The 72,089-nt window shown below is 43.5% G+C and overlaps 1 protein-coding gene across 1 annotated transcript; it reads left to right on the plus strand.

Annotated features, from left to right (window-relative positions):
• Positions 1 to 2,287: 2,287 nt before the first annotated feature.
• LOC307136817 (uncharacterized protein) lies at positions 2,288 to 34,600 on the plus strand. The gene is made up of 3 exons (XM_079834116.1): positions 2,288 to 2,405; positions 28,783 to 28,902; positions 31,997 to 34,600. The coding sequence occupies exons 1-3, from the start codon at positions 2,369 to 2,371 to the stop codon at positions 33,403 to 33,405; spliced, it is 1,566 nt and encodes a 521-aa protein (XP_079690242.1). The 5' UTR covers positions 2,288 to 2,368; the 3' UTR covers positions 33,406 to 34,600.
• Positions 34,601 to 72,089: the final 37,489 nt, after the last annotated feature.

The raw sequence follows: 72,089 nt of genomic DNA on the forward strand, positions 1-72,089 counted from the left end.
AACTATAGGGTACTGCAACCAAAGCCAAATGATAAGAAACTGAAACGTTTAATTAATTGATTAGTTGTTGGGTCAGGCTATTGCAGTCTAACTCTGTTAGTTCACCTCACCTCCTTATCCGAGACATTCTTTCTTTTGCAACTTCATATTTATCACGTTTGTTCTCCGCCTCTCGTGTCTTCGAACTCCTCGAGACGTTAGTTGTCGACTCGTCTGTGTCTGACTCTGTTCTGAGGCTGGGCCGGGCCATGTGACACAGGTCGGGGAACAGAATGATTAGTTCATCTTTCAAGTCTCGAGTTCGGGTTTGAGTCTTTCGTTCTTCCTGTCAGTCCCATAGAGCCTATGCTGTCAGTAGCGGAAACAGAAAAGATGTTCTTACGTGACTTGTAACTGTATTAAACACTAGTTCACAACCTTTTTACTAACAAGCACGTAGTTATTTTTTTTATATATAATTCTCAGTTAATATCAGACATAAACAAATATGGGAAATATATTGACTATTCAAGTCTAACATCACAAATTCAAGTCAATTAGACTATTACTCATTTTGAATCATATAGCACAAACACACGCACACACACACACACACACACACACACATATATATATATATATATATATATATATATATATATATATATATATATATATATATATATATATATATATATATATATATATATATATATATATATATATATATATATATGTGTGTGTGTGTGTGTGTGTGTGTGTGTAATATGTTTTTGTATAGGTGCTATAGGCCTATAAGCTATGTTACAAAGGTTTAGGTAACATTTTTAAACTGATTTTTAATCATTAATAACACAAGGACAAAAAAATTAATAATATAACTCAATAGAGAAAAATAAAATACAGTTGATTCAAAACGAGTAATAGTCTAATTGACTTGAATTTGTGATGTTAGACTTGAATAGTCAATATATTTCCCATATTTGTATATGTCTGATATTAACTGAGAATGAGAATTATATATAAAAATAAAAAATAAAATAAAAAATAACTACGTGCTTGTTAGTAAAAAGGTGTGAACTAGTGTTCAATACAGTGACAAGTCACGTGGCAAAAGAACGAATGACTCAAACGTCAAACCCGAAAGACTCGTAAGAACTAATCTTTTCTGTTTCCGCTACTGACAGCATAGACTCTATGGGACTGACAGGAAGAACGAAAGACTCAAACCCGAACTCGAAAGAACGAATCTTTTCTGTTTCCGTTACTGACAGCATAGACTCTATGGGACTGACAGGAAGAACGAAAGACTCAAACCCGAACTCGAGACTCGAGACTCGAAAGATGAACTAATCATTTTTGTTCTTTCCAGTACAGATTCAGCGTAATGCGCATGCGCGGTCAACACAAAATGAACGAATCACTCTCTGAGACAACTCGGTAGTCCCGAGTCATATTAAAGATTCGTTCAAAATGAACGAATCGTTCATGAACGACACATCACTAGTGGTCGGGCTTATGTCAAAGGGAGACGAGGCAGCTTACAGAGAGGAGGTCCTGAACTTGGCCGCCTGGTGAATAACCTGGCTCTGAACACCAAGAAAACGAAGGAGTTCAGGAAGAACTGCACCGACCTAGCCCCTCTTTACATCAACGTTGAGTGTGTAGAGAGGGTCCACCACACCTTCCGGTTTCTTGGCGTCGTTATCTACATGTGCTAAGGGTGGGAGAAAAGGTTGATGCATCGCAATTCGTTATCCAACGATTCAGAATCGATTCTCAAAAATTCAGAATCGATTCTGTGTTCAATTCAAACGGCCACTTCACCACTGTGTGTGCGCGCGGTCACCGGCCAAACAGAACAACCCGTTGATAGGCGAACGTTCGTATGCTGATGAATTGGCTTCTTTTAAGATAAGATCGCATGCGCGAGAATATGACGCAGATCCGGCGTTCGGATACATGACCCAGAAGCGATTTGTTTACAAGCAGAGGAAGACGCGAGTATCTAAGCTGTTGGATTCTACATTGATCGTGCTTTAGGTCTCGGCGAAGTGCTCAAATGGGACTAAAAAAGTGTGCATTCCATGGATTCCCGAACGCCGGCGCTACGTCATATTCTCGCGCATGCGTCGTGGAGGCACACACGGAAGACAAGAAGAGGTTGAATAAAGTCGTTATTTTGATTTTTTTTTGCGCACAAAAACTATTGTCGTCGCTTCGTAAAATTATTGTAGAGCCACTGTGGTGAGATGGACTTTGTAACGACGTTTTAAGTGCCTTTTATGGGTCTTGTAAGTGTGAATGGACTGAATGCCAATGGAGGCCTATCTGAAGCCTTTCTCAGCCATCAGCTTTCAACAAAAATATCTTCATTTGTGTTCCGAAGATGAACGGAGGTCTTACGGGTGTCGAACGACATGAGGGTGAGTATTAAATGACAGAATTTTCATTTTTGGGTGAACTAACCCTTTAATAACACTCCTATGTCTCCGATGCAGTGGCCGGGACATAAACCTACCAACATCCGTGGCATAATTTTTGGAATGACTTATGGAATATTGCTGAACTACTGCACAATGTTTCAAACATATGGAAAATTCTGAACAAAAGCTTCGTTTTGGCGAGTGATTCGTTAAATGTCTCTAACATGACTGTTGCAGCTCGGCAAGTTCTTATGTGAGATGTTATGCGCACACACTGAATTTGGCTTCTCAGCGAGCGCTAAAGTTGATTCCCTTTCAAGGGAACTCGCGCTGCGTCAAGCGCTGCGGGAACGCCCCTGCGTGATGCGTCATGAAGCACTCGTAAAATCAGTCCAATGGTGTGGCTGGACGTCGTAGGCGGGTGACGTCATAGACCAGGAAGCTATAAAGCAGCCCTGAACCAGACAATGTCAGCTTCTGTGTCTTCACAAGCGCTCCATGTGAAATCGTTTGTCCTTGTATGAAAGAAAAGTGTGTGTGTCTCTTAAAAAATGGCGAATCAACAATTCAGACAGTGTGTTACTCCCTGCCCTCGTTTCATCACGGGTGGGGATACACACTTGCTCTGTGTAATGTGTTTGGGACCGGAGCATGCACAGTCAGCTCTCGAGGGGGCTGGCTGCGAGCATTGCGAAAAGTTATCAATGAGAACTCTCCGGTCCCGCCATTCGCTCTTTGAGGAGGGCGCTTCGGCTCGCGTTCCCCAGGGTGCAGGTCCCGCTGCTGCTGAGGCACAGCGACGGCTTTCATCTTGGGGTTCGCAAATGGATCTGACGGCGGGGTTAGAGACGGGTGATCCCCTTTCTCTGCCTTTACCCGTCAGACCCGACGCTTCAGTTGCCGAGTTAGAAGCACGCTCTGCGGTTTCTTCTGCTCGCGCTGAAGCGCAGGTGCAGCAACACTCCAGTTCTGAGGAAGTGGATGTTGTAAGCCTGGATTATTTAGATGAGGTTTCGCCGCCTCATTCACACGCTCAAGAGGAGCTTTTGGAGGTTGTGACTCGCGCTGTTGCCAGGTTGCAAATAGACTGGCCAGCCGAGACTCACGAAGCGCATCAGCCTAGTAGATTAGATGAACGCTTCCTTCCATCTAGATCACAACCTCCAAAGCGGGGCTTGCCTTTTTTTCCTGATCTCCACACCGAGGTGTCGAAATCATGGGAAAAAAACCGGCATCATTCAGACCATTCAACCCCAATACAGCTGCTTATTCAAACATAGTGGGGTTGAAACAGCATGGTTACGCGGTGATGCCGCGGGTAGAAGAGACGCTCGCGAGCTATCTCTCTCCCGAGTCGTCATCGTCGTTAAAAGCCCCGCAGCTGCCCACTAAGCCCGTTAGAACAACATCAGCTTTAGTGGGTAGGGCTTACTCGGCAGCAGGTCAGGCAGCCGCATGTCTCCACACGATGGCGGTGTTGCAAGCTTATCAAGCCGAACTGCTGAAAGACATTGATGATGAATGTGAAGAAGTGGGGAGGGAAACGATAGCTGAGATTAGGAGAGCTGCTGATTTGTCTCTTCGGGCCACCAAGGAGACGGCTAGATCCATCGGCCGTTCAATGGCAGCCCTGGTGGCCACGGAGAGACATCTCTGGCTAAATCTTTCAGAGATAAAAGATAGAGATAAAAAGTTCCTTCTCGACTCTCCTATCTCCCCTGCTGGCCTCTTCGGCGACTCAGTCAACACAGTCGTCGAGAGGTTTCAAGAGTCTAAAAAGCAGGCGGCTGCGTTTCAAAAATTTCTCCCCCGCAAATCTCATGTCTTTGGGGCTGCTGGGCGGGAGCAGCCCCAACCGAGTACGTCCTCCTCTCACAGAGCGCAACAGCGAGAGAGTGTTGCCACCCGCGCTCCCCCACAGAGAGACTGGGGGCGGGGTCAGCACTCTCAGCCGAGGTCTTCCCGAGGTAGAGCAGATCTGAGGACTGTTATTATCTCTAGGAAGGCCTCGGCGAAGAAGTCCTGATGCCAGAGGCGTCAGACTTCGGATGGCAGTCCCCTCCGGGGGGAAGCGGGGTGTCGAGGCACCCGTCTCCTTTTGGTGCCATCAGGGGGCCATTCTGCCAACCCTGCCACCTCGGGTGCTTCAGGGCGCAGCGGTCCTCAGCGAGCATAAGTCTCCACGTCCGCCCGGAAACGTAGCGGCGCGGGGATGCTCGCTCCCTCCAAGGAGGGTCAAAAGTGTTCAGTGCGGTTGCTTCCTGCCGGCGCGCCGTTTCAGGACACCGGGCTGCTCACACTTCAAAATCCAGAGGCCAGCCCCGAGGGGCTGGTTCCCTTAGTAGATTTTCTGGCAGCGTGGAAACTTCTGCCAAATATCTCAGATTGGGTCCTGCGCACAATAGAAAATGGGTACAGAATACAATTCGGGTCACACCCGCCCATGTTCAACTGGGTATTATCCACAGTGGTAAACCCCGAGCAGGCTCTGGTAATGGAGCAAGAGGTACAGACTCTTCTGCAAAAAGAGGCTATAGAGAGGGTCCCTCCCCACTGCAGAGAGTCAGGGTTTTACAGCCGGTACTTCATAGTTCCGAAGAAGGATGGAGGACTGCGTCCTATTCTAGATCTGCGCCAGCTAAATCGGGCAGTAAAGAAACTAAAGTTCAAAATGCTCACGCTAAAAAAGATCATGTGTCACATCATGTCCGAGGACTGGTGTGTCACAATAGACCTGAAAGACGCATACTTTCACGTCTCCATCCTTCCTCAACACAGGAAGTTCCTCAGGTTTGCTTTCGGGGGCGAAGCATTCCAATATCGGGTACTTCCATTCGGCCTAGCATTATCACCCCGCACCTTCACAAAATGCGTGGATGCAGCTTTGGCTCCGCTGAGACTCCAGGGCATCCACGTATTGAATAACATAGACGACTGGCTGATCTTAGCAGAGTCGGAACATCTAGCGGCTCAGCATCGAGATGCTGTGATCGCTCACATGAAGAGGCTGGGGTTAAGGCTAAACACAAAGAAAAGCATGTTATCTCCACAGCAGAACGTCACTTTTCTGGGTGTGCTATGGGATACGAAAACCATGAGGGCTCGGCTGACGCTCGCTCGGGTGAATTCGATTCTACAATCCGTATCCAAGATAAAGCTAGGCCAGTCACTCACTGTGAAGCATTTTCAAAGACTTCTGGGTCTGATGGCAGCAGCGTCCAACGTGATACCTTTTGGCCTGCTGTACATGAGGCCCTTACAGTGGTGGCTCAAGACCAAGGGATTCTCCCCGAGGGGAAATCCTTTTCGCATTATCAAGGTCAAGCGGCGGTGCCTACGTGCCTTAGTCATGTGGAAGGATCCTTGGTTCCTGTCCCAGGGTCCGGTGCTGGGGGCTCCTTGTCGTCGCTTAACGCTAACGACGGATGCATCCCTCACCGGCTGGGGGGCGACCATGAGTGTTCGCTCAGCCCAGGGTCTGTGGAGCGACCAGCAGCTCTCCTGGCACATAAACCAGTTAGAGCTGATGGCAGTGTTCCTGGCACTCAGGCACTTTCTCCCAGACCTGAGGGGCCATCATGTGTTGGTTCGCACGGACAACACATCGTTGGTCTCATACATAAATCGCCAGGGGGGGTTACGCTCGCGCCGGCTATGGAAGCTGGCACATCGAGTCCTAGTTTGGGCCCAGGGCAAGATGCTATCGGTCCGAGCAGTGTACATCCGAGGTACCTGAATACGACGGCAGACTCCCTGTCGAGGCAGGAGTGGTGTCGGGGAGTTGGAGACTCCACCCCGAGGTGGTGGAGCTCATATGGAACTGGTTTGGTCAGGCTCAGGTGGATCTGTTTGCGTCTCAAGAGACAACGCACTGTCCCCTATTTTACTCCCTCACACATCCAGCCCCGCTGGGGTTGGATGCCATGGTGCAGACGTGGCCGAGGCTGCGTCTGTACGCCTTTCCCCCTCTGGCATTAATACCAGGAGTGCTGGAGAGAGTGCGCCGGAACGGGGTTCGTCTGCTGCTAATAGCCCCGTTTTGGCCGACACAAGTTTGGTTGTCGGACATTATATCTCTCCTCGAAGGTCCCCCGTGGGAGATTCCGATCAGGAGGGACCTTCTCTCCCAGGCGTCGGGGGCAATCCTGCACCCGAGGCCGGAGTTGTGGAAACTGTGGGCTTGGCCCCTGAGGGGGCCCAGCTCGTAGACTCAGGTCTTTCTGCTGAGGTAGTTCAGACCATGTTGCACTCCAGAGCCCCCTCCACGAGGAGGCTTTATGCCCTTAAATGGAGAGTCTTTGTAGCTTGGTGTTCTAACCATTCTCTAAACCCAGTCAACTGCCAAGTCAACTCAGTACTGGATTTTCTACAAGAAAAGTTCGCTTCAGGGTTATCCCCTTCCACCTTAAAGGTATACGTGACGGCCATATCGGCCTATCACGTCCATCTGGATGGTGCATCGGTGGGGAAACACCCATGGGTTATTCGCTTCCTTCGTGGTACTCTGAGGCTAAGGCCTGCGGCACGCTCAAGTGTGCCGACCTGGGATCTGGCTGTGGTGCTGGAAGGTCTAGCTTTGGCCCCATTTGAGCCTATTGGGGAGGTGCCAGAGAAGTTCCTCACGTTAAAAACTGTGTTTCTCTTGGCTATTTCCTCTCTAAAGAGAGTGGGGGATTTGCAAGCACTATCTGTTTCCCCCTCCTGTCTTGAGTTTGCGCCAGGAATGGTGAAAGCTTTTTTATATCCAAAAGAAGGATATGTCCCGAAAGTTCCTACGAACGTGGCGGGTTCTATAATGCTGTAGGCCTTCTCTCCGCCTCCCTTTGAGAATCCAGACCAGGAGAAGTTAAATCTGCTCTGCCCAGTAAGGGCACTAGATGCTTATGTCCACTGAGCTGCCCTGTGGAGGAAATCTGAGCAACTGTTCGTCTGTTTCGGGTCCCCAAACAAAGGGAAACCTGCATTTAAGCAGACATTAAGCAAGTGGATAGTCGAGGCTATCTCACTCGCATATGAGTCGGCCGGCCAACTTTCACCACTAAAGGTCCGAGCCCACTCTACTAGGAGTATGGCGGCCTCTTTGGCTCTTCTGTCAGGAGTCTCCCTGCAGGAGGTATGTGATGCGGCAGGGTGGTCCTCTCCGCACACTTTTGTGAGGTTTTACAACCTTGATGTAGCCTCTACTCCAGGTTCTCGGGTGCTTGTAGCTTAATGTGCGCTATAAATTTCACATGTACAGGCATTTGAGAGTTATGGCGGCGTTGGTATTGTGTTCCCGCAGCGCTTGACGCAGCGCGAGTTCCCTTGAGAGGGAACGTCTCAGGTTACGTATGTAACCATGGTTCCCTGAGAGGGAACGAGACGCTGCGTCGCTTAGCCATACTCCCGGCACGCCTGTGACCGACTTGTTCGACTTTTTCAGAAGCTGACATTGTCTGGTTCAGGGCTGCTTTATAGCTTCCTGGTCTATGACGTCACCCGCCTACGACGTCCAGCCACACCATTGGACTGATTTTACGAGTGCTTCATGACGCATCACGCAGGGGCGTTCCCGCAGCGCTTGACGCAGCGTCTCGTTCCCTCTCAGGGAACCATGGTTACATACGTAACCTGAGACGTTTTCTTCTGCATTAGCCTATGTTTTAAAGATTTTTTTGTGGCTTTAACCAAAGTAAACTTTTTTTTGTTAAAATGTTCTAAAGAAACTAAACAGTTCTCAATTTACAACTAAGTGTGACAATTTTTCATTCTTAATGATTGTTCTTTGCAATTGTATATATGGCTTATCATGTTTCATTCAGAGCTTGTTAATCTTGAATATAACTTTGTTAATAAAATAAAAGTATTGAAAGAAATCTTCATAATCATTTTAAATATGGCAATACTGACAAACAGATATTCTAACTAAAAGAAAAACACATATTAGCTCCAATTTTGGTTAAAATGTAAAGTTTATGTATTTGCACAGCAGGATAATTAGTTACTTAAAATGTATGTTAAGAATCGTTTTGGGAATCGGATCGTTACTCTCGGAATCGGATCGAATCGTTAAGTGCCTTAAAGGGGCTATATGCGTTTTTCAGAAATTTAAACTCGCGACTGACACCTGTGGCCAAAAAACAGAACTGCTCTTCCTTTCTGCTCGCTCTCGCAGCGCGCGCTCGTACGTGCACACTTCACAAGTCATCTGCTGCAAGGAGGTCAACATTATGTTTACAGAGGTAGGAACAATCAAATACATATATTGTTTGAGATAAGTGTTCTCTTATCAAAACTTCAAACGTGTAGCTGACAAACTACATAAAAAACTAATACATTAAATAAATAAATAAACCCATTTCGCCATTGGCCTACACGCTGATGAAGGGCGCACAGACCGAAACTTTCGTAGAATATTAAAAAACACAAATCTGAGCACTGTCCTTGACCTCTGAGCACTGTCCTTGACCTCTGAGCACTGTCCTTGACCACTTATTATACACAAGTAGCTTACTATCACCAAGTATGAAAGACACATATACATAATACTATTTAGCAATGTTTATTGACTACGTCTTATTACGTGAAATAAAATGCATTTACGTCTTATTTTGTGTTAAGATATAGAAACAACAAACAATATAATGTAGCTTTACATGGCTATATAATAAAGAATCCATCAGTTTTATTTAGCGCTTCTCTAGACACCCAAAAAGACTTTACATTACTGATGCACTATTCATATTTATTTGTGTGTGTTTGTATATATATATATATATATATATATATATATATATATATATATATATATATATATATATATATATATATATATATATATATATCAGATCAACACAGATCTGAGCTCCCTCCAAGGCTCAAATGCGAAGCCGATGTTCACTCTAGTCCTTGCTCGGCGCCGGTCGCTCTCAATCTTCGATCTTTTTTGGCCACTTGTCAGGGGTTTAACTTTTTTAGTCTTCTGTGGAGTTACTGAGTTGTCCTGGGTCTCTTCTGTGTATTCGCTAAATCCATTACACTGCTTGCGAGTGTAGGCTACTTGCTGACTAGCGGTGGTGGCAGAGTGATCTGAAACGTTTAACATGAACGCGCTTGACGTCAAATCCGACCCGACAGAAAATAGGAAAAATAGGATACAGGCTTATAGGTGCACCCACTGTGAGCGGACAAGGTGTTAGTATGCTCATCAGGAGATGTTTGAGTCATAAATGGTAAAATAAAAAGGCTATTGTTACGTTTATTTTGGGGAAAAAGTTGCATATAGCCCCTTTAAGATTCCCACCCCTAACAGGTGCATTACAACAAGGACCAACAGATTTAAGAACAGTTTTTTTTTTCTCCAAAAGCCATAATCACTTTGAACACTGACTTCACAGTCTAACTCCCCAACCCTCGGACTTACTGTGCAATATTTAAATATTTAATATTTTTGATAATAGTGATAATAATTACCTCTCCTTTTGCACTACTATTTAATTCTATGTTGTTTATTCTATATTTCTTGCTGGTACTGGAAAGGAGTTGCTTTTAAACTCATTGCACATGTGTATAGTGACAATAAATGGCATTTCATAATGTACACAAACATTTTTACAGTTAAAAACAAAACATAAAAACTCCTTATGGAAAATTGGGTGTTTGAACACATAGAAAAGTGTCTGTTTATATGAATTGGACTAAAAGGGCAATACATAAAGAAATGGAAAGGGAATTTACCATGTGATATGCATTTTAGACACTACAATGATTCATATTTTAAATGAATATACGGTCACACCGAGGTTTTCTGGGTGGTAAAATAAGAAATCTTAATCAAGTTTAATAATGAATGAATGTTGCCTTAAAAGCTGTAAAACCAATGTGAATCAACACCATACATTTGTTTTGGACATAAAAATGTTTTGCTTAAAATTATAATTTTTTTTTATCTTGAAAACTTTATTTTTTCTTTTACCCTTGTCACTCTTCATTGACTCATCAGCATCTTCACATGTGACTAACTTTAGCCCACGTGCAAATGTTATATCATAATGTTATGCCTGATCGGTGTATAGTTTTTTAAATTGACTGATTATTTTTACTTGAGAATATTCTACATACATTTCAGCAGATAACACTTTGTTTTCCAACAACTTTTTTTGTACTCATTTTAACTTGATTAAGGGCTTTAACACTGTATTCAATATTGCTAATAAACTTTATAGTAATACAGCATTTTTTCCAGCACTCCAGTCCAGTCAGTGGCGGTAATGCACCAATAAGTTAGGTTACCTACCGCCAAAAAAGTAAATAGCAACAATAAACTACAGAAAATAACTAAACTGAGGGATTACTATACACCCAACTAAGTCTGTGTTTAATGAGAGTTGGGAACATACCCAAGGGAACATTAATAGCATAGGATAGACAGGAAATAGAATGGCCCAAAAATGGGTATAGATCAGCTGAAATACACTCAAAGTGTGCCATTACCTGAAGTGCCTTCATGGTTGTTTTCTATGCCTTGTATAGATACACGAGTACAAGAACTAACTAAAGGAAATAACGACACGGCAGTTGAACATTTAGTGAATCAATATATAAAACAAAAATACAGTAACATTTTAGATATTTTTATGGATGGATCAGACCCAGAATCTGGAAAAGTAGGAACAGCAGTTGATGGTCCAGAATACCAGTTCTTTCAGATCATTTAATGGTGTTTATATCTGAGCTTGTGCCAATATATTTGGCTTTACAGGGGGTGGAAGAAACGAGGCTAGACAAGGTAATCACATGCTCATATATGGTCATTCTTACTGTAGACAGGATTTAATATATGATATACAGCAACTAGTGTATGTAATGCATAGTCAAGGAATTAAGGTTAACTTTCTTTGGACTCCATGTAGGAAAAAAAGGAAATGAGATAGTGGATAAACTAAAAAAAAGCTCATTAAAATGCAATATGTAGAAATCACAATTCTCACGAGAAAATCTGAAGCCAGGGCAATTATTAGAAACGCTATAATAGTATATGGCAGGAAATGTGGGATAGGAGAAAAAAGGGAACACATTTATACAGTATTCAAGAAAATGGGAAGAGGATTCACAACAATATTAACAAGATTACGTGTAGGTCATACTGGACCTAATGGGAACCTATATAAAATACAAAAACATCATAATGGGTTATGCAGTCATTGTAATGTAGAAGACAGTTGAACATGTCATATTATATTGTACACTATATGAAAATGAAAGACGAATTGCAGGAAAAGGGTATCAAAGACATATCATTAAAAAAAATCTGTTGGCAAGAATCCAAAGTGAAAGATTAGGTGCTGCAATACACAAAAGCAACAATATTACATTTGAGAATATAATTATTAAGTATTTACTTTTCTACTTTAGTAAGAGTAGTCCTTCGCTGTTCCACACCCCAGTTCAGTAGGTGGCGCTAATGCACCTAAAGCTGGTTTGCCAATAAACACGAAGAAGAACTGGGGGAACCACTGGATATATATAGGGCCGTAATACGATCATGTATTGACTCTGGGTGTATGGTATATGGAGCAGCAGCTAAGAGTGTCCTGGAAAAACTAGATAGAATACAGTTTAGAGCTCTTAGACTTAGTATTGGTGCTATTAAAAACAACTCCTACTAATGCATTACTTGTAGAAACTGAAGAACTACCATTATATTTGAGACGATTAAAGCCGTCGCTGACATATTGGGTTAAGCTAAAAGGATCTGGGAAAGAACAACCTGCTTTAGAGGTCTTCGGTGATTGCTGGGAGTATTTGAAACAACATAAAGGTAAAGGATTCGGTTGGAATATTACTACAGTAGCGGAAGAATACGGTTTAAATAGACTCGAGTATGCTCCAAATATAGTATGGGGTAATGTTCCTCCATGGGTATTCCCAGTTCCCAATGTAGACTTGAAACTTTTAGAGCTAAAGAAAGAATGGACTGAAAGGAATGCTGATAATATTGGATATTTGGTTCATGAATATGTTAAGCGGAACTACTACCATTATATACCAATATTTACTGATGGATCTAAAGATTTAAGGAATGATCATGTAGGAGTAGGAGTGTACATACCAGAGTTTGATGTAACCATATGTAAAAGAATTAATTATAAATTATCTGTATTTACAGCTGAAGTAGTAGCCATAATTTTAGGGTTGCAATGGGTAGAAGAAGTAAGACCTCAAAGAATAATCATCTGTTCTGACTCTGTTGCAGCACTTTATAGTTTGAATTAAACTGAAACAATAAGAGATGATTTATTTAAAGAAATATCCATGATAATGCTAAGAATCGAGAGAATGGGAATTGATATACAATTTTGTTGGGTTCCAGCTCATATTGGGGTGGTGGGTAATGAGAAGGCAGATTTGACTGCAAAGAATGCACTAAAATTAAAGGATGAAGAAATAATGAAAGTTCCCTTTGGGAAAGGTGAAGCTAAATCATTGATTAAAACAGCAGTGAGAGAATCATGGCAAAAAAAAGTGGGACGTAGATAATAAAGGCAGACACTATTATAATATTCAGAAATCGATTTATGTAAAGGCTTTTCAAGGGAAACAGAAGAGAATAAGTGATTATATCAAGATTAAGACTTGGGCATACTGGTTTAAAATCAACCCTGTTTTTAATGGGGAAAAGCAGTTCAGATAAATGTGATACATGTAATGTTCCAGAAAATGTGGAGCATGTCATAATGAGGTGTAAAAATATAATTTAGAAAGGAGTATCTTGCAAGATACGATATATGAGTTGGAACAAGAATGGAGTTTGAAGGGGATCCTTACTTTTCTTAAAGATACAGGGTTAGAACACAGAATATACTGCTGTTAATCAAACTGTAAGAAGTACATGTATTATGAATCATAACTTGAATGTTTACCTAATTAATCCAATTGCAGAGTTTGAAAACTAAATAGTTATTTCTTCATGTCCGATTTGAAATGAACCGTTGTAGATTACGCACGTAAAACTCAAACTCGGACTGACTGGTTGTTCACGTGACGATTTGTGAAGTTTATGATTTATTTTTGAGCAATTTTTTTTGTAATGAATGAATGAAACCGGATTCACACGAGGTGTAACACAATATGAGCAACTGAAGAATACATTATTTCAGACGTACCATATAACAAAGACATTTTTGGTAACTTTATTTTAGGGTTCAATTCTGTTAGGATATTGGCTGTTTAAAGCACAATGCCTTATTCTGCATGACCATGTCCCTTAATCCTACCCAATACCTAAACATAAACGCTACAAAAACTACCTTACTAACTATTAATAAGCAGTAAATTAGGTTGAGGCAAAAGTCGTAGTTAATAGTGTTTAACATAATAAAGTGTTACCGAAATGTTCAAGAGTGTTTTTTTATTTAGCATAAAACTCCCAAATTATTTATCATGACCACTTTAATCATGTCTATACTATGTTATGATTGCACTGTACAATTAAATACAATCGTTGCTTAAGTCAGCAGCCTGAACATTTACCTGTCGTAACTTACATTAGCTGAGAATCTCACCTGAAAATCTGAAAACATCAGCAATCTTCATCCACGCCGCTGATTTCTGTATTTTGTCCCTCAGAATCAGTGGTTTGTCGCATATAATTGAAGGTATTTCCCAATTTCATTGAGTTTTCCTTCGTCTTTATATTACTATAATTGTAAAGATATTTTGCAGCACACGGTGAAGTCAGTACATTACGACTTGAGACAGTTATAATGTAAATTTAATATAAAACTAGTGATGGGAATAAAATATTTGTTTGTGCATTATTGCTAACAATGCTTGTAGAGATGAATCACTAACATAGTTTATTGAAGATAATGGGAATTGAAAGCTTATGAATCTTTATTGTGCAAGTGAGATAAATAAATGCTCACATTTAGTCTAGAACTACAATAACCATCATGTTTACACACAAAGCCTCTGCACTTATTTTTCTCAACATGGGGGCAGGAGAGCTGTCAGTCAAATTAATGTGAAAAAGTAACTGAGATATTTTGTTGTAAATTTGAAAAGTAATGCGTTACTTTACTAGGAAAAAGTAATATTATTAAGTAACTCAAGTTACTTGTAATGCGTTACCCCCAACACTGTTCGTCTGTATGCAATACACACGCCACGGTTCAGCTGTGCGAGACACTGGCTTCTGCTCTGCCACCGCGTGCAGTGTGAAAACGGCATTACAGAGCGAACAAAGCACAGTTCCCATTCAGTCGGTCACGTTCGACGTACGTCGGACGTACCGACGAATTGGGATCACTTCTGGGAGCCCCTATCAGCTTCAAGCTATCTAGAACCGGCCAATGAACAATTGGCGTGCGAGATTTGCATCTCGCGCTCCGCCCCGCGCCGCGGGTATAAACAGGAAGCGAGAGCGAATGCACGCTGTCATTCACTTCGGAGCCACACAGGCATATGAAGGACTCACTCTTCTTCACAGTTGAGTATTTTCGCTGCTATCAAGCAAGAGAACGAAAGAACCGGAGAATCCAGGAAACGCGTGTTGGAGAGACGGCACATTTCAGCGGGATCCGCACTGACTCATCGGCTGCCTCTGCAAGCAGAGAAAAACTGCTGTTTTAACAGCAACAGCAAAATCTGTTGGTCTGGTTGGGCGTTTTCCTGCTGAGTACAGGCACGGGCTGCACAACAATCCCGTGCGCTGTCGCGTTTCCCCCTGAGTGCTTCAGCACAAGAGCGTTTCCTCACAAAAGAGTTCACGGGTGACGTGCCGTCCTTTTCAGGATGTCTTACCACCCGTGCGTTTCTGGATGCGGTCGTTCCCTGTCCCCTGCTGACGGTCACAATCGCTGTCTCACAATCTTTGGGCACACAGCACGCTGAGGCGGCGTTTGTGGATAGTTCATGTTCCCACTGCGGGAACATGACTATCTCGGAGCTAAGATCGAGACTCTCCTACCTCCGGGCTGGGGGAGTCCCCTTACCCATCCCACGAACCAGGGCTGCCCCTAACCCTGCTTCTTCGGATGGCCAGGGTGATCTGAGGATTACGTTTAGGGCAAACCCGCCGAGCGACCCTCCGCAGGCCCCTAATCCCTCAGCTCCGCAGCCGGTAGAGCCTCCGAGAGAACCCGCTGGACCCTCCCACGGGAGACCAGTGGTGACTTTTGGAGCTCCAGCAGACGAGCAGATGTCGATCGCTGCATCGGAGGGGGAGTTTCAGTCCTTGGAGGATGAAGGGTCAGCTGTACTGCCTCCCTCTGGGAGAGTGGCAACGGCTGCCCCGGACCCTGAGATGGCTGCTATGCTTGCCCGGGCCGCCGAAAGGGTTGGGCTCGAGTGGAACCCTCCACCGTGTCCCGAACCCTCTAGGTTGGACAATTGGTTCCTCGGGGTGGGTCGCGCTGGTTCTCAGCGTCCCGCCCCGACACCTTTCTTCCCGGAGGTGCATGAGGAGCTCACGAGGTCGTGGACGGCACCTTTTTCTGCCAGAAACCGGCCGAGTGACTCCTCCCCCCTCACTACTCTCGACGGCGGGCCAGCCAAGGGTTACGTGGGGATCCCGCCAGTGGAGCGCGCCGTCGCGATGCAACTGTGTCCGGCGACCGCCTCTAACTGGCGCGGTGACCCACGTCTCCCGTCCCGGGCCTGTAAGTTCTCTTCCAGTCTGACTGGGAAGGCTTACAAGGCCTGCGGGCAGGCTGCGTCCGCCTTGCATGGCATGGCGCTGCTTCAGGTCCACCAGGCCCAAGCGCTCCTTGACATGCACGAGGGTAGGCCTGACCCAGAGCTCCTCCGGGAGACGGACCTCGCCCTCCGGGCGACGAAAGTCACTGCCCGTTCCATCGGTCAGGCGATGTCCATGCTTGTGGTCCAGGAGCGTCATCTCTGGCTTAACTTGGCTGACATGAGGGAGACCGATAAATATCGGTTCCTGGACTCCCCCATCTCGTCAGCTGGGTTATTCGGCGACGCGGTCGAGAGCTTCGCCCAACAGTTCTCGGCCGCCCAGAAGCAGACGGAGGCGATCAAGCACATCCTGCCCCGGCGGCCCGCTGCTGCCTCCACCCCGCCGCCGGCGGCAGCGCCTCCGACTACTCGTCGCCGAGGACGTCCACCCGCCGCCGCCTCCGCCCCCGCCAAGGCACCGCAGCAGCCTTCCACCAGCCGACGGCGTGGGGCCGGCCGTGGGAAGGATGTCCAGCCCGCTCAGGCTGCTGCCAAGCCAGGTGGCAAGCGTCGTCGCAAGCGACCCTGAGACGGGCCGCCCAGAGATGGAGGAGACTGCTCTGAGGGAGATGGCTGCAGCACCACTCCTTCCCCCGGAAGAGGGCCGGGGGAAGATCTTTTGTTTTTCTGTTCCGCCGCTGGCCCCAGTGTCAGCGGCACCCAAAACATCAATAAAAGAGCAGTTTCCAATATCTCTGGGTGCCAAGAGAGTGCGCTTGGCGGTGGTCGACGCTCCCATGCCTCGCCACCCTCAAGTACCTCTCCCTTCGCCAGCAGGGGACGCCGGCTGTCGGGACGCACACAAGCGGCCTCCCCACACTCGCACGTCCCCTCCGCGGATGCAGGTAAGTGTTGCACAGCACACTCAGATCCCGCTTCGGGCCGCTCCTATGCCGTCCGAGCCGGATCCCTGCGTTCCGCCTCGCTGCCCCGCTGCGGGTACGTCTATGGTCCCGATGGTCCCCCTTGCTCGGAGTCTGGGAGCCTGGCTAGCGCTTCCCAGCCCGTCTCGGTGGCTCATCCGTACCATCAGACTCGGCTATGCGATTCAGTTCGCCCGGCGTCCCCCCAAGTTCAGGGGCGTTCACTTCACGACTGTAGTGGAGGCGAACGCCCCCGTGCTCAGGGCGGAGATTGCTGTCCTACTGGCGAAGGACGTGATAGAGCCGGTCCCTCAAGCCGATATGAGGTCCAGGTTCTACAGCCCGTACTTCATTGTACCCAAGAAAGGCGGCGGGTTACGACCGATCTTGGACCTGCGATTCCTGAACCGGTCCCTTCACAGGCTGCCGTTCACGATGTTAACGCAGAAGCGCATCTTCAGGTGCATCCGTCCCCGAGATTGGTTTGCAGCGATCGACCTGAAGGACGCGTACTTTCATGTCTCGATTCTCCCTCGACACCGGCCCTTTCTGCACTTCGCGTTCGAGGGACGGGCATATCAGTACCGCGTCTTACCCTTCGGCCTGTCCCTGTCGCCCCGCGTCTTTACGAAGGTTGCGGAGGCGGCCATTGCTCCCATGAGAGAGCATGGCGTTCGCATCCTCAACTACCTCGACGACTGGCTAATTCTTGCCCAGTCGCGAGAGCAGTTGTGCGAACACAGGGACAAGGTGCTCAGTCACCTCAGCCAGTTGGGAATTCGGGTCAACTGGGAGAAGAGCAAACTCTGCCCCACGCAGAGGATCTCTTTTCTCGGTATGGAGATAGACTCGGTCGCCATGACTGCGCGCCTCACCGAGGAGCGCGTCCAGTCGGTGTTGAACTGCCTGAATTCGTTCAGAGGCAGGACAGCGGTTCCACTGAAACATTTTCAGAGGCTCCTGGGGCATATGGCATCCGCAGCCGCAGTAACGCCGCTCGGATTGCTTCATATGAGACCGCTTCAACGCTGGCTACACGATCGAGTCCCGAGATGGGCATGGCACAGCGGTTCCCTCCGCGTCCAAGTGACTCCGAGGTGCCGCCAAACCTTCGGCCCGTGGTCGGACCCTCTGTTTCTCCGGGCGGGAGTTCCCCTAGAACAAGTGTCCAGGCACTCCGTTGTCTCCACGGATGCCTCATCCACGGGTTGGGGTGCCACGTACAACTGGCTTGCAGTTTCGGGTCTGTGGACGGGGCCTCAACTGCATTGGCATATCAATTGCCGTAGCGTACATCAACAAACAGGGTGGTCTACGTTCCCGTCGCATGTCGCAACTCGCCCGCCATCTCCTCTTATGGAGTCAGAAGCATCTGAGGTCGCTTCGTGCCGTTCACATTCCGGGCCTGCTCAATCGTGCGGCCGACGAGCTGTCACGTCAGCAGGTACTTCCGGGAGAATGGCGACTCCATCCCCAGGCGGTCCAGCTAATCTGGAGTCGTTTCGGGGCCGCACAGGTAGACCTGTTTGCCTCCCCAGAGACGACCCACTGTCAGTGGTTTTATTCCTTGACCGAGGGGACCCTCGGGTCGGATGCCCTGGCCCACAGCTGGCCCCGGGAAGAACGCAAGTATGCGTTTCCCCCAGTGAGCCTTCTTGCGCAGACACTGTGCAAAGTCAGGGAGGACGAGGAGCAGGTCCTGTTGGTCGCTCCGTATTGGCCCAACCGGACTTGGTTCCCGGAACTAGTGCTCCTCGCGACAGCACCTCCCTGGCCCATTCCTCTGAGACAGGACCTCCTGACTCAGAGACGGGGCACCCTATGGCACCCGCGTCCGGACCTCTGGAAACTCCATGTTTGGTCCTTGGACGGGACGCGGAGGTTCTAGGTGACCTACCGCAGGCGGTAGTTGACACCATCACTTCCGCTAGAGCCCCCTCTACGAGGCGCCTCTATGCGTTGAAGTGGAACCTGTTCGTCGACTGGTGCTCTTCTCGCCGAGAAGACCCCCGAAGATGTTCGATCGCTTCTGTGCTTACCTTTCTACAGGATGGGTTGGAGCGAAGGCTGTCTCCCTCCACCCTCAAGGTCTATGTCGCCGCTATCGCCGCTAATCATGAACTCGTAGATGGAAAATCTCTAGGTAAGCACGATCTGATCGTCAGGTTCCTTAGGGGAGCGAGGAGATTAAATCCTCCTCGTCCTCCCTCTATACCCTCTTGGGACTTAGCTCTGGTGCTAACTGCACTACAGAGAGAACCCTTTGAGCCTCTGCAGTCAGCTGAGTTGAAAATCCTGTCGTTAAAGACTATACTCCTGATTGCGTTGGCCTCCATCAAGAGGGTAGGGGACCTGCAGGCATTTTCGGTCGACGAATCGTGCCTGGAATTCGGGCCCGGTAACTCTCATGTGATCATGAGACCCCGGCCTGGATACGTGCCCAAGGTTCCCACTACTCCCTTCCGGGACCAAGTGGTGAGCCTGCAAGCGCTGCCTTCGGAGCTTTTCTCTGTCCCGTCCGTGCTCTCCGGACTTACGTGGACAGAACGCAAAGCTTCAGGACCTCAGAGCAGCTCTTCGTCTGTTACGGAGGACAGCAGAAGGGAAAGGCTGTCTCCAAGCAGAGGATGGCCCACTGGATAGTGGATGCCATCGTCTTGGCTTATCAGTCCCAAGACGTGCCCTGCCCGCTCGGGTTAAGAGCCCACTCCACTAGGGGTGTTGCCTCTTCCTGGGCGCTGGCTCGTGGCGCCTCGCTGACAGATATTTGTAGAGCTGCGGGCTGGGCGACACCTAACACGTTCGCTAGATTCTATAGCCTTCGTGTAGAGCCGGTTTCTTCCTGTGTGCTCACTTCCCATAGTCAGTAACACCGAAGTGCCCGTTCTAGTGTCGGCTTGCTGCGCCATTCCCTCCCCTATGGTAGACGGATGCGTGCGCTTATTCTACTCCAGTCGAGTTCCCCGGATCGGCGAACCCTGTTGAGTCCTCCGCAACCCGCGGCAGTCGGACGTGGCGGAGCATTCAACGCCAGGTCTAACACTCGTATGCATTGGTGGAACTTGTGTTAGGCTGGGTTCCGTATGTAGTGACCCCCACGGCGGTCCCATATGTGTATTCTTCCACGGTACGGCTCCCTACGGCGAGCCCGTGTCTTTCCCTCGGCAGAGTTCCCTCTGCCGTCCCAGGTACGTGTTGTCTCCCTCCTAATGGCCGGGGCCACCCCTGGGACTTCCGTATGTTGTGCTGCCCACGGCCAGCCCATACGCGTATTCTCCACATGTTAACTCCCTCTGGGCATGATGTGGCTTCCGCAGCTGCCTTCACAGGCACGCTTTCCCAGCGTTATCCAATACAGTCAGCTGAGTGGGTCTTGCGGAACAGCAGCTTTGACTCTCCCTGCGTGAACCTACCCGCCCGCATCAGATCGGGGTCTGTGGGGCTCATCGCTGGGCGCTGGAAGTGGTAGTAACTATGGCGTTTTCCATAGGGGATCCCAATTCGTCGGTACGTCCGACGTACGTCGAACGTGACCGACTGAATGGGAACGTCTCGGTTACGTATGGTAACCCTCGTTCCCTGAAGGAGGGAACGGAGACGTACGTCCCGTCGCCACAGTTGCTGTACCATCACTGCAGGTCGAGCCACTACGTGTGGCTCCTCAGTGAAAAACAGCGTGCATTCGCTCTCGCTTCCTGTTTATACCCGCGGCGCGGGGCGGAGCGCGAGATGCAAATCTCGCACGCCAATTGTTCATTGGCCGGTTCTAGATAGCTCGAAGCTGATAGGGGCTCCCAGAAGTGATCCCAATTCGTCGGTACGTCCGACGTACGTCTCCGTTCCCTCCTTCAGGGAACGAGGGTTACCATACGTAACCGAGACGTTTTATTCGGCTTCTGTTTAAATTACTCCTACACTTTTGAATGTCGCGGTCTGGCTTTATATGATCAATGATCATTTTCACTAAATGCCCGGGAGCAGAAGCAGCCATTATTCTAGATAAAAATGTTTGATAAAACATTAATATTAATTATCAACTTACGGACATGGACTTGCAAAACGTACTCACCAGGCCCATACAAAAACTTCACAGTAGATCCAAAATCATGGTTTGCCTATAATTCTTCAGAGTCCAAGTATGGTGGTTTCCTGTCCTCTCTGTTGAACAAGTGTACATGACAGTGTTCTCAGATTACTCTTTCCAAAACTCTGTTACATTTTATGACAAGCTTGATCTTAAAACTAGCTGACAGTAGGGATGGGCATTATGACCATATAATTATACATACATGAGAAATTTTATTTTACAATAACGATATCACAATATATTTATTTTGATGGATATTTTATTAAAATACTACAGAATAATACTGCTTTAAAAGTCTTCACTGTATGATATTCAATTAATTAATATCACATGATTCTTAAAGAAGCAGAAGGTCTTCTCTATTCTTTTGTTTTATTAAAATGATGACAAAGCTGCAACCCCTTTAAGAACGGATGCACAGAATGACACGCATCCGGGATTCCCCACGTTAACTTGAACTGTTTAACTTACTTAAGACATAACTGACTGTTTAAATCAAGTGAATACCTCACATGACAAGGTTTCTGAGATAATTGTGTGCATTTTACAGAAAGATAATTGATTTCGGGATCGCCTGCTGTCTGAGAGAGGCTTATTTTAACACATGCATGTCCCGTTCATTATTCTACATTCATGCATGTTTCCTTGTCAAAATGTCAAAAAGTTTTAGTACAGTCAGTGCTGCGTTGTATACGCTATATTCCCATTCCGCAATATAAAAAGGTAATGTTAACGTTTACAGCAAAATCGCTAACAATAGTCAGTATCATCAGATCGCCATAACACCCAGCCCTATCTTAACAATATTACAACAAAACACAGAAACAGAATATGTAAGTTAATCACGATTAGCATATGACTTTAATGCACTAACGTTATATCTTGATAAGCAGTAGAAAAAATATAAAGGGATTTACGTTACCTTCTGCCGTCTGCTGTCCGCCATTGGAAACTTAGTCTGTTCGTATTCATGTTTTTTCGTTCTCAGTCGACATCCCACAATCAAAATTCGTCCAAAATAAGATTTTAACAGGTTTAAAATGATCCATGCAATGCCATTAATGGACAGAAGAAGCCGTCCTGTTGAAGATTAGAAGCCGTGATCGCGTCGCGTCCCCGCGAGCCACGAGCAACTCCAACGACAACGGGTGTATAATTCAAACTGAAGGCGCGCACTGTCATTGGCCAGATTTCTGGATGACGTTCAGATTGACCAATCACGCTCAAAAGAACACGGAAAGACAGCAAATAGCCTTGCAAATATAGAAAAAAAAACTTGTTTTAAACAACAGTTAGAAAATGTGTATATTTATTTTTATTTGCTGTTATATTTAATTAATTGGTCAAATGGTGTTTTGTGGTGTGGGCAGAGGCCTGGAAGTTTCAACCTGGAGAGCAGTGCAGATTTGTACTCTTTAAAAACAATTATTGTTTGATATTTAGTTTGCTATATATTTTGTTATATTTGTATCCAGAATTGAATGTAAAACCAGTTTGAATGTAAAAATACACCTTCACTGTAAAACAGAAAATTAAAGTAAAATATCTTAATTTAAATAAGGAAAAATCTGTAAACTAATAGTGTTTTCTCTAAAACGTTTAATGTAAATTTCTGTGAAGTTTTTTTAACTTTATTTGACTTAAGATATTTGACTTATTTTACGGTTTTTGTTTTGCAGCTGTAGCTGCTGTTTTTTTTAGGTTTTTATTTTTACAGTGTAAATATAAAACTAATAAGATTTACTTTAAAATGACAAAGAATAATGTTAAATTGTTAGTATGGACATAAACATAAACCTTTAATATAATGAGCTAAATATTGTATTACAGTTGTTAATTTACAGATATTGTTTGTAATTTTGCATAAATTTGTTATTTATGAAAACAGAAAAATAATACAGTGATGTTCCTGTATAAAAAAATGAGAATTACTGTAATTTGTCATTAATGATATAATCCTTAAAATAACAGTCAAGTTGTTTATTTAGATATTGTTTGTAATTTTACATCGTTTTAAACATAATTAAAAATTACAAGAAAATACTGTAAAAAACAGAAGTTTTTTTCTGTAAAATTAGGATTATTTTTATTGGTTGCCTTATTTTTATTGGTAACCTTATTGGTTGCACCTACATCTATTGTGAGTGGTGGATTTCAAACCTCAAAACGCCCCTCTTTTGCAGTGTGTTAAAGTTAAGAATCTTGGAGTGACACTTTTTGTTAACAGTTGCAGAGCTGAAAGATCTGCTTGTGTTTCTGTGTTTCTTGAGCAAGTGAATCCCTGCTCTTTTTTATTCCATATTTTTATTTCGAGCATATCAGTTTTTGGTGTTTTTAAAACAAACTTTTTCATTTTCCACATTTCATCTCCTTTTTATTTAATTCTATTATTGCCTACAATTTGTAAAACTTTGCAAAAATTGTTTGGGGATAGTCTAAAATGTTTGATTAATTATCCTTTGTTAATTCCATTACATTTCTTTGTTTATTTCATTACATATTCAGATTTTTTGTGAACGTATATGTTCAGACAGGGTTTTTATTTTGTACTGTTTTTATAAAAAATATTTGATTAAGAGACTCTTTTCATGCAGTGGTTTTAAGGCCCTGCCACACCATTCTGATGGTTTGGCCCAGACCCAGGCAACGTGAACCAACCCCACAGTCGGCTTTAGTCATTGCTAGTTCAGTTTAGTGTTTCAGGGCCTTAAGAATTCTTTTTTCTGTGTAAAAAGCTTGTTTGCTGTAGCCTACAGTAGACCAGAGATAATTCTCAATCCTGAAGTGCTCCCCTGCCCCCCTCCCTCTGAGAACAGCCAGCACAAGTGTCAGTCATTAACATATGAAAGGTCTTCTTCACACCTAACAGTCTTCAGTCCTAGCACACCCAGCAGTGTTTCAGCTGTAAATGTCCGTGAAATTTCACGGATTCCTGTATACGTCCGCATACGTGAGGTTTCCGGGTTTTTCTGGAAATATACTGTTCCGTGTTACTCTGATCCGCTTTTTCCCACATACATCCGGTAAACATCAAATTACACAGGAGTATACCATGCCCGGATAGTGCCGGATTTCAGTGTTTTCATGCAGTGAACTATGGTATATATAGGTCAGAAAATCCAAGTGACGAGAGGGCCGGTTGCAAACGGCACTAAGGCTTTGTTGCGTTGGTTGGTGTGAATAAAGCCTCTTCTGAAAACAATGATCCTTTGAGAAGTAATTTTTATAGGAAAAGAATTCTTCCACATTTTGGCCCACCCCAGATGGGACTGGCTCAAGAGCTGATTGGCGTTCCTGGACGAATCAACACAAACAAGTGGCCACTAATCTAAGGTAAGCAGTTTTTGCTTAAGTTTGTGTTGTTCGCCAGAAATGTACCCGTCATGGTGAGACAGCTTCTCCAAATTTAAAGAACTAAAAAGGATTTTTGATTTCAGAATAAATGCATGCAGTATAATAGACTAGATTAGATTATATGAACAAGCACGAGCAGCATTAGAGAAACTAAAAACTAAGTATGAGGATAAGCAGGCAGAAAGAAAAGAAGTTGAAACAGAAACACAAATAGAAGACTTAGATAAAAGCATCAAAGAAACAGAAGAATTGATACAACGCACAGAGAGAAAGTCCAATCATATATGTGCAAAGACAATTAAAAAAATGGAAGCAAGAGACTGAGGGGAATCCAGAAGGAGACCCATTGATGGCTACAATGTTTAGAAATGCTGTGGTCGATGCCATGCCACAAGCAGTAAAAAGCAAGCTGGAAGATGTGGTCGGTTTAAACTCCAAAACACACAGGGAGTTCTGTGATCATGTGACTCATGCTGTAGAACAATACAGAAAAAATGAACAAAAACTGCAAAATCAAGAAAAAGAGCTTCAAAGAAAGCTGACTCAGTTGCAGATCGAACAGTTAATAAACAGTCATAAGAAAAAGACTCAAGCTACACTAAAAAGAGAAGAGTCAGAACAGATGGCAGTGACAGCTCCCCCCACCTACAGCAATTCCTCCAAATGCACACCGGGTCCCTGCACCCACGGTCAATGTATATGCTCAGCAACAAGGGCCAGCAGGATGGAAAAGAAATCCACCGCAAGGAGGACAGAGAGGAAAAGACAAGTCTAATAATCTTCCTCTGTGCTGGGGTTGTGGACAACCGGGACATAACTAAACAAGCTGCCCAATCAATCCATGGCAACAGTCACTCAGGGGTGGAAGCTACGGGGGAGTTGGCAACGGCTCTATCGAGGTCCATGTCAGGGCCCAGTAAACCCTTGGGGAGGTCCCAATCAGGGATATTAGGGGTACCCAGAGAATCCTATTGTGGAAAATCAGCTTCCAATTTTAAAAACTAATGCTGATCAAGATCCAAAGATAAAAGTAAAATAGAAGGTAAAAACAAATTCAAATTATGCCTCACACCTCCCCTTGCCTGGAAAATTTGCAAAGACAATAGGATTCTCTGGACAAATGCAGTTAATTCCTATGACCACTCCAGTTTGCTTACAGACTAAAAATAAAAGTGTGACCTTACCAGTTCTTGTATCAAATCAAACTCCTGTAAACTTGTTAGGAAGAGATGCATTATGTAAATTAGGACTTCAAATTTGGTGTTCTCCAGAAGGAGTGTAGATAGACTTAGACAAGGAATAGGAACTCAAATGAAGATTTCTGAGCCAACAGCAAATGTATACTGGATAGGACAAATAGAAAATGATGCAAGACAAATCATTAATAAATGGGGAAAGTTTATTGAAGCGCAGATTTCTGGAGCTCAGTTACCAAAGTCAGGATTTCACGGTGCTATGATATATGACGATGAGAGAGATGAGAAAATAGAAAAGAAATGGCAAAAAGAAACAGACAGTCAAAAAATGGAATCATAAGTAAAATACATCATAATAGGTAAACAGGGAGCAGCAATGAAAATAACTGAAAATTAATTTACAAAAAGTTGGTTCAATGTACCAAATTCTGTTCCACATGTATCTTTATATACAGGAAAGAATTGGGAAGCCAAAGATTTAGGGCCAATGATGAAAAAAGCTGAACAATGCCAGTGGAATTCAACAATAAATCCATTCATTTTTCACTCTGTTGACCAGAATTTCATAAAAGTCTTGTGTGCAACAAAATTAATGGGGATTCCTCAAGAAATAGTTATAAATCAAAAAGTACAAAAACAAATGATGACTTTTCTAGGAATGACTGGTTTCAATGCTGATTGGATAGAAGACTATGCAATAAAAACAGCTCCATTAAGAGAAATCATGAAAGAGGCAGGATTGCAAAACTTAGGAAATGCATTCAAATGGAATACAGATGCTTTAGTAGCTTCTGAATCTATTAACAAGGAATTACAGAAAGAACCTGTGATTGGAAATCCTGACTACACTAAAACATTTGATTTATATGTGGCAGCTGTGCTGATGCAAGAGACTTGCAGTGGCAGGAAAAAACAGCCGATAGCTTATTATAGCACCAGGCTAAACAAAGTAACACAAGGCTACCCACCATGCTACCAGCATCCAAATTCCTTTGGATTACGAAGGAGAACCACATGATTGTGTGGCCAATTCACTGGCATTCACAAGATTACGACCAGATCTTGAATCAACACCTAACTCTGAAGCAGTAGTCATTTACTTTGTAGATGGATCTAGTTTTAAAGATCACTTGGGAAATCATACAGGATATTCAGTAGTTAGAAAAGACATGGAAGAATTTGTGCCTGTAGTATCCCAACATTGTGCACAACCATGCTCTGCTCAATTAGCAGAATTAAAAGCGCTCACAGCTGCATGTCAACTTGCAAAGGGACAAGTTGCAAACATTTTTACAGATTCAGCATATGCTCATGGTGTGTGTCATTTATTTGGAGCGGTATGGGAACAGAGAGGCTTCAAAAAGTCTGATGGATCTCCCATCCAGCATTCTGAGCAAATATGTCAATTAATAACTGCTATGATGCTACCAAAAAGGCTAGCAGTCATCAAATGTCAAGCTCATAAAAAAGGAAATGACTTTGTAATTAAAGGTAACTAAAGTATCTGGGTTGAAGAAGATGACTATGATATAAAAATAACTTTTTATAGTATAATGCATGGTTTGATGTTTGACTATTCTACATAACAGTGACAACCACAGGCAAGGCTGAACAAATTGCACGCTCACGCTTATAACAATGTATTGATGATAAGACATAGGAATTAGGGAAATTAGAATCTTTTACTCCATTCCAGAAAAAGAGAACAAAGCAAAATCTGGAAGGAGATGTGTGGTTCTAATATTCCTCCGGAGTGTGGTTGCATAATCTAGTCATTGGTAGTGAAACTGAGTGACTTGTTTTAAGTCATTAAGTAGCATCACTGAAAAAACTGGATTCTGAAACTACACATCTGGGAAAAGGTTAGTGAGGGTGGGGCTTAGACAAGCCCCAGAGGGGGGAATGTAGAAGATTGTATTATTTAATTAAAAATTAGCAGTTTAAGGCTAATGCAAAGACACTATTATGTTCAAATGTGTGCTGACGTTTCAAGTGTGTGTGTGCTGATTCTGTGAACGTGCTTCAAAATTACAAACAGAAGATTTTTGTCCTACAGAAAAAGAACTTGGAATGTGGTAATATGTGAGCCAGGAGTTTGAAGGTTAGAGCTACCATAATAGGAAGACAACTATGGTATATATAGGTCAGAAAATCCAAGGGACGGGAGTGACAGTTGCAACCGCCACTCAGGCTTTGTTGCGTTGGTTGGTGTGAATAAAGCCTCTTCTGAAAACAATGATCCTTTGAGAAGTAATTTTTATAGGAAGAGAATTCTTCAACACCTTCAAATGTTTATATGAATTATTTAATTATAATGATCACCACCAGAAATAATAAACTCATTGAATTTAATATTTTTTATCAAATAGTAAAATAAAATGGTAAAATAGACAACACATTTTGCTGTGGTACTGAAATTGGTACAGAGAACCGTAAAATTGTAATGGTATTGCTACCAACTAGTGGTGTCAACAATAATCGATTCGGCAATGCATCGCAATGTGGGGCATGCACGATTCAGCATCGATGCGGCTAAGTGCCATAATCGATTATGTCATCGTTTATTTTCTGGCCTTGAGTTGGACAATAAAGTTGTGAAGTTTCAATTACTTCCGGGGTCATAACAACAACAACAATCAAGATGGCTGAGGCGGAGGGAGATTACTGATTAATTAAAACACTTATGTACACTTCTGGAAAAAGTTGGCTGTTATTATTGCTCTATTTAATTTCAAATGGTTCTAAAGCAGAGAAGAGAAACATTTCTCATTCAAAGCACTGAAAGCAGTGATTTATGTTTTCTTTTTCAGGTTTGAAAATGCCATATCCAATACCCTGTACCATTCAATTACATTTTATTTAATGACATTTATGTCAAAGATACAGGAGAGTGATAATACACAAATAGCAGCCAATAAAATCTGTATATCTGACTGCTTGTATTGCCTCATGACTGTTCAAAAATTTGCCTTGTTGTGTGCAGTAGAATTTTGATGCATCGTAGAATCGAATTGAATTGAATCGTTACCTGGTGAATCATAATCGAATCGAATTGTGAGGGCAGTCCCAATGCACACCCCTACTACCAACTACTGGAATTTTGACATCCCTAGTTTCATGACACATTAAATGCTGGGAATATTCCTGTCTTCCCACAGGAGAAGAAGCAGCAAGCAGGAGGAATTACTCCAGGAGAAACTACAGACGTACTATTGTAAAGATGGAGTTTGAGGAAGAACCCTGCAGAATAAAAGATGAAGAGACAGAGGAACACACAGGTCAGTGTATAATACATCTAAAACTTAATACTAAACTCAGCAAAAAAGAAACATCCTCTCGTTTTCAACTGCTTTTTACCAGCAAAAAAACCTTAGAAATCATTTACATTTATTCCAAGTCTTATTGCAAAATATTTCATTTAGAGTACTGCTGGGCAGTATGATCAAAAATGTATATCATGGTATTTTTCTAAATTATATCGGTTTCGTGGTATATGATGGTATTTTTTTCCCCCACGCATGACCGGGTTGTTAACCACATTTTCTACTGATTGAGAGAAGAAATACTGCATGATGAGTGAATATTGTAGAAAAATTCCACTCTAGAGTTAATACAGGTTTGCAAAGCTCCACAAAAGACCACGGAGAGAAATAAAAACAGAGTTGAGGGCACCTTAAGCATTTTACAAATCTAACCCTATATAACAACAAACTGCCAAAGCGAGGGAGAAATGCAGAAAGAATACTTTTTTGCCCATTCTTCTTTGAATTGTCTGTCTATTTATTAACTTACATCATTGTCTTCGGTGTAGCAGAATAATCTTCTATCGTATCATCGCAGTCGTGATCAGGCATATGCTTGTATATCTGTGTCCTTTGCTTACATTTCATTTGAAGAAGTTCATGTTTAGAGCACTAGAGAATAGGGTACCAAAATTCCAGTAGTCGGTACCAATACCATAAAAATTGTACGGTTCTTGGTACCAAAGCAAAATATATATATTTTTTAATTAAATTGAATGAGTTTATTATTTATGATGATCATTATAAGTAAATAATACAACTTTTAAAGGCTGTATGCTGTTTAAACATTAACATTGTTTATAAAAAAGATCAAGTGAAAAATAAACAACCATCTAGGCGTAATTAATATAAGTAGTAGCCTATTATTATTACAGAGACGTAGCTAAATCTACCGTACAACACTGGCCTAATATATTTCTAACAATTTCTTCAAGTTTAACCAAACTTTTATTTTGACGGGTTGCCGTGAAGATCTGTGAGTGTCTGTGTTCATGATATGACAGTGTTACGATCCTCCTTCCTAGTCTAGGGGCAGGAAAGGAGGGTAACAAAAAGTTGTGGGGAGAGATTGAGAGAACTGCCGTGTCTGGGTCCCAGGGCAGCTATGTTTCCATCCACCTATTTTTATGCACATTTTGGGATATCGCATCAAAAAATGCTGAATGGAAACGGCAAGATGCGTATAAATTCTAAAAATGTGCATAAAAAAAAACCGTATGCGCTCGTTTGAGTTGGATACATTTTCTATCCGATACGAATGAATTCCTTGATACGCATTAAAAAAAAATCATGTAACTTTTGCGATGTAACAGCATAACTGTACTAGCCAGTGGGAAAATCTTGTTTGCAAATCATCTGAAATGCCGTTTTGGTCATTCAGACGTCTGTTCTCTGTATATATATTAGGGATGCACCAATGTATCGGCCGCCGATATTTATCAGCTGATTCTTGATCAATTTACAACCATCATATCAGCTATATCATGAGAAAGGCCGCTATAACAAACCGATGGTTTATTAATGAACTGCGTGAAGGCACTGAGCTGTGTGTCTGCATAATCCAAGAATATATGTAATATGCCTGCTGCGCTGCTGTCTGTGTTTTAATGTTTATCTAACAACAAAAGACCAACAAACAAAAAAATTAAAAAATATATTATTATATGTATATGTATTATTATTTATGTACACACAACGGCTGTCCGAGTTCACTCACTCATTTTCATGTTTCTAGTATGCCTAATAAGACCTTGATTAGCTGGTACAGCTGTGTTTAATTGGGGTTGGAGCTAAACTTTGCAGGACAGTGGCCCTCCAGGATCAGGATTGGACACCCCTGGCCTACAGGTATCATAATCATATCATAATATTTTTTTTTGTTTGTTCATAAGAGGTTTTGCAAGCCTGTATAACCCAGCACTGAATAAAAACTGGTGGTTTGAGCAGCGAGTGGAGTCTGACTAACTTTAAACACATTGGCCATTGCGTACAAGAGATCAACAACTATGTCACGGCTGCAGAAACACGTAAATGGACACATTTGACGTTCTACAGACACAAATATGCACTGGAGCATTTGCCAATATATTATTACAGTATCAACTGAGGGTGCTCTTGCTTGCATTTGAGGGTGCTTAGACAATTCAGCAGAACAGTGTCTGCAAACGGCCATTTCTGCGTCTTTCTCGGACACTTTAAAGCCTTCTTTAAGCCTTGTTTATACTCGTGCCATCGATACGGTCCAATTCGATATCGCGATGCACTGCATCCTCATACAATTTTGTCAGTTAGTTATATGAACTGAACCTTTAATTTTACCTGCTCAAAGAAAATATGCTTCTTGAACAAAACTCAAGTCCGGGCACAGAAGACAACATGAGCATTTAGAACAAATACACAAAACACTAAAAGCCACTTCAGGAGGTGGTCTGCGCTCAATACAGTCAAAACTAAAGTCTAAATGCATCTGGTTGTTGAAACCACATATGTAAATTTTACTCCTCGCAACAATGCAAAAAAAAAATTAGCGTGTGAGCGTGTTATGGGCTATATGACATAGTCAGATATGACAGTGCTACTCAAGCACGCATTGACGGCAAGTGTGCTAAAAAAGCATGATTTATATGAAATGGTAACACTTTACAATAATATTCCATTTGTAACATTAACTAAGGTTAATAAATGCTGGAGAAGTTTTGCTCATTGTTAGTTTGTTAATTTAAACATTTACTAATACATTTTAAATTGAGTTTGAGAGGTACGCATTATTAAAGACAAATAAACCATCAGTAATTTAAAAATAAAACATTTGCAATCACGTTCAATAATTGTTGATGGTTCATTGAACAATCATGAAAAATATTGTTTAAAAACTGTCCAATAAAGATCTGTAAAGCTTATTTGGATTTTACAAAAAGATCTTTATAATACACTATCCTGAAAAGGGGATGTTTCTTTTTTGCTGAGTCTCAGTAGTAAACTGGATTTGTGCTAAATTGAAATTTAACCATATTTTATACTTTTTGTTTCTCATTTGTCCTGAATTACGGGAATTTAATGTTGATTTTAGACCCGATGGAAGTGAATGAAGACAAACAGCAAAAACCTCATCATTTCACAAATGAAGATGCAGTCGTTTCAAAGACTGAAAAGAGTTTCACACAAAAACAAGCTGGAAAAACTGCAGTCAAAGGATCTTTGACCTGCTGTCAGTGTGGAAAGAGTTTCACGACGAAAGGAAACCTTACTGTGCACATGAGGATTCACACTGGAGAGAAACCGTTCACATGCTCTCAGTGTGGAAAGAGTTTCACATTTAAATCACACCTAAACAGACACATGCGGATTCACACTGGAGAAAAACCGTTCACATGCTCTCAGTGTGGAAAGAGTTTCACATCCAAAGTACAACTTAAAAGTCACATGAGGATTCACACTGGAGAAAAACCGTTCACATGCTCTCAGTGTGGAAAGAGTTTCAGTCACAAAAGCTCTCTCGATGAGCATCTGCGCTGTCACTCTGGAGTGAAATCATTCAGCTGTGATCAGTGTGAGAAAACATTTGTTGCGGCATCAAACTTAAGAAGACACCTCAAAGTTCATACTGGTGTGAAGCCTCACTTTTGTTCTTTTTGTGGAAAGAGTTTTTTAACCCAGCAGACTTTAAAAGAGCATGAGAGTATTCATACTGGTGTGAAACCTTATATGTGCTTTGACTGTGAGAAGACCTTCAGTAGATCCAGTGCCTTAAAAACACACCAGATAATTCACACTGGAGAGAAACCGTACAAGTGCTCTCAGTGTGGAAATAGTTTCCAACAAAAAGGAAACCTAAATACACACATGAGGATTCACACTGGAGAAAAACCGTTCACATGCTCTCAGTGTGGAAAGAGTTTCAGTCACAAAAGCCATCTCGATAATCATCTGCGCCGTCACTCTGGAGTGAAATCATTCAGCTGTGATCAGTGTGAGAAAACATTTTTTGCGGAACCAGACTTAAGGTCCCACCTTCAAGTTCATACTGATGTGAAGCCTCACGTTTGTTCTTTTTGTGGAAAGAGTTTTTCACGACTGAAATCTTTAAAAGTGCATGAGAGTATTCATACTGGTGTGAAACCTTATATGTGCCTTGACTGTGAGAAGACCTTCATTAAATTCAGCGACTTAAAACAACACCAGAGAATTCACACTGGAGAGAAACCGTACAAGTGCTCACACTGTGGAAAGAGTTTCACTCAGGCAGGACACCTGAAAATACATGAGAGAAATCACACTGGAGAGAAACCGTACAAGTGCTCTCAGTGTGGAAATAGTTTCCCACGTAAAGGACACCTTAATAGACACATGAGGATTCACACTGGAGAGAAACCGTACAAGTGCTCACACTGTGGAAAGAGTTTCTCTCAGGCAGGACACCTGAAAGATCATGAGAAAGTTCACACTGGAGAAAAAAACGTTCACATGCTCTCAGTGTGAAAGAGTTTCAATCTCAAAAGCTCTCTTGATGAGCATCTGCGCCGTCACTCTGGAGTGAGATCATTCAACTGTGATCAGTGTGAGAAAACATTTGTTGTGGAATCAGACTTAAGACAACATCTTACAATTCATACTGGTGTGAAGCCTCACATTTGTTCTTCTTGTGGAAAGAGTTTTTCACGACTGAGCTCTTTAAAAGCGCATGAGCGTATTCATACTGATGTGAAACCTTATATGTGCTTTGACTGTGGGAAGACCTTCAGTACATCAAGAGAATTAAAACAACACCACAGAATTCACACTGGAGAGAAACTGTACAAGTGCTCACACTGTGGAAAGAGTTTCACCCAATCATTTAATCTACAGAGACATAAGAAAAGGAATTGCCGAAAGTTTTCTAAATAAGCAAAGTTGATGTTTGGATTGAAAGTGTTCTATGAATATGTACTTCAAAAAAGACATACAGTAGTTCAATCTGAACTTTGTTGCTGTTGTTATTTTTGTTGTTGTCAGATTATCGTACAGTATGTATTAATCAATGACACATTTTGCCTGTGGTGTGTGAATTAACGTGTGAAATGCCTGATTGGGCACTTTTTGGATTTAATTGGCTTATTCTTACTGTTGACATTTGATGCATGTTTTTCGGAGAGTTAGTTTCTTGATTGCCGTTTCGACCGTTTCCACCTGGACATTGTAGTCATATTTGCTAATTCTCTTTAATGTATTTACAGTGTTTTGATCTGTTTTCCTGGGTGTAGTGGAACAATTTAATCATGACCATAAGATTAAACATTGTGCATGAAATGTTTATTGATTTGCATATATTATTCATACAGAATCATTGTACGAGGTAAAAGGTCATACACAGCAGATGGGACATTTTCCGCACGTAGCGCATGAAAAACATGTTTGTGAGGAGACATGAAGACTGGGGTTTGACCTCAGAGGTCATAGAAGGAACAATCTTAGGGATCAGAGATAAAAGGAACAGCACACTTGGGGATTTGGGTAAGTGCTTCTGATTCTAGCAATGTGTGGAAATTTACAGGAGGGCTGAGGTGACCTTGTTTGAAACCAACTGTAAGAGCTGCACTTTTGTTATGCCTTGCAGGCAATGCTCTGCAGACATTTAGGATGGCTGTACGACTGTTGACTCTTCTTTTGCAAAAGAATAAACCATTTTTATGAAATGATTCAGAGTTGATTGGAAAATTGCCGCAACACTGGGATTTTTTTGTTGTTTTGTTTTTGTCATCATTTTTGTTTTAACGAGATAAAATGGGGCTTATCAACCTTGATGGGTATGGCAATAAAATTCTATCACATTATTTTGACAGTTACTAGCCTGACAAGCCAGACCCACATCAAGATGTTGGGTCTGGGAACTCACCATTGGCAGGGCTCAATCCGAGGGGCGGGATAAATGGTTGTCTTTCAAATTCTTTCTGCATGCAGTAGGATAGCGTTACAAATAAGGCTGTGCAATATGGACAGAATAATCATATTGCAATGTTTTTAATTTTTTATGAATATTGCGTTTTTATTTGCGATTTTATCAATTGTTTTTGCTTTTTCAAACATGCCAGTACACAAGAAGTGCATAACATAACATTACACAATGAGAGAACATTATTAACAACAGTATTAATAGCTTGATAAACACTACTGTAATAAACTGTCTTTAAAACAGGCAACATAACATAAATTAAGGTTAACTAACTTAAATTCCAGTCATAACAATCAATAAACTTCAAAACCGTTAAACTCATATATGGCTTTAATAATTGTTTAATCAATACGGCATCCTCAATAAACCCGTCTCCGGCGTGATGAATCTGATATTTCAATTATTCCTATTTAATAATTATTTAATCGACACATCATCCTCAATAAACCCGTCTCCGGCGCACTGCCGCCGATCTTTCGAATATTCCGATCTATTATGACCTCTGACCTGTAAAGTTGCCAGAATAATAATCATACGCTGTTTGTTAATTGGCCAGAGGAGAACTGGCACCCAGACTGAGCCTGGTTTCTCCCAAGGTTTATTTTTCTCCATTAGGTCACCTGATGGGGTTTTGGTTTCCTTGCACTGTTGCCTCTGGCTTGGCGTTCTCAGTTGGGGACACTACATTTTTCAACTAAATATCCAAATAAATCTAATTATTAAACTAAATTAACCATATAAACTAAATTACTGATCTAATTACTGATCTAAAGCCCACACTGTCACTGTATGATAATTGAAATGAACTGATGACATCACCGTTTTCTCCGGAACGGCTATACGGCTGAATAAAATTCTGTTGCATTATTTTCCTGTTTAACACTGTGAAGCTGCTTTGAAACAATCGGCATTGTTAAAAGCGCTATATAAATAAAGTTGACTTGACTATTTCACACCATCATAATGAATTGTTCTACATCTGTGAGAGTGTGGGCGGGCTTTTGATAATCGCGCCTCTATTTCCTGCTCTCTACTGCGCAACTCGGCCCCAAGATGTCAGCGCCGTGTTCGGGCCTACGAAAGCTTCAACTCTGGTCAGCGGAAGTCAATGAAGTCGCGTCGTCCATATTTTTTACGGTTTTGAGAGAACTGCCGCTGAGTGAGCTCTGATTGGGTAACATCTTAAACATGCGCACAAGAACGTAGTATTCTGAATTAAAATATAAATAAATAAAATCGCAATTAGAAATTGCATGTGCTCAAATCGCGATTGTTTTGCGATTGCAATTAATTGCACAGCCCTAGCTACAACCAACCAGAGCAACCAAGAAGGTGAAGCGGAGCTAGTTAAACTTTCGCCGTATCCGGTCAGCAAAACTCTGAACACATCTTCCTTTCTTAAGAATGACTTCAGTGCCGTTCTTTGTTCTTTCCTCAAAAAAAAGCTTAACTCCAAGTCTTCCAGAGTCGCGGCCAAAGCCGATTCTAAAGACCGCTGTTCGCCAGCTTCTTTGTTTACAAGTAGCACGCGGAACGGCCACAACTCTGCCGTCATTATGTTCAGCCCGCCTACCGACTTTATACACGATGTGATTGGCCTGACCAGAGTTTGTTTTTTTCCACGGAGAGTTGCTAGACTACCCTGGTTGGGTGCGTCTAGATTTCTAGGCTATAGGCAGTTAAAGTTTTGGGCAGGTTTTCTTGGAGTGGACAGGTTTTGGTGAGCTTTTGGGCTGGAAATCATCGACCCAATCTCACAACACTGTGGGGGATTTTGAGGGGGTTAACCCTCTGGGGGTCTTCGGTAATTTCTGACCCGTTTTTTTTTTTTAATGTTAAAAATCGTAGCTTTATCGGAATGGTACGAAACTTGGTGACTTTATTAGTACTTGGTATATGAACACACACAACAATTGGGGACAGGATTTGAAAAGTCTAAGTGATCGTAAAAAAATAGTCACACTCTGGGTCTTCGGGTCAAAAATGACCCCCACAGGAAATGAATGGGAAACTGGCAAAAATATGAAAATACAGAGTTTTTGTTTGTGCGTACAATCTACAAATCAGCCACGATGCAGAAAAAAAGCACACAACAGGGAAGGGGTGAATCTCTAAAACATCAAGAGTGCAAAACAGACAAATACACTCACACACACACTTATACACATAAAAACACACGCACACTCAAAGGAACGTGTCATTGCAAAAGCTAATTTTGTGAAAAGTGTGAAATAAAAGCAATTACTCATCAATGTAAGAAATAAAGCGCACTGATGAAACTGTAACAGAGAAATGTGAAATAAAATCAATGAATCATATAAAGGGGAGACATTGGATCCAAAATGCAAAAGTCACATACCATGTCTCTCTCTTGAACACACACACACACATACACACACACACATACACAGACACACAGACAGACAGACAGACAGACAGACAGACAGACAGACAGACAGGCAGAGTAAGATTTCCATTTACTGTCTGATAATTATTATACTTTTGCTGTTATTTTAGTTTTTGTTTATAATTGCTGTTGCCAAATTTAAAAAAGAGTTACTGTTCATTGAATTGTACAAAAATTATTTTAATGAAAAATGTTTATTATAAAAGGTTAATAAAAAAAATGTTATGACTGAAAGAATTGCATTTTTATTAAGTTACAATTAAAACAATGGGTAACAAAATGCTTTCCATTTGTTCTCTTTCTAATTCAATGTTCAGGTTTGATTGTATTATAAAGTAAAACTGGCACTTCAAATTACCATTTAAACCAAACAAACAAACAAAAAACTTGACAAAAATAGACTTTGAGAATCTCTTATTATATATTAAAATCCACAACCTGAAAAAAATAGGCAAATATGTGCAAAAACAACTAGAATTCACAAGCCTTTCTACAGAGAGCTGTAAATCGATCTAGTGGCTAAAATATGATATTGCATGATAATAATGCTCACTGCTTCCACCAGATGGCACCAATCTGATTTCAAAAATTGTTTTCTATAGGCCTAGTCTCTACATTACGGAGCCCCTAAAGGGACGTGGTGGTGGAAAAAAATTAGGATGGGAGGATATTTTTTTCCAAATCGTTTACGTTCCCTCGCAAAACTTTTGCGTTCCCCCGAGAAACTTTGCGTTCCCTCGCAAAGATATTTGCATTCCCCCGAGAAACTTTGCGTTCCCACGCAAAAGTTTTGCGTTCCCTGGCAAAGATATTTGCGTTCCCTTTCGTTCAGTCACTACGACGTAACGTTAGTGACTAACGAATGGGGGTTTCGCTTAGAAGCCTATCATCTTCGAGCTTAGAGAAAACGCCCAATGGCGTTCCAATGCCATGGGGCATGCGGAATTTGCATACGTAATTCCGCCTCACCGTGTGAGTATAAAAGGAAGTACGTGGCAATATCGCATTATGTTTCTGCTTTCGGAGCCAAGAGAACCTACCTCTTCACTCCTACAGCCTTCTGAGACTCTGTCAGCTTCTTCGAGACGAGCAGCTTTCCAGTCGGTGTTGGTGTAACAGCGTGTTCCAGTGATCGCATACTTCCTGCCTGCTGATCTGCGCAGTGGTCCGTTTGACAGCTGGTGTGTGTTTCCCTGGGCGCTTCGGCATCGACTGCGAGGCTTTCCTCTCACAAAAAGAGCTTGCGCGTGGCACGTCTTTTTCAAGACGGCTCGCCCGTGCACTTCCGGGTGCGATCGATTTCCGCTGCTGTCTATGGGCGCATTCACTGCTCAACGTGTTTGGGCTTCAGCGCGTTCGGGCAGTGTTTGCGGATGTGTGACGTTTCCATTGCGGGAACGTGACCATCGCGATGTCGCGGTCGAGACTCAATGATCTCCGTGAGGAGAGAGAGTCCCCTCTGCCACACCCCAATCTACCGTCCCCGAGTGAGATGGTACTTTGGCTGGTGGCCAGGGTGACCTGAGGGCGGTGCTGTGGTATTAAGAACCCCGACGATCATTCCTCGGGCCACGCCCCCCTCTCGCACATCGCTTCCCGCGAGTGTTGGACTGAAACAGCGGCCCGTCTCTGACGCCTCGTTCGTTTCGTTCACGCTCCGGATAGCAGTGAGATTTCGATCACCGCCCCCCTAGGTGGGCTGGAGTCCTTTGGGGATGACGATTAGGTTGTGCTCCGCCTCCGGGTGTGTCAGCACTGCCTGATCCGACCTAAAGTTGACAGCCATGTTATCTCGGGCAGCCGCGAGTCTCGCGCTGGTGTGGAACTCCGCCCAGTCGCGAGTGCTCGTGGTTGCGCGATTGGTTTTTGGGGGCGGCACCCGACAGCTGTTGGGCCCCGCCCCCAATGCCTTTCGCTCCCGAGGTGCATGAGGAGATCACGCGGTCCCGGAAGTTCCCGTGCTTCCCGCGACCGTTTGGTGGCCTCCTCCGCCTTCTCTGCCCTTGATGGGGCCGCGGTCTAAGGGTACACTGGGGCCCCCTCCCCCTACTGTTGAACTCTCTGTTGCGCACTTCGGTGTCCACGGAGGGCTTTGGCGTGGTGTGGCTGTCCTAAGCACCCTCCCAAAGCCTGTGGGCTCGTCTACTTCGGTGGCGTGGTCCTGCAGAGCTACGGGCAACTCGCCGCCACTTTGCTTATGCACAAGGGTGGAGCCGACCCAGGGCTCTTCAATGAGCTGCGTGCCGCTACTGATCCCACCCCCCGGGCGGTGAAGGTGGCCACACGCTCCCTGGGTCGGGCGATGTCCACAGCTGTGGTCCGGGAGAACACCTGGCCTTACCTGGTGATGTGGAGGACGTTGAGCGGGCCCGCCTCCTCAACTCTCCCATATCCCAGGCTGGCCTCTTCGGCGGCGCGGCTGAGAACTGCGCCCAACGGTTCTCGGCCGCCCCAGAGCAGACTGAGGCTGTAACACGTACTGCCCTGGCGGCCAGCTGCTGCACCCAGCCGCCGGCTCAGTCGCCTCAGTCCGCTCGCCGACGAGGGCGCCCTCCCTCCTCCCGCCCGGCCCCAGCAGCAGCCTTCACCTGGGCCGCGCCGTGGAGGTGGTTGAGGATGACGCCCAGTCCGCTCCCCAGCCTGGTTAAACGCCAGGCTGGAGGTGGACAACTCAGAGATGGGTTCCAGTTCTTCCCAGGGGATGGTAGCAGGGCCTCTCCTTTCCCCGGTGGAGGGCCGGGGGGAAATCCTTCCGCTGCTGGCCCCCGGGCTAGCAGCACTGCATGAAAAGTCGGATTTTCGTCAGTATGTGGCACTGTAGATTGCCGTGGAACTTCAGGTTTACGACTGTGCACGGCAATTTGCAGGCAACACCGAAAACTGCCGTAAATTGTTGGAAATTGACGTGGGCCTTGCTTGGCAGTTGTCCCCCCATGACCCCCCCCCCCCCTCCCCTTAATTCTAGGGGAGGCTTTATCATGTAAATGAACATGCTGTGAGCTACACAAATGCAAATCAGAGTAGCAGCAGGGGGAGTTTTATCTAGGTTCTGAATTTTTTTAACTAAAACAAGTTTAAAGTTTAAGTTAAAATGTTAACTTAAATTTAAGTTAAATGTACTCGTTTTAGTTCACATTACAAAATTTTTAGGGCAACCAGTTTGCTCCAATTTTTTAAGTAGATTCAACTTGTCCGGGCTCACAGTGTAGATTAATTACTCTGTATGTCATTAGCAATAACCAATGTTATGTAAAAAAAAAAAATACAGGACAGCAATTCATGTCTTCAACCTTTAGAGAGGTTATGTGATGCAACAAGACAATGAACCAAAGCACACAAATAAATCAAGTAAAGCATACAGTTTACATACCAAAATTAATTTTTCCACCCTGCACTGTGAATGATTTTTTAAATGGCTATTAATCATAAATGTGAAAAGTACAAGTTTGTGTGTTTATAGTTTAAAGTTTGTGTGTTTATTGTGTTTTTCTGTAATTGTCATTTAAATTGAGCTCACACCACATTTTATGAATTATCAATGCAGATTTTCAAGAGGTGGTTTCCTGGACAGGGTTTAAATTATGCCAAGAGTAGGCCTTAATCTAGTTAATCGTGAGTTAAAAAATTGTTGCCTGGAACAAAGATTAAGCACAGATTACTAACACCTGGACTATGAGTCCTGAACTAAAATAAACTGGATTCATTTACAGTTTTATCTAATTGCTTACACACAATTTCTGAAAATATGGCTCCATTTCTTGTAACTCTACACACAAAACACACAACATGCAAAACATCAGACATCGCTTGCAAAAGTAACACTTTGTGCAAAACTATTTTAACTCTTCCAAAAATGTTGTTTTTGCATATATCTAACTACACAGAAATATGCAACTGAGGAATTTACAGTTGAACTGAATCAACACTGAAGTCACTTGAGCTGAATATTGACACTATATTGGCTTGTTAGAGCCGGTTTACAGCAGAACTTGTTTTGAACTTGTTACTGAAGCTGCTATGAAACAATATATTTTGTTGTATGCATATTCTTTCTTTCTCAAACCTTAGTTTTGATTTCTAAGTGATCAATTTATGTATAAGTGTTTTCACACATGATCATTGGCTGTATGGGTCCTCAGTAAATTAATGTGGCATTTAAATGGCAAAAGTTATTCTTGTCTCAATAACTTATGGCTTCCTAAAGACACTTTTATGGGTAAATAAAATATTAATAATATAAATAAAATGTATATCAAAACATATTTTAAATATAATGAAGTCATTTTATTATAGCACTCATCAGATGTTCCTGGAAACAAAACAGAGACAGAACAGTATAAACAAACTATACAAAAAACTAAACACCAAATTACAAAAACATTATTATGTGAAAGTGAATAAAGTTGTGTGTGTGTGTGTGTGTGTGTGTGTGTGTGTGTGTGTGTGTGTGTGTGTGTTTTCAGTTATAAATATGTGCTGTGTAAATTAGCCTATATATACTTTTAGAAATTAAATATAGCCTAACTTTAAAAAACAAACAATAACCCATATAGATAAATTATAATAATTGTATAATATTAAGCATTTATTTAATATACATTGTAACATTAGGCTACTTTACTCTAGCACAGTAGTCAGTTAAGCAATTAATTAATATCTTATATTAATATGTATGTAGCCTAGGCTACATCTAAAGGTAAGTCTGCTTTTAAAAAAATATATAAATATTACACTTCGACATGTACAGAATGTGCGCGTTAAGAAACACGTTCAAATGTGTCTTCTTAACATGTTAAAACTGTGCGTCGACTGTGTGTGTATGCCTGTTACACGACCAGAATGTGCGTGTCTACACATACAAAAGAAACACGTAAAAAATTGCTGCGTTGGCGCAGAAAACAGTGCGTGTTGAAACAGTCATAAGTCACGCGTTTCGTATAAAGAGATTTGGCCCCGGGCGCGTTCCATAGTAGAGCCCTAGTCCAATGACGTGCGAGGTCGAGGTCATGGCCATGACGCGTAGAAGACGAGCTTTAAACTTTTTTTTACATTTCCTATCTTTTTCGCTGCTTTCCTTTTTCGTGATCAACTATGACAGGACGCCGTCTTCAACTCAATCTCTGCATGGACGCGACCAACTTTTTCGACTCATTTTCAGGAGGCTGTCTTCGTCTTCACAACTCTGAGGCAAACTGCAGGCGCAATGAACCAGAGCATGGGTAATGTAACATTACGATTGAAAGAATATGCTTTTATTCAGCTGTATAAGGAAATGGATGCGTTAATAGATCCGAGCTTAAAACTGCACATTTTGTTTTCACAGACTATCCTCGCCTCATAACGAAGCCGTGACCTCTTATCTGCTTGGAGCGATTTCCGCGAGTCCAGATTTAACCGCTGATCACGACGAAATTGTGTGTAAGTAACTTCTAATGTGTTTCTCATTCCTTGTTTAATTTTACCGTGACTGTTTTTATTAATACCAGTCTCATGTAATTGTTTTCCAGCTGCCTGTAAGACGTATTATGAATCGACACCCCGCAGCTTCAGATACAAACAACCTGAACTTACATCGCAGGCGGAGTTTAGCTCGGAGTCGATCAAGAAGAAAAAGGGTAAGATTTATTATATTAGATCCGTTTTTTGTCAATGTGATTATTTTTCAGGTTGCTTATTGTCTTTATGGATTGTATTACAGTTGCTGGAAGCGAGAGTGTGCTGGATGAGGTGGACATTTGGAAGTCCGCGACCATTGAACTCATGTTTGACGAGGAAGACGCATTGTTGACGGGGTGTCTGGATGGATTGTGCGGCCACCGCGCTCTCGGAGCCTGGAGCACGCCGAACTTTACATTACATTACGAGACATTACTGCTGCACTGTACATAGTTGTGTGTTTAACAATAAAGCTCTTTCTTTGAATAAACAGCTGTGTTTTATAAATGAAGCCCTTTCTTTGAATGAACAGCTGTATGCTTATAAATGAAGCTCTTTCTTTGAATGAACGGCACGGTCCGTATAATTTTCCCATATATTCCTTGATGGTATGAATACTTCATAGCACAATAACATTAATATAAAACAAATTATTACAACATAAATTATATATTTATTATTATTATTGGGGTTTACATTTATAATGAGCCAGGGGGACCAATAATGATTGGTTTGCAGTGATCTGCCAACCAATCACGAGGGATTTTTCTTTTTTAAATGTAGTGGCTTCAGCCAATAGTGAGTGAGTAAATTTCAAGTCTGGCCGTTGACTCTCTGGTTTCGCTGCTATTCATATGCTAATTAGAGGCGTCGCACCTCTGCGCTGTCTCTCAGCGGGGGGCTCTCCACCTACGTCATGGTTCGTTTACGACAATTTGTGGCACAGACGAACGCGACGTTCGCTGCCTCTAAATTGTCGAAAACTGCCGAAAATTAGGGAGATTTCCGGGAGTATACAGGCGTTTACGGGGTCGAAAATCCCACTTTTCATGCAGTGCAGCGCTTGGGAAGAACTCATGTTCCTGTCTCTGAGGACCCAGAGGCCGGTGATGATGGTGTGCGCCACCCACGGGTCCCACCACTCGCATCCCTCTCTGTCGCCAGCCTCCTCTCAGAGCAGACCCCAGTGGAACGTGCGTCCTTCCCTGGTCTCCTCTGTCAGGACGCAGCCGTTAACCGTGCCCCGACCCCGGGACGCCCAACAGCCTCCCCTGTCCGGGCCGGTAACGCTGCCTCGCTGCCCCACCCTGGGTACGTCGGCCGTCCGTATGACCCCGTTGGTGCAGTCTCTGGAAGCATGGCTTCAGCTTCCGGGGCTGTCCCGCTGGGTCACGCGGACCATCTGGCTCGGCTACGCGATTCAGTTCGCGCAGGCTCCTCTCCGCTACAGGGGAGTCCGCTATAGCGTGACCGGGGCCCATGCCCCCGTCATGCGTGCGGAGATTGCCACCCTGCTGGCGAAGGGTGCGATCGAGCCTGTCCCTCCAGCCGAAATGAGGTCGGGGTTCTACAGGCCCTACTTCATTGTACCCAAGAAAACCGGTGGGTTACGACCAATCCTGGACCTTCGCATCTTGAACCGATCCCTCCACCGGCTTTCGTTCAAGATGTTGACTGCGTAACGCCTTTTCGAATGCGTTCGTCCTCACGATTGGTTTGCAGCGATCGACCGGAAGGACGCCTACTTTCATGTCTCCATCCTTCCTCGACACAGACCGTTCCTACGGTTTGCTTTCGAGGGGCGGGCATATCAGTACGCGGTCCTCCTATTCGGGCTATCTCTGTCCCCTCGCGTCTTTACGAAGATTGCCGAGGCAGCCCTTGCGCCCCTTCGGCAGCACGGGGTTCGCATCCTGAACTATCTCGACGACTGGCTCATACTGGGCCACTCTCGGGAGCAGGTTTGCGGACACAGAGATCGGGTGCTCCAACACCTAGCCCGCCTGGGCCTTCGGGTCAACTGGGAGAAGAGCAATCTCTGCCCAGCGCAGAGGATCTCTTTTCTTGGTATGGACATCGACTCGGTCGCCATGTGCGCGCAGCTTTCGAGCAAGCGTGCGCAGTCTCTGCTGACTTGCCTCCGTCAAATCGAGAGCAAGAGTGCGGTCCCACTGAAACTATTTCAGAGGCTCCTGGGGCATATGGCATCTGCAGCCGCGGTGACGCCGCTCGGATTGCTACATATGAGACCGCTTCAGCACTGGCTTCGCGATCGAGTCCCGAGATGGGCATGGCAGTCTGGCACGCTCCGGGTTCAAGTGACCCGGCCCTGTTTACAGACGAACCTCAGTTTTCTAAGGGCAGGTGTTCCCTTAGAACGAGTTTCCAGGCATGTTGTCGTTTCGACGGATGCCTCTGCCACGGGCTGGGGTGCCATGTGCAATGGACAAGCAGCCGCGGGCTCCTGGACAGGACCCCAGCGCCTCCTGCATGTCAATTGCCTCGAGTTGCTGGCAGTACGGTTCGCCCTGCACCGCTTCCGAGCGTTGCTGAAGGGTCAACATGTGCTTGTCCGGACAGACAACACGGCCGTTGTAGCGTACATCAACCACCAGGGTGGTCTACGCTCCCGCCGTATGTCTCAACTCGCCCGCCATCTCGTACTATGGAGTCAGAAGCGCCTGAGGTCCCTTCGTGCTGTCCATATTCCGGGAGTCCTGAACCACGCAGCCGACGAGCTCTCGCGGTTTCAGCCTCTCCCGGGAGAATGGAGACTCCATCCCCAGACAGTCCAGCTGATTTGGGAACAGTTCGGCGACGCACAGGTAGATCTGTTTGCCTCCCACGACTCTTCCCACTGCAGCCTGTACTATTCCCTGATCGAGGGCACGCTCGGCACGGATGCACTGGCGCACAGCTGGCCGCGGGGTCTACGCAAATATGCGTTCCCCCCAGTGAGCCTTCTCGCACAGCTCTTGTGCAAGATCAGGGAGGACAAGGCCTACGCCTACGTAGACATGACGCAGTGTTCAGGACCTCAGACCAGCTCTTTGTCTGTTATGGTGGAGAGCGGAAGGGGAGTGCTCTCTCAAAGCAAAGGCTGTCTCACTGGATAGTGGACACCATTGTTTTGGCTTACCAGCAGCAAGGTCGACCATGTCCCCTTGGTGTGAGGGCACACTCCACTCGGAGTGTGGCCTCCTCTTGGGCTCTAGCGCATGGCGCCTCGCTAACAGACATCTGCAGAGCTGCAGGCTGGGCGACACCTAACACATTCGCCAGATTCTACAATCTCCGAGTGGAGCCAGTGTCCGACTATGTACTCGCCCCCCCGAGGGGCCGGTAATGGACCAGGCTCCACCTCTTCGCTTGCTCGCCATTCCACTCCACGGACTGGATACGTGCAATATTTTCCTCAGGTGAGCTCCCCGAGAGCCCTGAGCTCCTCCAGCACTGTCAACGCCGACGTCAGTTCAGTCTGCCCTTTCGAGCCCAGACCCTCATGTCCGGCCAGGTGCCCCGTGTGCATGGTTCCCCTCCGGCGACCCCCACACGAGTATTTCACCATAAGTCTCCGCAGCGAGCGGGTTTCTTCCCTTGACGTGTCCCCCGCCAACCCTAGGGTTAAAAATCCACTTTCGGCTGGTACCCTAGAGATCTCCATATGCAGCCCCTAATCGGGTCATATGTGTCTCTTAAGTCCTCCCCACGGGTAGGCATCTTTTGCATTCCCTCACTGGGATATGCTTCCCAGTGTACCTTGGTAATCCTGTGTTAAGTGGGAGTCCTTCGTCCGTACTAGCCTTACGACAGGGTACTCGCACTTACGCAGGGCACTGGAAGACAGCTGAGTGGCGTGATTATATTGGGACCCCCATTCGTTAGTCACTAAAGTTACGTCGTAGTGACTGAACGAAAGGGAACGTCTCGGTTACGAATGTAACCCTCGTTCCCTGAGGAGGGAACGGAGACGTAACGTCCCGTTGCCACATCAGCTGTGCTACCTGGAACGCAGGAGTTCAGTCTTGACTCCTCAAGCAGGTAACATAATGCGATATTGCCACGTACTTCCTTTTATACTCACACGGTGAGGCGGAATTACGTATGCAAATTCCGCATGCCCCATGGCATTGGCACGCCATTGGGCGTTTTCTCTAAGCTCGAAGATGATAGGCTTCTAAGCGAAACCCCCATTCGTTAGTCACTAACGTTACGTCTCCGTTTCCTCCTCAGGGAACGAGGGTTACATCCGTAACCGAGACGTTCCCTCGCAAAAGTTTTGCGTTCCCTCGCAAAGATATTTGCGTTCCCTCGCAAAGATATTTGCGTTCCCTCGCAAAGATATTTGCGTTCCCTCGCAAAGATAGATGTCCCACGGGCCGTTTCAAACAGCTCAGTAGGCTACGTTAACAATATTGTATCCATTAATGGAGCAGTTAGAGTTATTTTGAACTTGGACTTAGGCTATAGACTAGGCTAGTGCTCAATGAGTTCGGTGAGCTAAACGTTGTTAAAACACAATGTCTCTTTAACGTAGACAACAAACTGCAACCTATTTTTCCTCAAAACGAGCCTTATAATATAAATTTATTTGGTCTATATGAGCAGGCGGCTGAGAGACAAGTCCGAAGGGACTGTCTGCAAAGTGCAAAACCCGAAAAGCGTATAGCCTACTACAGCTGTGTCCCAAAGTGAAGGGTGCGCACCTTGAAGGCCGTGCACTTCGAAGGCCAGACCAGGCCACGCCTTCGAAGTGCACAAAGTGCATGAAGGGCGAACCGAGGGACAGGGTTGCCAGGTCTGCACAACAATATACCCCTCCAATTGCTAATCAAAAGTAGCGGAATCACGGCCAAAATGGGCCAGAATATGCCAAAATGCGGGGGGCACCAAGTACAAATATTGCTAAAGTAAAGACAACTTACACCTGTGGACTATATGCTACAAACAACCCACATCAACAGTAAATGCTTCCCAATTCCAGACTTGGCAACACTGAACCGCGTCGTTGAATGGGCTGTAGCAGGTGTGTGACAACTGACAGCGGACGTTCGTGAGGAGATTTTAAAAAGAGAAATGGAGCAGAATTTATTTATTTATTTTTTGCTTTTTATGAGTTTTATTGGATTTTGACATGCTTCAAAGCCTGCGATGATGGTGACCGGACCATAAGCACGTAAATCCGCATATGGTTAAATATTTAATCGTTAAGTTGCAACTATTGTTTATGTATTATGTTAAATGTAACTGTTGCAATATATTTTAAACATTTATATATTTACGTCCAAGTCTTTATTTAAGTACTTATTTTTATTCAACTCACATCATCTCAGATGCAATTGTAGCTACTTTTTATGACATGCCAGCCGTCGACCGATTCAGCCCCGCAAACCTGCGGAAAATATGCGCTCATCCCAGAAGATGATGTCCCGCTGGCACAGGCCTTACCAGGGTTTCTATTGTGCATTACCATCCCGGTCCAGCTCCACCAGCGTCTCCCGCTCAGCTCAATGAAAGTGTAGAAATGAAGCTTATGCGCAAGTTCTGGCAGGAAGATTCAATGTTACGTCACTTATCACATTCAGACCTATCCAATCAAGTCATAATTCTCAGAGTATAAAAGATCGGTAATTAACACATGTCTGAGTTCACAGATGCTGACGCCAGCATTGCAGTTGACGATCCGGACGTTCCGTGGCGGTCGATCGCTGGTCTTAATGTGCAATACAGTGGCGTTCAAAGTCCATGTCAGCCTATCATTCTGTTAATTGGGCTGTCGCGGCAACAGACACGCGTTTAGATGCGGAACAATCACTTTCAATGGAGGACTATCTGGGCATGTTATCAAAGACACGGCTGTGATCTTCATCACCATTCTGGCGTCATCACTTCATCACCATTCATCACAGTGATATGTATATGATTATGCATTTCCGATATCGATCGGGTGTAGTATTTTTCTCTTTCTCAAATTGTCGCAAGCATGCGTGCACGAGACGCGCACCTGCTTGTGCGTTGCTCGTTATCGCTTGCTCGTGTTGTAAACTATCCACAGTGCCTCGTAAATGATTCGCATGACACCGGTTACCGTTAACGATTGTATTTTGTTTAGAAAAGCTGAAACCGAACAGCTGGCACAGCATATTAGCCTCTATCGTTCTCCCCACGAATGCAAGGAATCCAACACGGGTTTTAAAGCGATATGCACCCATTAATCGGGGCTTCATGATTAACAGAAGTTAAGCTGAAATCGCGAATGGGTTCAGTGTTATCAGATCGCTAAAGTTGAATTAACTATGCTAATTTGCTCAGCATATATTTTTAAGTACAGCACCGACATCAGTGCTTGATCCGTTCTCATTCAATGGTGCTATTCATCTTGCAAGCGCTGTGAGTTCGTCACATACAAAATGCAATTGAAACTGACACCATAATTTCAAGCTTAGAAGTGTTATGGGCCTGTCATCCAGCAGAGTACATATTTTGCTCAAACATACAGGGCACCCAGTGTTGAAATGGCTTCCTTGTGTGATTCAACATGGCTTCCTTGACCATGAGGAAGAACCGCAGCGTTCTGTGCTCTTATAAAGGTGCCGTTGCTTATTGCTTTATAAATATGCGCTTCATATTAATAAATTAGTTCATTAAAGCAAACATGTATAGTAATTGTGCTTTTGTCTTTGCGTTACTCCAGTTAATATGACTCTATTCGTGTTTTATTCCGCTACTGATATCTGGATGCCTTTGTCTATTTTTAGGAACTTTAGAATTTAGTGCTATGTCTCATTCGGTCCTTCTGTACTACGACGCCATGGTTACAATTATGAATTAAACAAAGCGTATCTCGCTAGTACTCAAAGCACCATATGTCAAGTAAGGTTTGCTTAATAAACAAGGTTTGACTGGATATTCAATAGCAGTAATTTAATTCCGTACTCAATCCGACCCATTTCTCATAAAGATTGCATCCTGTACAGCAACTAAATCGCAGCACGGGAATACAATTATTCAAATCTTTTATGAATATAGTAAGTGAGCAGAGTGCGTTTCCTTTATAAATGCATGAAACCGTCAAATGCTTCAGTTCAACTAAACTCGGACACTAGTGGAAACCGTTTCGGTCAATCTGACTAAACCAAATCATGAATCTATAGCATGTTCTACTCTTCGTTGGTCAAACGTATGCACTAGAAGGCAGAATTGGTCAGTGAACAAGCGCTGAGCCATTCAATCCTGATTGTGTATGTTCCGTGTTGTGTTGGCTCCTCCAATTGGCCATTGCATTCAAGCGCTCCACAGACATTTACATTTACGCATTTGGCAGACGCTTTGGTTCAGGGCGACTTGCATCGTATTTAGGGTGCACATTTGGTATTTTCTCGGATCTTGCTTTCCCTGGGAGTCGAACCCATGGCTTGGAGTTGCTGGTGCTACGCTCTACTGTTTGAGCTTCAGGAAAGACGTGTCTGTGATTGGCTACGCTCGCATTGTAAACACCAACATTTGTCAGTCTATCGAGACTAACACAATATACGGGGAGTAAATATAGTGTGACTGTTTGACAAAGTCTGCACATGCGTACTGATTTCTGCAAATGACGAGCTCTCTCGCAGTGAGCTTTTTGTTTTTCTCGTCACCAAAGCTGGCACACACGGTGCGGCTTATAATCATTGTGAATCGTTGCTTTTCAGACTGTGATCCTGATGTCACACTGTGGGAACTCCGCTGCATTAATGTCAGACTGCTTGATAATCAAACGCACAAGAATTTGTCTGGAGGTTACATCAACCCACTCACATTTGTTTAATTTACTTCAGGTTACAATTTTATCATGGCTGTTGGTGAGTATGTCAAACATGTTATCAAAGACACAAGATTTTAACCTATGGTCAAAAGAATTTAGGATTGCGATATTTGTCTCAGACTGCCAAACGTGGACAGACAAAAAAAAAAAAAAAAAAATCATCATACAGTATGAACTTGGCTCAGGTTATCAAACGATGACTCTCACATTGATTAATGTTTTTCATTGGTTCGGTTGCTTTGCAGGGTTCTATAGCCAGCTATGGTTTATTAGCTAGTAAAGCGTCTTCTAAAACATTCTTATCCTTCCGTAAGGGCATTTGTTTGGTTTTCAATTGTCAGTTATGTATTTGTCATGCTGTTCTGGTTTATTTTCTTCTGCGGGTTCTCTCAACAGGTTCTGATGGTTAGATGGTGTTCTATCTAGCTGTGAGCTGGAGTCACGCCCAATGGTTTCGAATCCTCCAACTGCAGATGCTAAGAACTGCAGTTCCCCAACTCCTCTATGCCTAGGTCATTCTTTGGATTGGGGCTGCTACGAACGCAACTCTATCAAGGTGCTGTGTACATGGTCATCCTCCACATTATAGTACAAGCAAGATCTGACTCAAACACTCAGCAACTTCAAGTAATAATTTTCATGCAAATACTGGTGGTGGCATGTTTTCTCCTTCATTACTACTCATCAATCCTGTTTTCGTCAGTCTCTATGCCTTTCATGAATTTCTCTGTGGCCTAACGTGGTCTCTGTCCAGGTGGCCTATTGTAGCCTTCATCTCTGTGGCCTACTGCGGCTTCATCAGCGTGGCCTTCGTCTCGGTAAAAGAGGATATTTCTAAGCACATCCCTGCACCCCTAATCATTCTGCAATTTTTATATTCCCCAACGCTCTCCCATATCAAGGTGGTTAACTCACCTAGAGACAGACCTACAGACCATCTCCTCAGTATACCGGACATTCATTCAGGGTTATGTGCTGCTACAACAGCAACTGAACGCAGGATTGTCTGGTGGTCAAGATGGTCGTCAGCATTCTAATATTATAGAATGAGCAAACCTTCAGGTAATCTAAGATTGCCTACGTGTCTTGACAAGCATCAGGTAAGTTACAGTTTATCATTTAACTCTTAATACTTTTTCATGGGGTCTATCGAGACCAACTCATGCACCCACGCTGTCTTCTCCTCACTATGGGCTATCGCAGCCTTCTCTGCGCACCGGCTTATCATTCTCAGTCGCCGCGTCTTTCTTGTACCCTCTCCTATCAAGGCTGTACACGGCCTAACTTGACAGTCATACAGCCTATGTGGGTTTTTTTTTTTCGCACCCCGGCCTATCGAGGCAGTATATACGACCTAACGTGGCAGTCATACAGCCTACGTGGCTTTTCGTACCCCGGCCTATTGAGGCAGTATACACGGCTAACGTGGCAGTCATACAGCCTACGCAGCTCTCTGTACCATGGCCTATTGAGGCAGTGAATATATGGCCAACGCGGCAGAACATACAGCCTACGCGGCTTTTCGTACCCCGGCCTATTGAGGCAGTGAATACATGGCCAACGTGGCAGAACATGCAGCCTACGCAGCTTTTCGTACCCCGGCCTATTGAGGCAGTGAATATATGGCCAACGTGGCAGTTCATACAGCCTACGCAGCTCTCTGTACCATGGCCTATGGAGGCATTGAATATTTGGCCAACGTGGCAGTCCATACAGCCTACGCGGCTTTTGCAGTAGCATAACAATTCCCTCTGTTTATTGGTTAACACCTATGTCAATATCCATATCTATTGCATGTTCAATGTCCATATTCTAAGTAATTCTTATGCAAATACTGGTGGTGGTGTCACAGCGTCACATTCTCAGATTATTACTCATGCCGTTTGTCAGTCTCTATAGCTCTTATTCTTCGTCAATTGCCTAACGTGGCCTTTGTCTCCAGGTGGCCTTCGTCTCCAGGTGGCCTAACGTGGCCTTCGTCTCCAGGTGGCCTAACGTGGCCTTCGTCTCCAGGTGGCCTAACGTGGCCTTCGTCTCCAGGTGGCCTAACGTGGCCTTCGTTTACATGCGGCCTAACGTGGCCTTCGTCTCCAGGTGGCCTAATGTGGCCTTCGTCTCCAGGTGGCCTTCGTCTCCAGATGGCCTTCGTCTCCAGGTTGCCTTCGTCTACATGCAGCCTAACGTGGCCTTCGTCTCCAGGTGGCCTAACGTTGCCTTCATTTCCATGCGGCCGATCAAGGCTCTGTCTTGTGGCCGTTCAAGGCTTTCGTCTCTACCTGGCTGATCAAGACCCGTCTGTAGCCGTTCAAGGCTTTCGTCTCTACCTGGCTGATCAAGGCCCGCCTGCGGCCGTTCAAGGCTTTTGTCTCTACCTGGCTGATCAAGACCCGTCTGCGGCCGTTCAAGGCTTTTGTCTCTACCTGGCTGATCAAGACCCGTCTGCGGCCGTTCAAGGCTTTCGTCTCTACCTGGCTGATCAAGGCCCATCTGTAGCCGTTCAAGGAATCGCAGCATTTACGACGGGCGAGTATACAATTCTTTTACAATTTTTGGGGGTGAGTAGGTCCCGTCCTGGAGGAACTAATTTCCTCCACCAATTTTTGGGGGTCGGCTGCTCCCCTGCCTTCATCTTCAGGCAGGAAATGCAGAGTCCGTTACCCTCGTGACGAGCGCTACGGACGGGGCCTACGCCAAAGAACCTCTAATTTAATACTTGCTGGTCTGCTAATAAACTTGTGGTGTTATCATACTTTATCTGGTCTCCCGAGTCTTCATGGTAGAAATGAAGCTTATGCGCAAGTTCTGGCAGGAAGATTCAATGTTACGTCACTTATCACATTCAGACCTATCCAATCAAGTCATAATTCTCAGAGTATAAAAGATCGGTAATTAACACATGTCTGAGTTCACAGATGCTGACGCCAGCATTGCCTCCATCCTCCCCACCACCACCAGGTCGGTCCCTGTCTATACCTCCCGGGGGTCGGCTGCTCCCCTGCCTTCATCTTCAGGCAGGAAATGCAGAGTCCGTTACCCTCGTGACGAGCGCTACGGACGGGGCCTACGCCAAAGAACCTCTAATTTAATACTTGCTGGTCTGCTAATAAACTTGTGGTGTTATCATACTTTATCTGGTCTCCCGAGTCTTCATGGTAGAAATGTGTTCTTCTGTTTCAGCTGTTAATTTAAATTTCTGTTGTTTCTGATGTTTATTGTAGGCCTATGAATAGTTGTAAAAAATACTTTAAGTAATGTTTAGACCAATTTATTTTCATTTACACATTTTAATTTACATGACAAGAAAATATATGCATGCACATATGAATTTGTTTAATGTAGGGGAGCGCGGGGCTCAACCTAACGCGGGTTTAGTTGTAACACGCATGTTTTAAACCTTTCCACATATGCCAGAATGACGAAACTTAGTGTATTTACTAGTTGCCATATCAACATTATTTAGAGAGAAAATAACGCCAAAATTCTAAAATCTCTGGAAGATGTTACTGAACATTTATTTAACCATAGCAAAAGTAAATTTCTTACTTGAGTTTAGTTTTCTTCTCTGAGAAGTGCCAACTACACAAAAAATTAATACATTAAATAAATAAATAAATAAATAAACCCATTTCGCCATTGGCCTACACGCTGATGAAGGGCGCACAGACCGAAACTTTCATAGAATATTAACACAAATCTGAGCACTGTCCTTGACCTCTGAGCACTGTCCTTGACCACTTATTATACACAAGTAGCTTACTATCACCAAGTATGAAAGACACATATACATAATACTATTTAGCAATATTTATTGACTACATGTCTTATTACGTGAAATAAAATGCATCACACTTTACATCTTCATTTACCTCTTATTTTGTGTTAAGATATAGAAACAACAAACAATATAATGTAGCTTTACATGGCTATATAATAAATAATCCATCAGTTTTATATAGCGCTTTTCTAGACTGCCAAAAAGACTTTACATTGCTGATGCACTATTCATATTTATTTGTGTGTGTTTGTATATATATATCAGATCTGAACTCGCTCCAAGGCTCAAATGCGAAGCCAATGTTCACTCTAGTCCTTGCTCGGCACCGGTCGCTCTCAATCTTCGATCTTTTTTGGCCACTTGTCAGGGGTTTAACTTTTTTAGTCTTCTGTGGAGTTACTGTTGGTGTCCGAGTTGTCCTGGGTCTCTTCTGTGTATTCGCTAAATCCATTGCACTGCTTGCGAGTGTAAGCTACTTGCTGACTAGCGGTGGTGGCAGAGTGATCTGAAACGTTTAACATGAACGCGCTTGACGTCACATCCGCAGACACCGCGGGAAATATCCGTTTGAGTCATAAATGATAAAATAAAAAGGCTATTGTTACGTTTATTTTGGGGAAAAAGTTGCATATAGCCCCTTTAAGATTCCCACCCCTAACAGGTGCATTACAACAAGGACCAACAGATTTAAGAACAGTTTTTTTTTTCTCCAAAAGCCATAATCACTTTGAACACTGACTTCACAGTCTAACTCCCCAACCCTCGGACTTACTGTGCAATATTTAAATATTTAATATTTTTGATAATAGTGATAATAATTACCTCTCCTTTTGCACTACTATTTAATTCTATGTTGTTTATTCTATATTTCTTGCTGGTACTGGAAAGGAGTTGCTTTTAAACTCATTGCACATGTGTATAGTGACAATAAATGGCATTTCATAATGTACACAAACATTTTTACAGTTAAAAACAAAACATAAAAACTCCTTATGGAAAATTGGGTGTTTGAACACATAGAAAAGTGTCTGTTTATATGAATTAGACTAAAAGGGCAATACATAAAGAAATGGAAAGGGAATTTACCATGTGATATTCATTTTAGACACTACAATGATTCATATTTTAAATGAATATACGGTCACACCGAGGTTTTCTGGGTGGTAAAATAAGAAATCTTGTTTAATAATGAATGAACGTTGCCTTAAAAGCTGTAAAAAAAAAAATGTGAATCAACACCATACATTTGTTTTGGACATAAAAATGTTTTGCTTAAAATTATAATTTTTTTTTATCTTGAAAACTTTATTTTTTTTTTACCCTTGTCACTCTTCATTGACTCATCAGCATCTTCACATGTGACTAACTTTAGCCCACGTGCAAATGTTATATCATAATGTTGTGCCTGATCGGTGTATAGTTTTTTAAATTGACTGATTACTTATATTTGAGAATATTCTACATACATTTCAGCAGATAACACTTTGTTTTCCAACAACTTGTTTTTGTACTCATTTTAACTTGATTGAGGGCTTTAACACTGTATTCAATATTGCTAATAAACTTTATAGTAATACAGCATTTTTTCCAGCACTCCAGTCCAGTCAGTGGCGGTAATGCACCAATAAGTTAGGTTACCTACTGCCAATAAACACCAAAGAAGAAAATAACAACAATAAACTACAGAAAACAACTAAACTGAGGGATTACTATACACCCAACTAAGTCTGTGTTTAATGAGAGTTGGGAACATACCCAAGGGAACATTAATAGCATAGGATAGACAGGAAATAGAATGGCCCAAAAATGGGTATAGATCAGCTGAAATACACTCAAAGTGTGCCATTACCTGAAGTGCCTTCATGGTTGTTTTCTATGCCTTGTATAGATACACGAGTGCAATAACTAACTAAAGGAAATAAAGACACGACAGTTGAACATTTAGTGAATCAATATATATATAACAAAAATACAGTAACATTTTAGATATTTTTATGGATGGATCAGACCCAGAATCTGGAAAAGCAGGAACAGCAGTTGATGGTCCAGAATACCAGTTCTTTCAGATCATTTAATGGTGTTTATATCTGAGCTTGTGCCAATATATTTGGCTTTACAGGGGGTGGAAGAAACGAGGCTGGACAAGGTAATCACATGCTCATATATGGTCATTCTACTGTAGACAGGATTTAATATATTATATACAGCAACTAGTGTACGTAATGCATAGTCAAGGAATTAAGGTTAACTTTCTTTGGACTCCATGTAGGAATAAAAGGAAATGAGATAGTGGATAAACAAAAAAAAACTCATTAAAATGCAATATGTAGAAATCACAATTCTCACGAGAAAATCTGAAGCCAGGGCAATTATTAGAAACGCTATAATAGTATATGGCAGGAATTGTGGGATAGGAGAAAAAAGGGAACACATTTATACAGTATTCAAGAAAATGGGAAGAGGATTCACAACAATATTAACAAGATTACGTGTAGGTCATACTGGGCCTAATGGGAACCTATATAAAATACAAAAACATCATAATGGGTTATGCAGTCATTGTAATGTAGAAGACACAGTTGAACATGTCATATTATATTGTACACTATATGAAAATGAGAGACGAATTACAGGAAAAGGGTATCAAAGACATATCATTAAAAAAAATCTGTTGGCAAGAATCCAAAGTGAAAGATTAGGTGCTGCAATACACAAAAGCAACAATATTACATTTGAGAATATAATTATTAAGTATTTACTTTTCTACTTTAGTAAGAGTAGTCCTTCGCTGTTCCACACCCCAGTTCAGTAGGTGGCGCTAATGCACCTAAAGCTGGTTTGCCAATAAACACGAAGAAGAACTGGGGGAACCACTGGATATATATAGGGCCGTAATACGATCATGTATTGACTCTGGGTGTATGGTATATGGAGCAGCAGCTAAGAGTGTCCTGGAAAAACTAGATAGAATACAGTTTAGAGCTCTTAGACTTAGTATTGGTGCTATTAAAAACAACTCCTACTAATGCATTACTTGTAGAAACTGAAGAACTACCATTATATTTGAGACGATTAAAGCCGTCGCTGACATATTGGGTTAAGATAAAAGGATCTGGGAAAGAACAACCTGCTTTAGAGGTCTTCGGTGATTGCTGGGAGTATTTGAAACAACATAAAGGTAAAGGATTCGGTTGGAATATTACTACAGTAGCGGAAGAATACGGTTTAAATAGACTCGAGTATGCTCCAAATATAGTATGGGGTAATGTTCCTCCATGGGTATTCCCAGTTCCCAATGTAGACTTGAAACTTTTAGAGCTAAAGAAAGAATGGACTGAAAGGAATGCTGATAATATTGGATATTTGGTTCATGAATATGTTAAGCGGAACTACTACCATTATATACCAATATTTACTGATGGATCTAAAGATTTAAGGAATGATCATGTAGGAGTAGGAGTGTACATACCAGAGTTTGATGTAACCATATGTAAAAGAATTAATTATAAATTATCTGTATTTACAGCTGAAGTAGTAGCCATAATTTTAGGGTTGTAATGGGTAGAAGAAGTAAGACCTCAAAGAATAATCATCTGTTCTGACTCTGTTGCAGCACTTTATAGTTTGAATTCAACTGAAACAATAAGAGATGATTTATTTAAAGAAATATCCATGATAATGCTAAGAATCGAGAGAATGGGAATTGATATACAATTTTGTTGGATTCCAGCTCATATTGGGGTGGTGGGTAATGAGAAGGCAGATTTGACTGCAAAGAATGTATTAAAATTAAAGGATGAAGAAATAATGAAAGTTCCCTTTGGGAAAGGTGAAGCTAAATCATTGATTAAAACAGCAGTGAGAGAATCATGGCAAAATAAAGTGGGACGTAGATAATAAAGGCAGACACTATTATAATATTCAGAAATCGATTCATGTAAAGGCTTTTCAAGGGAAACATAGAAGAGAAGAAGTGATTACATCAAGATTAAGACTTGGGCATACTGGTTTAAAATCAACCCTGTTTTAAATGGGGGAAAATCAGTTCAGATAAATGTGATACATGTAATGTTCCAGAAAATATGGAGCATGTCATAATGAGGTGTAAAAATATAATTTAGAAAGGAATATCTTGCAAGATACTATATATGAGTTGGAACAAGAATAAAGTTTGAAGGGGATCCTTACTTTTCTTAAAGATACAGGGTTAGAACCGTCTAAGGTTACGTATGTAACCTCTGTTCCCTGAGAACAGGGAACGAGCGCTGCGTCTAGCTGACGCTATGGGGAACGCCCTCGGCGTGACTGGTGTCTGAAGCTACTATCGAATCACGGCAAAGTCTTTGACCGACGTCAGCCCATGACGTCATCAACGTGCGACCCGGAAGTATAAAAGGGCGCCGTGCCAACACATACACATCTTCTCGTCTGAAGGGACTGTATGGCAGATAGGCCCTGAAGCATGGCAACGCGACGCAGCGCTCGTTCCCTGTTCTCAGGGAACAGAGGTTACATACGTAACCTTAGACGTTCCCTTTCGAAAGGGAACTCTCGCTGCGTCTAGCTGACGCTATGGGGAACGATATACCAACGCCGCCATGCTGAGGGGAGTGTCTGCCATTGGCAGTGACAACTGTCAACTCAAGTAATTCATAGAAAAACCTGAGCGATTCCCCCTCAGGTCCTGGGCTGACAGTGACAGCACTCCCTACGGTCATAGCCCAAGCTATACAACTAAACGGAACCCTAACGCACTGCGTGGAGTTCCATCTAGACAGCTCGAAGGCCCGGGACCACTACTTCCAAAGAAGGGGTCCCTTCAAGGGAATGTGGCTAGGGGACCCGAAGGAACCCCAGCCAGTCACTACTCGGGAAATGTTCTCCCGAGTGCCACCAGGGAGGCCTGACCTGGTGCCCTAAGTGTTATGGACACTTCGGTTTAGCCAACCCTGTCTGTTCAAACAGAGCCTCTGGATGGTGCCCAAGGGGCGTCCAAGCTAAGGGACTGAAACACAGGCAGTCTTACTTAGCCCGGAACTCAGAGACGGGTTATCCAAGAGAGCAACACTCAGCGTAGTGCTTTTCAACCCTTGCTATCGAGGGGAGTCTGCCTGCTCAAATCAAGGATCTACCAGGTGCTTGTGTTTCAAAGCAGTAGGGAGGCCGAAAGGGCCTTAATGACTGATCTAACAGGGAGGCCTCATGAAAGGCCTACGACCGTCTGACCAGGCTCAGGCGGCTGAGCACTCATAGACGACCCTCATTGAGGGGAGCAGCTGAGCCTGCCTGGCGAGTAACCTCCAGCTGTAGGCCCAACTACCACAAGTTCTCACAGAGAACTGGTAATTAAAGTGCCTAGCTCAGGAACTTCAACTTCAAGGAGGCCCTGTGGGCCTACTACTTGATAGCGGGTATTCCAGGGAGGCCTATAGAGGCCTACTACCTAACCGCAAGCCATGCTGGAAACCCAAGCATCCAGGCTCGGGACTCCGTCCTCAGGGAGGCCTTAGTGAGGCCTACTACCTGACAGCAATACCGCCTGCTGAGGTTACCCTTGTTTTCTCAAGGAGGCCTAATGGAGGCCTACTACTTGACAGTCAAGCTACGCAGGCTAGTCGGGCATCCTGTTTAAGGAACCCGTCCTCAAGGGAGGCCTATTAAGGCCTACTACCTGATAACCAGCCTTTAGGGAGGCCTGGAGAGGCCTACTACCTGATTGCAATACGTGCCAAATGACTGGGTCCCAGGAACACCTCAGGGAGGCCTGATGGGGCCTACTACCTCGTTCGAGTGACCACCATCTGGGACTCGACAGTCAAGCTACGCAGGCTTTTCGAGCATCCTGATTAAGGAACTCGCCCTCAAGGGAGGCCTATTAAGGCCTACTACCTGATAAGCAGCCTTCAGGGAGGCCTGGAGAGGCCTGCTACCTGTATGCAATGCGTGCTAACTGTTTTCAGATGACTGGACCCCAGGAACACCTTAGGGAGGCCTGATGGGGCCTACTACCTTGTTCGAGTCAGGGAGGCCTATTAAGGCCTAGAATTAACAGCAGGCTCTCAGGGAGGCCTGATGAGGCCTACAACCTGCCTCTGAGAGTGACCACAATCCGGGAACTCACCCTCAGGAAAGCCTAGTAAGGTCTTAGAGTTAACAGCAGGCCTTTCAGGGAGGCCTGATGAGGCCTACAACCTGCTTCTGGTAGTGATCACAACCTGAGAGCTCACTCTCAAGGAGGCCTAGTAAGGCCTTACACCTACCAGCGGGCCTTCGGGGAGGCCTGATGAGGCCTACAACCTGATAGCCTCCAGGCTAGCTGTCCTGATGCGCACATCGGTACATACCTCCAGTGAGGCCTGTTTGAGGCCTTCCAACTGAAAATGCGCCTTGTTCAAGAGGCCTACTGAGGCCTACAATTGACAGCCGACCTTCAGGAGAGCGTATTCACCCCTATTTAACCTGATAGCCAGCTAGGCTAGTAGTACCTTGATGCTTAAGCATTGTCACCTGCCTTACTAGAGGCCTGATAAGGCCTACCACTATCACCGTTATTCTTGAGAACGGTGCAATCCTTCCTGCTAACTGGGACCGCCATGTTTGAAAAATGTGGGTTGTAGTAATATTAGACCCAACGGCTCGTTTTCATGGAGGCCTGCTGAGGCCTAACACATGATAGCTACCCATTACAATGGGGACCCGTTCCAGGGAGGCTTGTAGAAGCCTACAAGCTGTACGAGTTTCGCAAAAACGAGAAATAACTGCCAGACAAACAAACTGACTGCTATTAAACCCAACGACTCTCAAAGAGAGGAGGCTCTGATCTAAGTACAACAAAAAAGGTGACGGTGCCTCAGCAACGCGCCTCCTTTACCACATACCAACTGACGCCGTAGCGCTCAGTCGTAACAGAGACAAACTAATCCAACCTGCAGTGGCTTAGGGGACCGAAGACACATAATAACCCTAGGCGGTAGACAACCACTACATTCTAACAGAAAAGTGTGCTACCGCCTAGTAATCCGCAAACATTTCAAAGAAAAGAGCGGCGGCCTAACAATACTCTCAAATGAGAGGAGGCCCATCTTCTGATAACCATAAGCGGTGGCCTATCTGGCGCCATCTTGACCAACCAGGGAAAGCCAACACACGCTCACACACATAGCCCAGATAATGGTGCTGTGTTCAAGCCTAACTAAACAGGGGAAAGACAGTTCTCTCTGATGAATACCCAACTCTATACAGGAACCTGGGGTCTGTAAGAAATACATATTTTTAGTATTACATACAAAAAAGACCACTCTCACCTGCGGCATGCTGAGCGAAGACTCATTGTGCAGTTCTCACCACCATGTTCTACCGCCCATGAATGCCTGAAAGGGGCGTTCTCACTCTCCGGGCGGGCCATCAGAACATAGTACTACTCATCATAGGCCCGCCTCAGGCCTGATGTAAGAAGCGCCTGGGTAAAAAGTCATAAAAAGACATAGAAAGGAAAAAGGAGAGGGCTATGATGTAACCGCCCTCAAGGGAAGTGACCCATTACCAACGCCTTCGTTGGGAACGTTTGTCCTGGATCACCTCCCTTAAATCCTTTTTCCCCCCGCGGGAGTCCCGTCTCCTCTGTGCCCTGCTCCTCCAAGGAGGGGGGGCACGAGAGGAGACGCTAGCCCTCTGGTCCTGCCTACGGTCCTCAGACCGTGAAGGACCAGGTCCCGCCTGCCTGGGTGGGGGCGCGGATCTCAGCGGTATGCATGTTTTAAATGCCGCTGAGCGCGCCTTCGCCTCCCTGAACTTTCCAACCACCGCCTCCACGGAGGTGCCGAAAAGCTCAGTAGGCGAAACCGGTGAATCGAGGAGAAAACCCTTTTCTTTCTCCCCGATATCAGCCAGGCCCAACCACAGATGCCTCTCCGTAACCACCATAGCCGCCATAGAGCGGCCGATAGCAGCAGCAGTCTGCTTGGTGGCCCGGAGAGACAGATCTGTGGTGCGGCGCAGCTCAGCAACCGCCTCAGGGGACAGCCCGGCCCCCTGGTCGAGATCCTCCAGCAGGTCCGCCTGGTACGCCTGCAACACCGCCATCGTGTGCAGGGTCGCACCAGCCTGACCTGCTGCCGCGTATGCCCTGCCATTCAACCGCGAGGTAGTTTTCAGCGGTTTGGATGGCAGAGATGGAGCTCTCAGTGTCGACACCTGCCCAGAGACGAGATAGTTCGCAAACGTCTCGTCTATGGGAGGCATCGACACATACCCGTGCTTACCCACTCCCTCGACATCAGCAAAGCTTGCCCGCTGATGTCGGTGAATGCGGGCAGAGAACGGGTTCTTCCATGCCGCCTGGACCTCAGTATGGAGGTCCGGTAGGAATGGAAGGCTCATCTGAGGTGCTGGTGTATGACCGGGGAGAAATCGATCGTCGAGCCGTCCACGAGCGACCTCTCCCCCAGCGCGCCGCCAGGGCAGCCTCAGCCTGTCCGTGGCGCGCTCCATAGCATCCAGCAACTCGGCATACGCGGGACAGGGTGGCTGAGAGGGTCCAGGCAGGTCCTGGTCGCTCTCATCATCCTCCTCAGCCATCTCCTGCCCGTCCCGAAGAGCACCCGCTGCAGGTGTCAACGGAGAACCATCGTTCTCCACATCGACCTGCAGGTCGCTCTCGTCAGCCGTTTGATCGTCCGAGAGTACCACACCTCTCTCCAGACGATCAGCGAGCTCCATCTGGGAACCCCATGAAGTGCGCCGCCGCTCCGCCTCAGCGAGAGCGGAACTCACATCAGCAGCCCCAGATGTTGCACCCTCTTCCCTCGAGAAGAGGGCCAGACGAGAACGGAGCGTTCTAACTGGAAATTGCTCACAGTTTGCACAGGCAGCTCCCTCGAGAACTGCCTGTGCATGCTCTTCGCCCAGGCAATAAACGCACAGAGAATGTGTGTCTCCCGGTGTCAGAAATCTCTGACACGGGTCAACACACTTCCTAAAGCTCTGCCTCTTCTCTGTGCGTTTCATCCTTTTCCTAGTTTAGTAATACTTTACCAGATCTGCAGATACCGCTTCAAACAAACAGTCCCTGAAGACGAAAAAGATGTGTATGTGTTGGCACGGCGCCCTTTTATACTTCCGGGTCGCACGTTGATGACGTCATGGGCTGACGTCGGTCAAAGACTTTGCCGTGATTCGATAGTAGCTTCAGACACCAGTCACGCCGAGGGCGTTCCCCATAGCGTCAGCTAGACGCAGCGAGAGTTCCCTTTCGAAAGGGAACAACCTGGTCTCACAGAATTCCGTGAAATGAACACGGGTCCCTTAACTCAAAATCCGTGTCAGTTTCACGAAATCGCCGAAAATTCCGTGATGGGTCCACGGAAGTGATTCCTATGCAAGTCAATGACATTAAAAAAAGTAGACATGATTTTATGAATATTTATACTACTTTTATATTTTGGAGCAACTAACTCCACTCCTACCCTAAACCTACCCACTCTCAACAATATAAAACACATAACAGGCAAATACAAGTACAGCCACAGGTATTTATTGCAAAAACTGACCAAAACAGTATAAAAGTATTAACTCATGTTGCATTCCAAGTCTTCTGAAGTCACACGATGTCTTCGTGTAAAGAACAGAGTTGATCTTAATGTTTTAATCGCTAAAATGATGATCCCGCCGCTCTGTGAACGCACTCATTAATTTCTCACGAGAGCCAATGGCATTTTACAATCAAAACCGACGTAATGACGCAATTGGTCACGAGACATACGACAGCCAATGCTGTCAAAGCTGACGTAACGTTTCTTCCGGCGGTAAAATTTGAAATGTATTTTTGATCTTTGGCGGATGGACTCGATGCTGCTGATCTCTTTTGGGGATTTTCTTCACACAAATTAATCGTTTGGCCTCGGAACACTTGGAATATTTGTACTTTTTGAATAAATTGTGCCTGCATTCGTATCTGCCTGTTATATCCTGTTTTTTATAATACACAAATGGGTAGGTTTAGGGAAGGGATTGGGTTACGTGTTCAAAACGTTTGTAAATACTGAAAAAAAAAAAAAAATGAAAATAATTGTAAATAAAATTATGCTGGCTGATTAAATCGAGAATCACACTCCATGTCATAATGGCAAAAATCATAGTTTCATGATGATAACCAACATGCCTAACGCATCTACTGTCATTGACTTACATAGGCATCACTTCCGTGGACCCATCACAGAATTTTCGGCAATTCCGTGACACTGCCACGGATTTTGAGTTAAGGAGCCCGTGTTCATTTCAAGGAATTCTGTGAGATCAGGTTGGTTAGATCACAGAATATACTGCTGTTAATCAAACTAAGAAGTACATGTATTATGAATTATAACTTGAATTTTTACCTAATTAATCCGATTGCAGAGTTTGAAAACTAAATAGTTATTTCTTCATGTCCGATTTGAAATTAACCGTTGTAGATTACGCACGTAAAACTCAAACTCGGACTGACTGGTTGTTCACGTGACGATTTGTGAAGTTTATGAATTATTTTTGAGCAATTTTTTTTGTAATGAATGAATGAAACCTGATTCACACGAGGTGTAACACAATATGAGCAACTGAAGAACACATTATTTCAGACGTACCATATAACAAAGACATTTTTGGTAACTTTATTTCAGGGTTCAATTCTGTTAGGATATTGGCTGTTTAAAGCACAATGCCTTATTCTGCATGACCATGTCCCTTAATCCTACCCAATACCTAAACATAAACGCTACAAAAACTACCTTACTAACTATTAATAAGCAGTAAATTAGGTTAAGGCAAAAGTCGTAGTTAATAGTGTTTAACATAATAAAGTGTTACCGACATGCTCAAGAGTGTTTTTTTATTTAGCATAAAACTCCCAAATTATTTATCATGACCACTTTAATCATGTCTATACTATGTTATGATTGTACTGTACAATTAAATACAATCGTTGCTCAAGTCAGCAGCCTGAACATTTACTTCAGTCGTAACTTACATTAGCTGAGAATATCACCTGAAAATCTGAAAACATGAGCAATCTTCATCCACGCCGCTGATTTCTGTATTTTGTCCCTCAGAATCAGTGGTTTGTTGCATATAATTGAAGGTATTTCCCAATTTCATTGAGTTTTCCGTCGTCTTTATGTTACTATAATTGTAAAGATATTTTGCAGCACACGGTGAAGTCAGTACATTAAGACTTGAGACAGTTATAATGTAAATTTAATATAAAACTAGTGATGGGAATACAATATTTGTTTGTGCATTATTGCTAACAATGCTTGTAGAGATGAATCACTAACATATATCATTGAAGATAATGGGAATTGAAAGCTTATGAATCTTAATTTTGTGCAAGTGAGATAAATAAATGCTCACATTTAGTCTAGAACTACAATAACCATCATGTTTACACAACGCCTCTGCACTTATTTTTCTCAACATGGGGGCAGGAGAGCTGTCAGTCAAATTTATGTGAATATTTTGTTAAAATTTGAAAAGTAATGCGTTACTTTACTAGTTACTTGGAAAAAGTAATATTATTACGTAACTCAAGTTACTTGTAATGCGTTACCCCCAACACTGTTCGTCTGTATGCAATACACACGCCACGGTTCAGCTGTGCGAGACAAACACTGGCAGTGTGAAAGCACAACGGGCGTGCGCTGCTCCAGTTCTCCACGCGCACAGCTTCTGCTCTGCCACCACGTGCAGTGTGAAAACGGCGTTACAGAGCGAACAAAGCACAGTTTTATTCGGCTTCTGTTTAAAGTACTCTGTAACGCGGTTCGTTGTATTCTTGGGCAGGAAGGAAGAAGACAGGGTCGGCGAGACTGGGACTTGCAATTTTTATTTGTAATACTCGAAACAAAGGACGCACGTGGGCGTTTCAATTTCTCAATAAACACTCAGGAACAATTCTCTGTCAGACGGCTTGTCTCTTCACTCATAACTTTCCAGGATCACTTTCTCCTTCTGGTAGGTCTCTCCCAGCCTCACAGACTGTAGCAAGTCCCAGTCCAACTCTCTCTGTCATCTCTCTCCCGGCAGCCGCTTATATGCGGTCTCTCCACGCCAATTACTGCAATCAGAGACAGGTGTTCGTCATTTGCACTTGACTTACTTACCGACCGCTCGGCTCCGCCCTCTCTCTCCCGCTACAGACCTCGCGGGACCACGCCCACCCCGCCACATACTCCCACACTTTTGAATGTCGCGGTCTGGCTTTATATGATAAATGATCATTTTCACTAAATGCCCGGGAGCAGAAGCAGCCATTATTCTAGATCTCTTCTATTCTAGAACGTAAATAATGTGACGCGTCGTTGCAGCCCAAGTCCTGAGTCGTAGCTGGAAATCAAATGGCGCTGCCTTTGTAGAAGATTTTATTATTTAAAAATTAGCAGTTTAAGGCTAATGCAAAGACACTTATGTTCAAATGTGTGCTGACGTTTCAAGTGTGTGTGTGTGCTGATTCTGTGAGCGTGCTTCAAAATGACAAACAGAAGATTTGTGTCCTACAGAAAAAGAACTTGGAATGTGGTGATATGTGAGCCAGGTTTTTGAAGGTTGCTACCATAATAGGAAGACAACTATGGTATATATAGGTCAGAAAATCCAAGTGACGAGAGGGCCGGTTGCAAACGGCTCTAAGGCTTTGTTGCGTTGGTTGGTGTGAATAAAGCCTCTTCTGAAAACAATGATTATTTGAGAAGTAATTTTTATAGGAAGAGAATTCTTCCACATTTTGACCCACCCCAGATGGGACTGGCTCAAGAGCTGATTGGTGTTCCTGGACGAATCAACACAAACAAGTGGCCACTAATCTAAGGTAAGCAGTTTTTGCTTAAGTTTGTGTTGTTCGCCAGAAATGTACCCGTTATGGTGAGACAGCTTCTCCAAATTTAAAGAACTAAAAAGGATTTTTGATTTCAGAATAAATGCATGCAGTATAATTTCTAACAAAAAGGCCTTGAGGATATCAAAAAATATGTAAAAGCGTAAATCAGGTCTGTGGTTACTTGTCAAGAGGGCCTAGATGGATGGCAAGTAAAGCATGTACACAGAAGTTTAAGAAAGTCCTATGCTGCTCTGTTGTGTTGAGGAAGTGTATCAACAGGGATTTATACAGATAGGAAAAAGAGTTTTAATTGTAATCTATTGTGTTGGGGAAGTGTATCGATTTGATTAAATAAAAAAAATAAAAATAAGAATAAAACAATAATTATTCTCTCAAAAGTATAGAATAGAGTGTGTTTGCTGGACTGCCTGTGGTTAAGAATAATAGTGTGTGTGTGTGTGTGTGTGTGTGTGTGTGTGTGTGTGTGTGTGTGTGTGTGTGTGTGTGTGTGTGTGTGTGTGTGTGTGTGTGTGTGTGTGTGTGTGTGTGTGTGTGTGTGTGTGTGTAAGTGACTGTGTGAGCTCTGGATGCCTGTGGTTAAAAATAGGAGAAATGCAAATGGAAGGACAGGTGGAGTTAGAAAAAGAAAAACAAACAAGACAAGATGTGAGACAAAAGGAGAAAAGTAAAACATTTGAGAAAAATGTACCATCAGATTATTATGAACAAGCACGAGCAGCATTAGAGAAACTAAAAACTAAGTATGAGGATAAGCAGGCAGAAAGAAAAGAAGTTGAAACAGAAACACAAATAGAAGACTTAGATAAAAGCATCAAAGAAACAGAAGAATTGATACAACGCACAGAGAGAAAGTCCAATCATATATGTGCAAAGACAATTAAAAAAATGGAAGCAAGAGACTGAGGGGAATCCAAAAGGAGACCCATTGATGGCTACATTGTTTAGAAATGCTGTGGTCGATGCCATGCCACAAGCAGTAAAAAGCAAGCTGGAAGATGTGGTCGGTTTAAACTCCAAAACACACAAGTAGTTATGTGATCATGTGACTCATGCTGTAGAACAATACAGAAAAAATGAACAAAAACTGCAAAATCAAGAAAAAGAGCTTCAAAGAAAGCTGACTCAGTTGCAGATCGAACAGTTAATAAACAGTCATAAGAAAAAGACTCAAGCTACACTAAAAAGAGAAGAGTCAGAACAGATGGCAGTGACAGCTCCCCCCACCTACAGCAATTCCTCCAAATGCACACCGGGTCCCTGCACCCACGGTCAATGTATATGCTCAGCAACAAGGGCCAGCAGGATGGAAAAGAAATCCACCGCAAGGAGGACAGAGAGGAAAAGACAAGCCCAATAATCATCCTCTGTGCTGGGGTTGTGGACAACCTGGACATAACAAAACAAGCTGCCCAAACAATCCATGGCAACAGTCACTCAGGGGTGGAAGCTACGGGGGAGTTGGCAACGGCTCTATCGAGGTCCATGTCAGGGCCCAGTAAACCCTTGGGGAGGTCCCAATCAGGGATATTAGGGGTGCCCAGAGAATCCTATTGTGGAAAATCAGCTTCCAATTTTAAAAACTAATGCTGATCAAGATCCAAAGATAAAAGTAAAATAGAAGGTAAAAACAAATTCAAATTATGCCTCACACCTCCCCTTGCCTGGAAAATTTGCAAAGACAATAGGATTCTCTGGACAAATGCAGTTAATTCCTATGACCGCTCCAGTTTGCTTACAGACTAAAAATAAAAGTGTGACCTTACCAGTTCTTGTATCAAATCAAACTCCTGTAAACTTGTTAGGAAGAGATACATTATGTAAATTAGGACTTCAAATTTGGTGTTCTCCAGAAGGAGTGTAGATAGACTTAGACAAGGAATAGGAACTCAAATGAAGATTTCTGAGCCAACAGCAAATGTATACTGGATAGGACAAATAATAAATGATGCAAGACAAATCATTAATAAATGGGGAAAGTTTATTGAAGCGCAGATTTCTGGAGCTCAGTTACCAAAGTCAGGATTTCACGGTGCTATGATATATGAAGATGAGAGAGATGAGAAAATAGAAAAGAAATGGCAAAAAGAAACAGACAGTCAAAAAATTGAATCATAAGTAAAATACATCATAATAGGTAAACAGGGAGCAGCAATGAAAATAACTGAAAATTAATTTACAAAAAGTTGGTTCAATGTACCAAATTCTGTTCCACATGTATCTTTATATACAGGAAAGAATTGGGAAGCCAAAGATTTAGGGCCAATGATGAAAAAAGCTGAACAATGCCAGTGGAATTCAACAATAAATCCATTAATTTTTCACTCTGTTGACAAGAATTTTCTAAAAGTCTTGTGTGCAACAAAATGAATGGGGATTCCTCAAGAAATAGTTATAAATCAAAAAGTACAAAAACAAATGATGACTTTTCTAGGAATGACTGGTTTCAATGCTGATTGGATAGAAGACTATGCAATAAAAACAGCTCCATTAAGAGAAATCATGAAAGAGGCAGGATTGCAAAACTTAGGAAATGCATTCAAATGGAATACAGATGCTTTAGTAGCTTCTGAATCTATTAACAAGGAATTACAGAAAGAACCTGTGATTGGAAATCCTGACTACACTAAAACATTTGATTTATATGTGGCAGCTGTGCTGATGCAAGAGACTTGCAGTGGCAGGAAAAAACAGCCGATAGCTTATTATAGCACCAGGCTAAACAAAGTAACACAAGGCTACCCACCATGCTACCAGCATCCAAATTCCTTTGGATTACGAAGGAGAACCACATGATTGTGTGGCCAATTCACTGGCATTCACAAGATTACGACCAGATCTTGAATCAACACCTAACTCTGAAGCAGTAGTCATTTACTTTGTAGAGGGATCTAGTTTTAAAGATCACTTGGGAAATCATACAGGATATTCAGTAGTTAGAAAAGACATGGAAGAATTTGTGCCTGTAGTATCCCAACATTGTGCACAACCATGCTCTGCTCAATTAGCAGAATTAAAAGAGCTCACAGCTGCATGTCAACTTGCAAAGGGACAAGTTGCAAACATTTTTACAGATTCAGCATATGCTCATGGTGTGTGTCATTTATTTGGAGCGGTATGGGAACAGAGAGGCTTCAAAAAGTCTGATGGATCTCCCATTCAGCATTCTGAGCAAATATGTCAATTAATAACTGCTATGATGCTACCAAAAAGGCTAGCAGTCATCAAATGTCAAGCTCATAAAAAAGGAAATGACTTTGTAATTAAAGGTAACTAAAGTATCTGGGTTGAAGAAGATGACTATGATATAAAAAGAACTTTTAATAGTATAATGCATGGTTTGATGTTTGGCTATTCTACATAACAGTGACAACCACAGGCAAGGCTGAACAAATTGCACGCTCACGCTTATAACAATGTATTGATGATAAGACATAGGAATTAGGGAAATTAGAATCTTTTACTCCATTCCAGAAAAAGAGAACAAAGCAAAATCTGGAAGGAGATGTTTGGTTCTAATATTCTTCCGGAGTGTGGTTGCATAATCTAGTCATTGGTAGTGAAACTGAGTGATTTATTTTAAGTCATTAGGTAGCATAACTGAAAAAACTGGATTCTGAAACTACACATCTGTACTAGTATCTACACATTCAAGTGTGTGTGTGCTGATTCTGTGAACGTGCTTCAAAATTACAAACAGAAGATTTTTGTCCTACAGAAAAAGAACTTGGAATGTGGTGATATGTGAGCCAGGTGTTTGAAGTTTAGAGCTACCATAATAGGAAGACAACTATGGTATATATAGGTCAGAAAATCCAAGGGACGGGAGTGACAGTTGCAACCGCCACTCAGGCTTTGTTGCGTTGGTTGGTGTGAATAAAGCCTCTTCTGAAAACAATGATCCTAAGAGAAGTAATTTTTATAGGAAGAGAATTATTCAACACCTTCAAATGTTTATATGAATTATTTAATTATAATGATCACCACCAGAAATAATAAACTCATTGAATTTAATATTTTTTATCAAATAGTAAAATAAAATGGTAAAATAGACAACACATTTTGCTGTGGTACTGAAATTGGTACAGAGAACCGTAAAATTGTAATGGTATTGCTACCAACTACTGGAATTTTGGTACAGTGACATCCCTAGTTTCATGACACATTAAATGCTGGGAATATTCCTGTCTTCCCACAGGAGAAGAAGCAAGCAGGAGGAATTACTCCAGGAGAAACTACAGACGTACTATTGTAAAGATGGAGTTTGAGGAAGAACCCTGCAGAATAGAAGATGAAGAGACAGAGGAACACACAGGTCAGTGTATAATACATTTAAAATTTAATACTAAACTCAGCAAAAAAAGAAACATCCTCTTGTTTTCAACTGCTTTTTACCAGCAAAAAAACCTTAGAAATCATTTACATTTATTCCAAGTCTTATTGCAAAATATTTCATTTAGAGTACTGCTGGGCGGTATGATCAAAAATGTATATCATGGTATTTTTTCTAAATTATATCGGTTTCGTGGTATATGATGGTATTTTTCCCCCCCACGCATGACCGGGTTGTTAACCACATTTTCTACTGATTGAGAGAAGAAATACTGCATGATGAGTGAATATTGTAGAAAAATTCCACTCTAGAGTTAATACAGGTTTGCAAAGCTCAACAAAAGACCACGGAGAGAAATAAAAACAGAGTTAAGGGCACCTTAAAGGGTTAGTTCACCGAAAAATGAAAATTCTGTCATTAATTATGAAGATATTTTAGTTGAAATCTGATGGCTCTGAAAGACCTCCATTGGCACAATGGCACGGTTCACTCTCAAGACCCTTAAAAGGTACTAAAGACGTCGTTACAAAGTCCATCTCACTACAGTGGTTCTAAAATAACTTTATGAATTGGCGAGAATAGTTTTTGTGCGCAAAAAACCCCTAAATAACAAC

This window comes from Gobio gobio (genome assembly GCF_949357685.1).
Source record: "Gobio gobio genome assembly, chromosome: 14".
NCBI classification, from domain to species: Eukaryota; Metazoa; Chordata; class Actinopteri; order Cypriniformes; family Gobionidae; genus Gobio; species Gobio gobio.

What these genes read in the sequence shown, in the direction of transcription:
- LOC307136817 (XM_079834116.1), top strand. Translation starts at nt 2,369, where the DNA reads ATGAACGGAGGTCTTACGGGTGTCGAACGACATGAGG. An exon ending in GGGTGTCGAACGACATGAGG is followed by an intron (nt 2,406 to 28,782) that starts GTGAGTATTAAA and finishes GTCTTCCCACAG; the next exon opens with GAGAAGAAGCAGCAAGCAGG. An exon ending in AGAGACAGAGGAACACACAG is followed by an intron (nt 28,903 to 31,996) that starts GTCAGTGTATAA and finishes TGTTGATTTTAG; the next exon opens with ACCCGATGGAAGTGAATGAA.